The 63,091-nt window shown below is 42.7% G+C and overlaps 3 protein-coding genes and 1 long non-coding RNA gene across 11 annotated transcripts; all 4 read right to left on the minus strand.

Moving 5' to 3' along the window:
• Positions 1–4,324: 4,324 nt before the first annotated feature.
• On the minus strand, positions 4,325–6,457 carry LOC116487721. Its single transcript, XR_004253095.1, has 2 exons — positions 6,407–6,457; positions 4,325–4,902 (listed from the first exon to the last, which is right to left on the minus strand). It is a non-coding gene; the product is annotated as an uncharacterized LOC116487721 (long non-coding RNA).
• A 613-nt stretch (positions 6,458–7,070) lies between these two features.
• LOC116487914 (putative uncharacterized protein DDB_G0271974) lies at positions 7,071–9,138 on the minus strand. The gene is made up of 4 exons (XM_032185146.1): positions 9,052–9,138; positions 8,673–8,744; positions 8,302–8,439; positions 7,071–7,510 (listed from the first exon to the last, which is right to left on the minus strand). Exons 2-4 carry the CDS (start codon positions 8,740–8,742, stop codon positions 7,443–7,445), a joined length of 276 nt encoding a protein of 91 aa, XP_032041037.1. The 5' UTR covers positions 8,743–8,744; positions 9,052–9,138; the 3' UTR covers positions 7,071–7,442.
• Positions 9,139–9,452: 314 nt separating this feature from the next.
• TRAF5 (TNF receptor associated factor 5) lies at positions 9,453–32,330 on the minus strand. Of its 2 annotated transcripts, none has more exons than XM_032185583.1 (12): positions 32,275–32,330; positions 20,928–21,072; positions 20,188–20,407; positions 18,362–18,419; positions 16,952–17,053; positions 15,952–16,116; positions 15,559–15,636; positions 15,111–15,185; positions 14,735–14,827; positions 13,950–14,078; positions 13,259–13,427; positions 9,453–12,774 (listed from the first exon to the last, which is right to left on the minus strand). In XM_032185583.1, exons 3-12 carry the CDS (start codon positions 20,400–20,402, stop codon positions 12,197–12,199), a joined length of 1,662 nt encoding a protein of 553 aa, XP_032041474.1. In that variant the 5' UTR covers positions 20,403–20,407; positions 20,928–21,072; positions 32,275–32,330; the 3' UTR covers positions 9,453–12,196. The 2 variants fall into 2 exon arrangements, with proteins under 2 accessions (XP_032041474.1, XP_032041473.1); XM_032185582.1 differs by having other exon boundaries at positions 13,938–14,078.
• Positions 32,331–35,779: 3,449 nt separating this feature from the next.
• RCOR3 (REST corepressor 3) lies at positions 35,780–60,203 on the minus strand. 7 transcript variants are annotated; one of them, XM_032184087.1, is made up of 12 exons: positions 60,090–60,203; positions 59,716–59,772; positions 54,463–54,540; positions 52,937–52,989; positions 51,025–51,186; positions 50,540–50,664; positions 48,908–49,004; positions 46,093–46,311; positions 44,413–44,490; positions 43,583–43,640; positions 38,018–38,259; positions 35,780–37,587 (listed from the first exon to the last, which is right to left on the minus strand). In XM_032184087.1, the coding sequence occupies exons 2-12, from the start codon at positions 59,762–59,764 to the stop codon at positions 37,243–37,245; spliced, it is 1,506 nt and encodes a 501-aa protein (XP_032039978.1). In that variant the 5' UTR covers positions 59,765–59,772; positions 60,090–60,203; the 3' UTR covers positions 35,780–37,242. The 7 variants fall into 7 exon arrangements, with proteins under 7 accessions (XP_032039978.1, XP_032039979.1, XP_032039977.1 ...); XM_032184088.1 differs by lacking the exon at positions 60,090–60,203 and having other exon boundaries at positions 48,926–49,004; positions 59,716–59,843; XM_032184086.1 differs by lacking the exon at positions 60,090–60,203 and having other exon boundaries at positions 59,716–59,843.
• Between the last annotated feature and the right edge of the window lie 2,888 nt (positions 60,204–63,091).

Below are 63,091 nucleotides of genomic sequence, written 5' to 3' on the forward strand. Positions count from 1 at the left end.
CGCTGCGTGTGTACCAAAGCAGGGAGGCGGGCCTGGGAAGGGCACCAAACCTACACAAAACCCCATCCTCTCTCTACAAGGTACAGACGCAGCCACTTACTTTCTACTTTGCTGCCTCTACAAAGAGTGCCCAAGACTTGAGGTGATAAATTGCTAACACTAACCAACTGCAACGGCCTGAAGTTCTCTGATGCCACGTGGTTTGCAGATACAGCCTTGACTTGAAGCCTTCATCAGCGTGCTTCCAAGCACGTCCCACGTTAATTAGTATTTTCACAAAACGAGAAGATAAAAGCAACAAGAGGGATGTTTTGTCACCAGATCCCTCTGAGTCAAGTCACTCCTATCGGGCTTGTACCCCACCCCAGAGACCAACCCCGCAGCACCAGCAGGTGGCTCAGGGCTCCCCGCGCCGAGCACTGCACACGCACACAGCCGTGTGTTAGACGGGAGGAAGCATTTCCCCCACACAGTGGCTGGCCCTTGCTTTGGCCCCAAATCCCTCCAGACGCAGGGGGCTGCAGGGTCAGCACGTTTTTGTGACAGAGGAGGGGCTGCCAAGCCTCGCTCGGTCGCACCCACCCGTGCCAGGCAGAGCCACGAGGTGAGGGTGCCTGTCTCCCCCAGCCCTGCCCTCCGCGTGGCCGGCTCACAAGGGGCCTCTTGTTCCCGCTGCGCCCGCGCGAGCCGTGCCAGTGTCCGGCTGGCACCGTGCCGGCCCTGAGCCCACGTCTCCCAGCCACCTGCTGCTCTCTGCGCTCGCAGACAGGGACACCGGTCGCTGGATGAGACCCTAAGGAACAGGGCAGGAAGGCAAGGAGAAGAGCTGCTCCCCCAACCTTGCTCACAGCAGCACTGGGTTGCCCAAAGCAACAGATTGCACCCCATTTACTCTGAAATTATGTTAAATACCCAGCTGGGGCAGCAAACCATGGCAGTGCCATACTCCTCTTTCCGTTGTTTTTTTTATTCTGGCACTGAAGCCTGATGCTATTTCATGGAGAAGAGCAGAGTGCAAGTGCTGAAGAACTCGGCCCTCCCAGGGCCCTCCCGGCAGCTTGCTCCTGCTGCAGTCAGTACTCGGGAGCAGGACAGGCTGTGCTCTGTTCAAAGCACGGCAGAGAGGGGGAAATGTACAAAGACCGCACTAAATCCATCGGACAGCACTATAAACAACACATAATTAGCTCTTTGCAGGCCAATTAGAGGGTTTGAGAACACGAAAGTGCAAAGCCAGTGTCCAAAGGGGAAAACAGAGGCGGTTTGTGGCAGTCCGGCTGGGCGGCAATGCCACCTGCCGGCAGGCTCCGAGCAGAGCCTAACGGGGAAACGGGCAGCAGCTTCCCTGCGTGCCCCCGTTCCCGCAGAGCAGGGCACCCGACCGAAGGGCAGGGCAGAACAGAAGGCACGCAGAGTGCCCAAACGAGAGCCAAGCTCCCGGACTTACGAGCCGAGGAGGAATTTTGGAAGCCTGTTTCCAAATGAGCACAGCAAAGCCCGGGAGGCCCACGTCTGCCAGCTACGTGAGGCAGAGCTCCATCCGGCGGTCAGGGCCCTGCCTGCACCTCGCCAGCTTCAGCCAGCCTTCGGGGTGACCGCGGGACGAGTTACCTCAGCCTCTCTGACCCTTGGTTTTCTCCTGCACGTAAGGCTCACCCCGTTTTTCCCACTGCAGAGGGAGATGTTTCAGGATGACCGGGAAACTCGAACGTTCCTGCAGCAGGAATTTTTCATCCACGCACACGCCAACAGCGCAGCTTGCCCGAGTTGAACCATTCCCAGCACCAAAGAGGTGCAACTGCAGGCCCTACCCCGCGCTGCAGGATGCTGCACCCTGGCTCAACGGAGACAAGCACTTCCAAGACAAACTGGCATTTATCAGCATTGTGCCATTTTCACCTCTCAATGCATTTGCACAGGCAAAGGAGTCAAGGTGAGGCAAATCACAAAGTCAACACGAGTACCGAGGGACTGCACTGCCCATGAGAACCAGCCGAATCACTTAGTTACTTGCATCCAGCATCCTTTCATGTTTGGGTTTTTGCCTGTTTTCCCTAAGAAGAGAAAATGTATGAAACTGAGCTCTTCCCTCTCCTGATAGCTGTTGAGTCTAGTTCCAACTGAAAGCACCAAATCTCTTTAGGAATACCAGGGTCCTTTCCTGTTTCCTCCCCTTTGCTCACTACACCCAGGAGCTCCAAATGAGCCCCCCCCACGGGACAGACGAGAGCCACCGGGGCAGCACACCCCTGTGCCTGCAGCACACAACCAGGGGGCAGGACCAAAGGTTTAAAAGCAAGGGGCACAGGACCCAAGGCACCAAGTCTCATCAGTGGTGCTGCCTGTGTAAATGGGATAGAATACCTAAAAAGGACAGAGCCAAGGAGGAAGGGCACGGCAGCAGCACTTCAGAGAAGTGATCTCCCCCCACCCTGTCCCCAGCAGTGACTCAGTTTGTGGAATTTCTGGTAAAAATAAATAAATCAGTCAAGTTCTGCATGACTCCCAGAATGGAAAATGGTGCAGGGACACGGAGAGTGAGAAGACTGTCACGCACATGAAATGTAGGCTTCATATCTGAAAGACTCATATTATTTAAAATTTTAGCTATAATCTCACCTTGTCCAGCCCGGAAAGCCTCAGTATCCCCCTCCTTACCACCCTGCCTCCCCTCCATGACTTTTGACAGCCGCAGCCTCCCTCCAGCCCCATCTCATTCCTCTCCCACTGTTCCAGCCCTCTCTGTGACGAGCACTGCTCTGAGGCCTGCTGGCAGGGCTGTCTGCCTGCCATTTGCACATCAGGTCAGCATCCCACGGCGCTGCACGGCTCCCTCACGCAGATCTCTAGATCTGTACCTCACCAGATTCCTCCGCAGCTGTTTCCTTGCTGCCGTAACCTTCACAGCTGGCTCAGCTGCCACAGCGGGAATCTCAAGCACTACTAAGAAGTTACACGAAAAGCAGATTATTTCAAGTAAGTCCCAGGCCTCCAGTCAGTGCAGTTCTTTACCAAGTGAGATCTCAGCATTTCCTCTTTCTGACTATCTTCCAAATCTCTACATTCTTTTCTCCTAAATTCTCAGAAAACGGAACTGTCTTTACATATAATATAACGTATGGAATGACGAGCATATTAGAGTATTTTTTGGAATTAACCTCATTAGGAGAGGTCAGAAGATAAGAGCTGCTTATCTTGGTATGATGCTTTGGCATCCCTAGAAAATAGCAGAAGTAGCATGAATCAAAGCACAGTCCCCATGAAGCTAAGGTGGAGTTGGATTCTTTTGTTTTTCCCTACAGACATTTCCAAACATGGCTTCCAAAAATGCTTCCATCACTACGTTGAAAGTCAAGGAAACTCCAGTTCTTACCTATGCGTTTTCATGTTTTATTTTCAGAAGGATGAAAGGACTCACTCTGCTGAATCAGGGCTTTAGTCTCTACAGAGTTACTTCTCTGAAACAACTGCTAAATGTTCCACAACAAAAAAATTGATGGGAAGGACAAGATTCCAGCATCTCCAGAAGGTTTCACTACTCAAATTAAAAAGTTAAAACTTGAGCAACGGCACAAATCTTCAGATTTCCTCAGAACACCACGCTAGACACAGGCTCAGTGAGTTTTCTACTTGCTTCCTCTGTAACGAACTCCCCTCACTCTGCCCACCGCACGCCTGGTACTCGTGTCAACCCCCCCCTGCCCCGACTCCTTTTTCTAAGCACACCCAAACCGCAGCTCCTGAGGAGTGCGGGCTACACAGGCGATTCCCGTGGAGTTCCCACAGCCGGGTTACGTGCACAAGGCCTCCTGCCAGGGCTTGGGAGGGAAGAGAGCACTGAGACTATCGAGACTAACACAAAAGTGCACCCAAATTGTGGATTGTGCTCCTGCTGCACACCCAGACCTGGCTCACTCTCACCACGAGCAGCAGCACACCTGGACAGTCACCGTCACTGCCTGCCTCGGCACTGTTCCTGCAGCTCTTTCTCTGTCCCTTCAATAAAGGCACGTGGGGTGTGCCTGACAGCTCTTCACACAGAGGAAGATTTGATACCGGATCAGAAAGGCAGGCGAGATCTCCAGGCTGTTTAGCTCTAGGAACTGCAACTCCAGACATGGGAGTAAACTACCTACTGAGAGCTTGTGCTGCCTTTGAACAGCTGATCTGGATAAACAGAACCAAAAACCTTTCCTGCTTCGAATTTGGGGTAAAAATTATTCAGCTACCATTACTGCTCCAGAATATTTTACTGTTGACTCTTTCTAGTGACAAAGAGTAATAAAACTGTCCATATCTCACACTGAAAGAATATATTAATGAATGAACTGTCAAAAAATCATTTATGTAAAAGGATGTTCTATTTACAAAGATCAACCTGCTCTTCAGGACAAGTAAAACCACTACTGGAAAAAATATACATATAGAAATGTCTGATCTTTCAAATAGACATTTACAAATACTCTGCTTTGTTTAAGCGACTAGAAACATTAAGACATTTGAAATTAAAAGTGTGTTCTGCATGCAGTTATGATAGAAATTACATTATTGGACCTCAGCGTGCCACTTCTCATCATCGTCAGTGACACGCTCTTAGGCTCTTCTAAACCACCACAGCCTGGCTATTACCTTAGGATCTCAAAAGGAGGACACGGCTCTTCATTAAGAGGTTACCAGTCACTCTTCGTGTTGCTGTTAAAAGAGGACATCCTGATTGTCTGCACAGCAGGAGAGTCTGTCTGGTCTTGTCGAGCTCGGCGTCCTTTTCCCTGAGTTTCCCGCTAGTGTTTTGCTAGGCATGACGATCGCTGGCTTGGTGTATGTACAAGTCCTCGGGCCGCACTCTTCCCCTTACAAGGCAGAGTTCAGAAATTCAAGCAGCTCTGCGCGGTTCCGATCTCTCTGCAGGGCAGAAAAGCAGAGGCAGCAGATCAACAGCCCTGTACTCAGCAGGCCAAGGTTGCACAACCCTGTTTTCTGCAGGGCCTTCACACGCTGGCACCCTGCACAGCAAATGCTACCACATCCAAACACCAGGGTTTTACCATCTCCCAGATCGCTGTGAGTGCGTGGAGGAAGCGCAAGGCAATGGGTAACTCAGGAGAGAGACTTTAGGAGCCAAGCTGTCACCGCTGCTATCTCATGATGTATTTTCTAGAGTGGCTCCCTGTGGAGGCTCCACTGGGTTGCCATCACGTAGCTCACAGCCCACTCAGGAGGGAACTCGCAAGCAGAACAGATGCAATTTCTGCTGCCTGAAGCAACTTTCGCTGCACACGCAGCAAGCCTTGTGTTCTGGGAAGTATCGTTTTCTCTGTGCATAAGCAGCAGCTTGTAGCACAACAGAAAAGGAACCAGGAACTTCGGTTCTTGCTTTACGTGAGAGACAGCCTAAACTGAACACTTAGTTTCCAGTGTTTTTAAAATCACAGTTTATGAAACATTCATTGATTCTTAAAATATTGTGAGTAACGGGTATTGTTCAATTCTGCATGTTCATAACTAGGGCCACTAAACAAAAAAAGATCAGTGCCAAATATTTGACAGCAAACACCGAAGCAAGCAGGTTACTGGGAGAAGGCTAGTAAGCATTCAGCATAATTTAAGGTAAACCTTACTGCCACAAAAAGCAGATAATGTACTTTTGATCAAATCCACCTTGGAACGCTCAGGCCTGTTTTGGTAACTATAGAACAAACAGTTATGGCTAAGTCGGTACCCACCGAACGGGACACCTCAGCAAAGTATCACTTTTTTAGATTTTTAACTAAGTCAACATATTGACTCGTATAGAAGCCCTCTGCAGATCACTCTAAGGTATGGACATTGCTGCAAAGAGTGGCAATATTTAAATGCTGAGTTTAAACACCCATAGCAATAGCAGCAAATGCAAACAATTCCTGGTATCTAGTGCCTTGGCTATCTCAGCAGAAACACCTGACCGCTCTGAGAGAATGCACGAGCACTTGGTTCGGATACTACCATCTTTTTTTCTTCCTCTGTAGATAAGGGCTATTCTCACACTCATTAAAAAGAACAGAGTAAAGCAGGAATTGCCATGTTTGATCACAGGAGACTGGAAAAAGCAGAGTATGATCAAAAACAGCAGAAGCTAAATCAACAGGGAAAGGTGCAAGTAAGCTAAATCTTACGGACTAAAATTCTGAGAACCTGCGTGAGCATCCTTGGGTTTATCTACTCATGCCTGAGTAGTCCAAGACCACACATTTAACAAAACTTGCCAAAAGATGCATTTACCTTTCTCAGGTGGCATCACAGCCACATTAAATGCTATACCCAATTTATAACCTGTAAAACCTACTCCTCTACTAAAGAGTACTGTTAGAAAAATATGAAAAGAGATAATATTTTCCGTTAGGGATACGCAGACTGTTTTAAGTATTACCTCTTTATCCTTCTTAGTTTTCTTTATTTTCATCTTAATTTTCTTTCCAGTTATCATGCTGTAGTTTTCATTCTTCTTTTTGTTTTTGAAGAACTAAAATGAGATCACACACGAGGAAAAAAAGCTTTCTCTTGTCATGTTACAAATCTTAAAGAAAATTAGACAAAAATCTTTTATACTTCCTAAATGTCTAAAAAACAGGGATGCATTTCTATTTGTTTATGACAAAATCGGTGCTGTTAAAAACATTTTTCTGACATGACATTGTTTAAATGAGAGACACAATGGGAATTTTGACAAACAAGCATACCTTAGAAAGCTGGACAGGTCCTGTCTTCTCTCTCTTTTTCTTCTTTTCTTTCTTTTTTTTCATTTTATTCTCTTTTTTCCTTTTCTGTAAGTATAAGACACATACCATAGTGCTTACAGATTCGCTAGTGCAGAAAAAGGAAACCCACAGAGCCTTTTCATGCCCTGGATAGTCTAAACAGCCCCTACTGCTTACCCTCATCACTGCTGAATAGGTCCTATGTGAACGTAATGCAGAGAAGTTGGCAACCCTTTGAAACAGAAACAGTACGATCCCTGATTCTCTCTCTCTTTTTTTTTTTTTTTTTTTTTTTTTTTTTTAATATACACCATCCAATAAATAAAATCTCTGAGAAGGTCAGATAAAAATGAGAAAAATTACAACACCCAGAAACTGTTATTCTCTGATTATAAACAGTTTCTTCTGACAGGAATTCTATGAAGTTATCAAGATCCCCACTTCTACTCTTCAGAGACTACTCTAAATTCTAGGACCAGCAATGATTGTTAAAAGGCACCATAAATTATTTCTTCTTTGGTAAACTGTCAAGTGTACAGCAGCTTAATCAGTTCACCTCCTGTTAACACTAAAAGTTTGCTCGAGATTTACACAGACACAGACAAAACCAGTAAGCATTACACGATATTTAGAGTTACCAAAACACAAAGAACTAATTTCTATTTGTTACCTACTCATTACTACTTGTTTGTTAATTACTCCTTACTGTTAGCAAAACTTTACCTTTTTATTGTGCTTTTCTTTTTTCCTTTTCTTCGATTTAGACTTAGGAGAATCTGAAAAAAAAACTATCTAGGGTTAGTATTCCGTAAAAGGCATTTGGTTTTACAGATAAATGTAGATGTAGATACATAAAACATAAGAAGAAAATGCTTTAATTCAGCTGAATATATCAATACTGGTTGAAATTAATCCTGAGAAAAGCAACATATCAACTTACTGCCACTTACTGGTCTAACATGGAAACTGAAAATCACCTGAAAGCATTATCACAGTACAAGGTAAACGAAAAACTTTTCCTACTTGCTCAGCTCCTGTTTCAAGTGTTTCTGTAAAGCTGAAACTCACGCATACTATAAGCTGATCACAAATGCAAAGATTACACTACGACTGGGACGTAAGGAAGTTGATTTTGAGGCACCAGTTCTGACTATGGGACTGTAAACCTAGAAAGACAGTGAAACAACCCACTAGTCTTCCAACAAAACCTCACGTCCGTGCTCAGGAAGATCATGGAACAGATCCTCCAGGAGGTTATATGAAGGAAGGCATATGAAAAGTAAGTAATTTGAGACACCCAGCAGGACTTCTCCAGGGCCAAATCAGATTGGCCTGACCAAGCTGGTGGCCTTCAATGATGGAGCGACTGCAGCAGTGTATAAGGGATGCTGGCCTAATGTCATCTACCTGCTGAACATAGACCTAACCAATTTTATCACTTTACCCATATCTTTTCCAGCCTCGTTGTCACTTTGTGATGGTTTAGCCATATTTAAAATAAGCTTTAAATGTTTCCAGGGGTGCTGTCAAAACTGGTAAACATCAGGTGTACACAGTGGTAGCTTACCTCTGCTACTTGAAGAAGACGACCTTGATGATGAGCGTGATGAGGAGGAAGAAGAAGAGGATGCAGTACTAGAAGATGATGTGGATGAAACGGATGATGATCTGCTTCTACTACGTTTTCGCTTCCTTTTTTCTTTACCTTAGGAAGACAGGAGGCAACAGTGATGTGCCTGCTAGTAAGTATGGTCTACAAAGATGACTCTTACAGAAATCTAACACAGTAAACAGATATTTTGATGAGGTTTCCCCCACTTCCAGTGTGCCACAGGGTATTGACACTAGCTGGTGATTATGGTACGTTACAGCCAAACACAGTAGCAGACACAAAGGATAACACTTAACACAGACACCAGAGCTGGTAACAGCACCTACCTCGGCCTTTCAGCTCTTCCTGTGAGGTGGCACAGAGCGTCCTGCTTTTCTCATCCTTCTGGTTATCCATATCTAGCACGAGACAAAAGCACGTTCAGTAACATCACCTCCAAAAGCCTTTGCGGATAAAGGGCATGCCTCACCCCCCCCGTGAGGCAAAAATTAAGGCAAGCATCCTCCTACAGCAGGCACCGGCCGCCCGAGCCCTGCTTCGACCGACGTGAGGCGATTTTTAATCATTTTTTCACGCCAGGGCAGCCACCGCGAAGGCGGCCTGCGCCTGACGGGACCGCGGACGAGGCTGAGGCGCGCGGGCGCCGCCATTTCGTGGTGCCCGCCCGCCGCCGCCTCACGGAGCCCGCCCCGGCCCCGCACTTACCGGGGGCGGCCGCAGCGCTGCCCCGGGCCCCTCGGCACCTCGGCTGCCGACCCGGAAGGGTTACAGCGGCGACCCGGAGGCAGGAGGCGGTGGCTCCCGGCCCTGCCCGGCCCTCCCCGGCCCGGCACCGCCTCCCGGCCCGGCGCCGAGCCCCGCCATGCCCGGCCCGGCCCCGCCGCCGGGCTGCACGCGCCACACCCGGCTCGGAAAAGCCCTAGGGCGTACAAAAAGACACTCAAATAGTTACAAACGGTCAATAAATACATTAAAACATACCGTGTGCCCACGTAGAAATATCATACGCTCTTCTGTTACTCCGCACAATATTATTGAGAAGGTTTTTGTCTTTTTTTTTCCACACAACATCAAAAATTCTTCCCAAACACTCACACACCGTTGTTTCTTTTCTTTATTGGGAATGGGATGAAATTTAAAATCCAGTGTACAAGTAGTAAAAATCGCTGAAAATCTTAAAACGTACAACTCTCAACCACTGTAACAAAACAATCCGGTTTAAATAAGGTCGTCTTTAAAAAAATCGATTTTCTCAACTAATTCGTTATAAAACAGGCAGTATTTCAAAAGGGGTGTTTCCATCACCCAGGATGAATTGTTTGTGCTTCAAAATTTTAACAGGAATATTCATGACAAACAATAAAACCTACTGTAAGTAGAGAGATTGCAGTATGAACTTTCTACGACCAAACATGCTCTCAAACTGTGTCCAGCAACACACCAAACACGTATCCACATCACTACACCATCACCAATTCTAACAGCTAGGAATGGAGTTTTAATAATACTTAGCTCTTCTCATGCTCAAAATTCTTCACAAACATTTAAACGGTCCTAACACTGCTGCAAGTATTATTATCCCCATTTTACGCTCGGGGTGGTGGAGGCAGAGGGGACTGGTAATTTGCCCAGACACAGACCGCATCCCTTCCCTCTTGCTCCAGTTCTCCATGTTCTTTGTCATTTCTTTAATTTTACACTTCATGTACTGGAGAGTCCTAGGAAATGCAGCTGGCATGGTTCCATCTGTGGTTATTAGGCAAGCTGTGCCACTTTGGAAGTTACATGACAAATACGAAAGTAACAATCAATGTGAAGTCCACATCAGAGGCTCAGAATTGATGTCCTAGAATGCCACAACATCTTAAAAACAAGCTTACTCGTTCTGTAACAAAGTGTTAAGGACATAAGGACTAGTTCTCTCTGCTGTATGGACAAAAAGGACTGTAAAAGTCAGTCATGGTGGTAAAAAAAAAAATAAAATTTGGTCCTCATCATCTGTCTGGGAACACTGAAAACCCCAACAGTGGCCCAGCATGTACTGACATTGTACAACAGAAAGAGCATCTAAATGAAAACAAAGTTTCCAGATGCGCTATCTTACTAGGACATACAAATAACTAAGGTTTTTCCTCCCCTACCCCTCAAATTTGAAAATTCGTGAGTCTGAATTACGTCTTAGAAACTGTGTGGAAAAGTAAATGCCTAGCAATGAGCTTCCAGGTATAAAATATGGTATTTTGACTTCATCTTACTGACAATCCCCAATTGTATTATTTCAGTCGATATGAACATTCTGCACAGAAAAGGCATTTCTGATTTTGCCACATTTGCCCTCTTGAATTTTCTACCTTATACCTTGCAGTCTGTGCCCCATTTTGATTTTTATCCTGCCTAGTTTAGTCTTACTCTAAACACAGCGTGATTTCATATTATCCCTTTCAAAAGCTTCAGCTTTGCTCTGCCACTGGACTGCAGGAGCAATGGATAACATTTCAATGCTTTATTACCTGATCTGTAAGAGATGAGGGACACAAAATTCTGTCACTTCTAACAGCAAAATGACCGAGTGTGCAAAATGACATCCCTCTTACAAGCACCTAAAAGGCTACAAAAAGGCACATAAATACTTCATTATTTGTTGTTTCGTGCCTGATCTTGGCATTTTTAGTGTGTCTCCAATAAACGATATACAATGCACACGCTCCCTTGCAATATGGCAGGAACTTGGGATAAAAATGAAGATCTTCAGAAGTGCTTCACAGCTAGCAGTTATTGCTCAGCAGCTCTCTCTCCTTTCAACAAATGCTAGGGCTGCACTACCACCTGCGAGAACGGTGTTCCTACAGCAACCCCAATCCCAAGCCTCATTCCCTAATCCATTTCCCCCTTCATTCCCAAACATCTAAATTTCTAGCAGAGGGGAACAATGCATGTTATGTGGGCTTTTTCCCTAACAGATATCCAAAGCTATTCCTGCCTTCTGTAGAGCTGGTAGGCCAGAAACCATCTCTTTTGCACAGCTGAAGAAGCAAAAAAGAGAAATTTGTTCTCCCTTGGCAGTACAGCCAAAAGGTGGCAGGCTGGCCGAGTACCTCACTTATGGCCATGTCCTGAGAGGTGAGAAGCACATACGGCTTCTTTTGACTTCAGGTGGGGACTGTGGATGTTGATCACCAATGGAAATCAGTCCCAAGGCACTAGGCAGGAATGGAAAAGACATTAACAAAGCTGTTGTGACCTCCTATATAGCTGAAATATCAGGCTAGAAAAGTAAGAGGCATTGGAATCTTCCTTTGGGCTTCCTTGAAGGAAAATGGCAACAAAAAAGGAATGCAAGATCCCTGACAAATGTCTGGCTGAAGCCATTTCTCACTGCTTCAAAAATCCAGGAGATTAAGGGATCATGATACATTGATTCAAATGCGCTAATGTCAAAATGTTTCCATTTCAGACAAGTGCAATGCACTTGCACGTTGTGTGAGAGTGACAGGAGCCCACAGGCCTGCTTGGGCTCCGCAGAGTTTACAGGATGATTTTCGTCTCAGAACACCAGTTTTGTGATGTGAGCCAAGCATTCACACCTAGCCGGCACTAAGACAGGTCAAAGCACCGGACTGAATGCATGTTCACATCACACTGGACTTACAGCTGCCTTGAAACTGCAGCCCTGAAAAAAGGTTAAAAAAGGGAAGGCTGATGCTTTGGCAATTCATTGTCTGTTACATAGTCCAAAAGCCTCAAAACATATCAGTAGCTCGACTAGTGGCAATTCACTATTGCATGACTGGTAGTCACAAAGAAAGCATTTCTTAATAATTAAAGCAGTCATATTGATTGGGTGCTTTTTTCACAATTCCTCCAGATCAGTTAAATCCACAACTACTTTCAAGAACAGCGTGTCATCTCTAACATAGGTATTCTTTGTGTTCTCCAGAACCGTGTGCGGCACAAAGCGCGGGCATCCAGAGGCAATATTCATTTCTCCATCCGGCCTTTTGAAGCTGCTGCTGTTGGGGTCAGCTCTAAAGTTTTCCACAATGTGATTTTTTTTCCCACTTTGGTCCAACAGCATAAGCGTAACTTTTTGCTTGAAAGGCCAAGGCAACAGTGAGTCAAACTCGCCTCTCATGACTACAAAGTAAAGCGAGACGTGCGTTCCCTTGCCTGAGCCATCCCCATTCAGATATGCTCTCGCACATAACCTGTACCCACAGCGGCTGGTGTAAAAAGGCTGGCTGAATATAGAGAGCACACGGCCTTCCACTGCTTCTTTTTTCTTCATTTTATAGTCCGTGATTTTCCAAATTAATTTCCCACTGTAGCACGTGCCTTCCAAAAGCTTAAATCGTTCTTCATTTTTATTGAGCTGTGCTTTGTGAATATTGATTTGGAGATCATGTTTGCTGGACTGACCTTCCAAAACAACTGGAAAAAAAGAAATATTCAGTAAAATAAAATGGTCAGAACACTGGATACAAAGAGTGACCAGACTGGAGCTGACAATATGTAAGAACGATACTGAGCAGAGACTGTTAACTAATGCTAGCAGCACTGTGGCTGTTGACTTTTTAAAATTATTTTTATTATTGTAATTGCAGCAGGTAATTGAACAAGGTAAAACACGACTGCAAGCCAGATTTAATGTCTGACAACAGACACTACCACTGCTCACATCACAGTGCCTCAGGAATTCAGGAGCTGGGCCCTGTGGTGACACCGTGGAGTAGGGGAAGGTGGGAGGATGGAGCACACACTACCATGGGTTGGTCTTAGAAAGCAAGAATAAGCAAGTTATTTCTGGCTAAGAGCCACAGCTGACTGTCTGCAGTACCAGAGCCTCTACTTAGCCACCACAACATCAGCAAAAATCCCAAACCCACGCAGAAAAGAGACAGAAGTCCCAACATACCTAAGCGCTGATCGTACGACTCCATAAGGGCAATCTTCTGTTTTACATTTTCAATTGTGTCAAACAGGGGTCGCAAGTCTAATTTACTTTGCTGCTGGTTTGCCATCTGTATTAGCTGTTTCACCTGCGATTCCAGACGTGCAGATTTATCCAGGTGACTGGCAAGAGCCTTCCCAGTTAATGTCATTGGAAGAGGGTGGGAAGTAGAGACAAGAGACGTGCATAAAATCAGCCATTCCATTTGAAATAGAGAAATCTTTAACATGTCAGCAATACCAGCTACAATGTGCAATCAATAGTCTGCTGCCTTAGGAACGTATCCAAATGTTCCCTCTCTCGGCGTTTGCTGACTGAGAAACCATCTCTCATTCAGATCCATTCTCACTGCAGTACTTCATTCAACTACTTATTCAAATTTACACCTTCCTATTTCCTATGATCTAGCCATGGGGATTTATTCAGTGTTTTTGCCGAGATCAGATATCCAGACTTCTTTATTGGTTAAAAGAAGAAGACAATACTGTACTGTAAAAAACAACAGCAACGGCAACAAACCAAGAAGGGCTTGTGAAATGTCTGGGAAGCAGTATTTGTTATCGTCTTGCTATTAATGACAACTGGATACACATATTTCAGGATGCAAAAAAGCAATCGGCCAAAAAGGTAAAATCAGTCTCACCTGCGTGCTTACCATCAAGTTGCTATTTTTACCAAACAGTTGTGTAAACTGTTTGAATTCTTTCTCACACTTTTTAACAGCCTCTGCAAGCTGCTGGATTTTAATCTCTTTAGATTCCAGGCTCTTGTACAGGTCAGATATCTACAAACAGAAAAATACAGAGTAAAAACTCCAGGCACAACAAAATACCCTAGGATTGCATTAAAACACATGTGATAGTACAGAAAAAAAAAGAAGAAAGGTTTATAATGCAAGGTCTCCAGCTTAGCTAGATAATTCAAACTTTGTGGATGAGCTCTGGCAAGTACGGAACATCCCTGCATCTTAAACCTGCCCAGCTGCTGCCCAGCTTACAAAGCAAGATTTTTAAGCCACTGTGTTAATGTGGATTGAGGCAGGAGGCTCTGCACTGCTCTGTACTTCCTCTACAGAAGGGACAACTTGAGCGTCTAAGGGCTCCTGTTCAAAGCAATCTGACTGGCCTCTGAAACCTTAAAATGCTCTATCTGCAAACCTTGAGGCAACTGTAAGAAGAGGCTGAAAGCAAATGAGGTGAGCAATGGCAATGAGCCTCCCATTGTGCCTGCCAGAGAATATACGTGCCTGAGCACAAAGAGGTTTCCATCTAATTGCCTGACTTCACTAGAAGAGCTTATTCTGACTTCTGAGGTGTGCAAAGACAATAAAAACAGTCTTTTAAAGTATACTTGAACTAAAACAGGCAACAAATGCAAAATCTCGTATCGTCCTCCAAGCAGCCAAGGACTGTTGAAGAATGCTCATTAAATAAGAGTTACCTGTTCTTCCAATCTAGAGTTCTTGTCCAAAATCTGCAGCATGTGTTCCCTCAGGGCACCATTTTCATGTTCAGCAAGTTTCCCTCTTTTAACCTTAGTGAGGCAGAGGAAGAAGTGAAAGAATAAAATAATCAGATGAACAGATTTGTGAAGCTGGTGGGTAAAAAATGTATTGATGCAAGCATTTAAAACATCCCCTTTGTGACTTTGGAAGTCAGGGAATGGCAGTACTGGTTCTATGTGGTAGCATCTTAGGTGGTAGCAGTACTAGAAACGGTTGTGAAAGAACAAAAAGTGGTTATTTTGATTAATTATTCTGATTGGTTTGGGAGACAAACTCCAGCCCCAAAACAAGCAAAGATTTACAGAACAGTACCTTTATAAGACAGCCATACTGCTTATACGGGCAGTCTACTTCAGTCTCGGGACACACAGTGTGATGCTTTTCAATCTGCATATAATAACAAAAAGACTCTTAATAAAATAAATATTAAATTACTTATTGCACTGATAAAATCTGAATACTTGCATAAAGGGTGAGTAAAGGCCAATATCATGACTGATCACGTAAAGAGGAAAATGAATATTCAGACAATAAGTGAGCTTGGTACTCTCCCATACTGCTAAATACCAGAGCTTTGCCATGACCAAATTCCTCATTTGTCAGGTGGGCCACATATCAGTTACAGGACCAAACAAAGAAAATACTTGGAGTGATGAAGATTTATTGGTGCAAGCCAATGCTTGCGTCTCTGATGCAAGTTTCAGTTTTCATAGTAGTGTGCAATTTGCTGAATCACAGTATGTGGAAGAACTACCAGTACCTCCTTTTTCAGAATGATTTGTGAGCAGTTTTGGACACAAGGCACGGGATAATCAGGACAGTCATCTTTCTCGTGATTCTGGGGAAAAAGAAAAACAACACAACAGTTTGCATTTTTGTAAAGTAGTATACATAAAGGAAGCTATTAATTTGGCATGCAAAAAATAATCATAAACATGCATGTACAAGCCCCATATCACACTGCTGTTCCTAAGAAAGCAACAATAATTGGTATCATTTAAAGCAGATTTATTATGCTTTCTCCTTCAGCTACTCAGCCAAATTTTGATTCACGAGTTATAAAACCCCACTGCAGTGCTAGAAACTTTTTACTCAGAACTATTAGGAAGTAAAACATTTGCTATGGAGTCCAGGGAATGTTTTATAACCTTACCTTTATGTTAATTAACATCACATATTTATTACAGTACTGACACATTTCTTCTCGAAATTTACAGTGCTGACTCAAGTGATCTTTCAGATCTTTCCGAAGGATTTGATCACAACACCCATCGTTAGTGCACTGCAGGCTTTCAAACAAACACTGCTGAAGATGCTCCTACAACACATAACAAGTTAAAGCCCAATGTGTTTCACTGTATCTCCAGTTGTCCAACAGACACACAGAAATATTTGGCAGTCTGGTAACAAACAAAAGTCCATGCACTCCTTCCTAGTGTGAACTTAAAACTAAAGCAAAATTTAGTCCTGTATTTGATTTCTATTTTTCATTCAAAAAGATCAAAGTGGCCAGTACATCTTGGCAAGTTTTTCTGAATCAACTATCACACTGTGCCTAAGTGCGCAGAAATTATGTACAGACACTGTGGATATACTAAAGCTATCTCAGAGCTCACTCCTCAGATAGCTGGAGCTGCGAGGCTTACTGTCATGGCTCTGGGATTGCCCTGGCCTCAGGCCCTGCTTAGCAGCATGGCAGAGGGGGTACGCTGAGCAACAATCTGCTAATCTCTTTTGTGTCACTCTTCCTGATTCTGCATCACACTGCACAGACATTCTGATGTGAGTTATCCTTGCTATTTTTATCATATTTAAATTCCCACATTATTAGTTTCTCACTATTGCATAGAAAACCCTCAGAATTTGACTCACGGTGATCCTCCTGAACTTGCAAAATGATAGATGCATTCACAGCAACATAAAGCAAACGGTTCTTATTAAACCAAGCAGGCAAAACTGGAATAAGCTTACACCCATAACATTTTAAGCATAGCTATACACTGTGAGTAACAAATATCAAGTGATAGTCTATGCACTTAAACCACATTTCTATAAAAACTCTGAAATCTGAAGACAATCACTGAAATTTATCTTATAATACACAAAATTTGCATGAAAACCGAAGGCTTCAAAATTTGATGGAGCAAACTCACCTGATATCGCCCCAGAATTATTTTTGAATTGCAGTCAGGAAAGTTTTTGCAGAACACATGCAAGTTCAGAACTTCTCTTTTACAACAGTTGTCTCTGAATACCTGTAAAGGAGTTAAACCAGTCTTCATATATAGTTATATGGGATGTTATAAAAATATAAAAAGCAAATCTTGGTAACAGATAAAAGTCCATGTCAAAAAAAAACCTGTAACAAAGCTTTTAAGTGCTCAAGTGTAGACTCCATAATTGTGAGTATGGATCTTGACAATTCTTATTAAAAATGCTATAAAAACACAAACTAAAACTTATACTGTGAATTTTCTAGCAGACATAGCATTTTTCCCCATGCATTTATTCCACAGGTGCTAATCTACTTCTCAGCCTGCAGCATTAGTAGCTCAGGAGCTACAAAACCAGTGCCTGAATGCAGAAGAAAGTGGGCAGAGCTACATGCCCCGAAGACCAAGTCAGCTGTGTGTACTGCTCCAGCAGTGCAGAGCACCTTTGGGATAGCAATGATGTTCAGACACCCCATGTATAGGCTCTGAGAAACAGCACTGTTCCCAGTTGTGTAAGCAGAAGCAAAGTAAGCTCCCAAAGCAAACTTTCAGTCTTGTTTAGAGATAAATCTACCTATACGGAGCATTATACTGCTGCTCTGACTTCTGCTAATGTCATTAAGATTTCCACAGGGTAGAAGATAGCGAGTGAAAAGCAACTATCATATGGACAGTCACAATTTCGTCTGAGGAGTAAGAGAGAGAGAGGGGAAGGAAACATTTGATTTCACTGGGAAATTCATTTTGTCAGGATCAAGTATGTAGCATACTTTCAAGCTTTGGCATATAAATAAGAACAAATGCATCCACTACAAATATTCAGTTGGTTGCAAAATAAGAAATATGAACTTGTCTTTTCTTCCAAGAAGTTATCAAAATGCAAATTAAGTCTGTTGGGTTAATTAGATATTACAGAAATAATCAAGGCAGCAAATTACAACCAAGTCAAAAATCAAAGGCAATTAAATAAAAGATTCCCAAGCAAGTTTGGGGATAAAAAAAGTAAGTCAATAAACTCTCACTATAAAATATAAAACTCCACTATAAAAAACATCCAAAGACTAGAGAAGATTTAAACACTGTGAACCTATTTGACAGTTTACTGGAATACAGAGGACAGAAGCGAAATAAGTTCAGAACACAAGGTGTAAAACGAAGCTTTAGCTGTACATCCTGATTTCCTTTCTGAGAGAACATCAGTGAACATACAATTGCACTCAGCACTGTTTCATATGACAAAAAATACTCTTCCCCTGAGGACTAAAAGACTCAGATCCATCTTGTTCTCGTCTGTCTTGCTTTTCCATGCAGATGGTCACTGCTGAAGCAACTGCAACTACAGCCACTTACCTCGTGCATTTTTATTGTTTCTTTGTCGACAGGACAGGTGGGTACTGCATTCAATTCTCTAGATTACAAGAAAAGTTACATTAAACCACAGAAAATTTCATTTATTTTACAAAATGAGGCTATACCACAATCTGCCTGGCAGAAGTCAGTACTAGATATGTAAGTGGCAAGGCACAATATTCACATAATGTGAATGGCTGAATTTTGATACGGCAAAGGGTGAAAGGGAGGATTTCCCTCAATTTTTATGAAGCCTTTTAAATGGTCAGCCATACCTTGAAGTCTGAATTTAAGTATCTCTTATTGCAAGATTTCATTCTGTCTGTTGACACATTTCTTACAAAGCATCACAAAAGATGCTTTATACCAAAGCAATGCTTAGTTTGTGAAATCACTAATGTTCTAGTTTGTTAAACTATCCAAAAAATACACAGCCAGTCCTGTTAATTTACTAGCTGCAGAGCAGAATGCTAAACCAGGCATACCTTCAATGTTCAAAAAAGCATTTGGGCTTTTGCACAAGTGCCAGGTAGTACAGAATACAAGAGAAAACAGTCTTGCAACATGGACTGGTACTAGAAGCAGGTGGCCACCTAACAAGTGAGGATGATGAAAAGGCAGAAGTGTTTAATGTCTTTTTTGCCTCATTATATAACAGCAATGAGCGATCTTGGGCAGCTTGGACTTTAGAGTTGGAGGATCATGACTGGGGGAGCAGTGACTTTCCATCTGTGGTCACAAAATTATAAGGCTAGAGCTGTATCAGCTTGGCATTCATAAGTCCCTGGAGCCTGACAGGATTTGCTTCAGAGAGCTGTGGGAGTTAGTGGACGCTACAGCTGGAGCCCCCTCAACAATTTACCAAAGGTGGGGGCAGCCTGGGGAGGTCCCTGCTGACTGGCAGCCAGCACTACACCCGTCTGCAAACTGCGCATGAGAGAAGGCCCAGGAAACCACAGAGCTGCCAGTGCAGGCCACGGGCTGTCAGGTCTGGGGAAGAGGAGGCTGAGGGGCGGCCTCACTGCTCTCTGCAGTTTCCCGAGGTGGGGACGCACAGAGGGAGGTGTTGGGCTCTGCTCCTGGGAATCGATGGCAGGATGCACGGGAGTGGCATGGAGCTGGGCCAAGGCAGGCCAGACGGGGCATGAGGAAACATTTATTTACCCTCAGGGAAAGTCAGACACTGGGACAAGCTTCCTAGAGAGGTGGTTGATGCCCCACGCCTGTCAGTGCTCAAGAGACAGCGAGGCAATGCCCTCAGTAACATGCTTTAATTTTTGGGCAGCCCAGAGGTGGCCAGGCACTTGGACTTGATGGTCTTTGAAGGTCCCTTCCAACTGAACTATTTTACTCTATTCTAAAAATCAATGCAAGAAATACAAAATCCAGTCTAGCTCGCCCCAGTCCTCTTTAAAGAAGTGATATGGAAGCAAATGAAAGCAATATTAATCTAACCACCAGTACCAACCAATAATGTGCAATAATGCAAAAAAAAATTCACCTGAATAGTACAATAATAGAAAGGCAGACCTAGACGGTGTCTCTCTCAATAATGTTTAAGTTTACATCAAAAGTTTCCATATGCTGACTTTCACGTAGTTACCAAAGCAATCCTATATTCCTTACCAGCACCATGTAAGGTCATTAGAGATACCTTTAAAAAGCTGAGTGTGCAGTCATTAAATTCAGCAGTTTCCACTGACTCCTACATATTATCAGATGATTACTATTATTATGGCTTTTACTGTTGATTTATGAAAGGTGCTGACTTCTGTTCAGAACAGGAGGACAGGGAGCATGTAGATACAGAAGGAGTCTGTACTAACCGCAGAGTAAGAATGCACTGCTGGCAAAATCGGTGACCACATCCTGTCTGGTGGGGATTGTGAAGGACTAGGTGGCAGTAGGCACACTTGTACCGGTCCTCTAAGGTTTCCACAAACTTGTAGTCAGCATCAGGTTCGAAGTCCAGAGAAACAGCACTGGCAGAGTTCTGGCGTGTGAAGATGCCTGAGAGACCAGCGAATTCGTCACAGGCCATGGAAGCTGCACAGAAAAACCACACACAGGAAGAATCCCGTCAAATGCTCACAGTCAGTCACATCACCTCAGCTACAGCTTACAGTGGACTGCAACCTGTCTGCAGGTTTCCATTTGCAGAAAGGTCCAACAGATTTCAGAGGGGAATGGGGCATCGACTACAGAAGAACAGCAGAAGGCTCAGAGGACCACAAGATAACATTTACATGACAAGCACTAAAACACACTTTATAAGAAGCTTCACAATCTGAAAACTATTCCCCAGAACAAAGTAAAAATAATCCTTAATTCCTTAATCTTTTTGCAGCAGCTGATAGTCTCAAAAAATTAAACAGTCAGAGCTGTAGTCGGGGAAAGCAGAGGCCAAGTCATGACCTTAAGGTTTGCCAGGAAAGTCTACACTTAATGTAAAGCCCTCCCACATGGTATTCTGAATTCACTGCAGTGGTGCAAGCAGAAGACAGCTTTGTGATTCATGGCAAGGAACATACAAAAAAAAAAAAAAAAAGGAGCAAGGAGATTTTACCTTCAGTTTAAGTGTTACAGCAGTCAAAGCCTCTTAACTTGACATCTTTCTTTTTCCAGTTGATCACTCATAGCAGTAGACTATACTCCTATTTTTTCAAAAATTTACTTAATTATGTGCAAGTTCTTGGCTATATTAATCCTGCCTGCAAGATGTGATGGAAAAAAAAAAGTAAGATTTCAATCAGAAACGTGACATAAGTTTTTCACTCAATTTATAAAAGCTCACAGCAGATGAATGCTATGTTAGTTTTCTAAAGGAAAAACCAGCAACATTTGTTTCCAGTCCTAATAGTCACAAACCTTAATGTTTGCCCTAGTCCTTCAATCTCACAGTACTTTTTTGCAAGCAGCCCAAGACCTAAAGCTGCTCAGGTTTTCCTTTCTTGCAGCTCTGCATTCAGAAGACATTTATACTCACAGGATGTGTACAAACACGCAGTGCCTGCCACAACCACCTCCTCTTAAATAAAAAACGTAACTCAAGAGTTTGCTCTTCGGCTCATGTTTCTGCACCTCATTCCTGACAGCATAAAACTCACTCTGAACAGGCGTTACGATGAGGCAATTAAAACACATACGCTCCATCTAAAGCACTGCCTGTAGGGTTATAGCAATGCAGAAGCTTTTTATTTGTGTGAACTCTGAGGCACCCTGCAACAGAGCTTTGGCTCTCAGGATGCTTCATGGGGAGGTGCTCGATTTTGTGGCCGCACTTCAGCAGACTGCTTCCCTGCGGGCACATCACCCTCCCTGTCAGTCACTCGAGTCACTTTTACTGGCAGCAGCACCTCCCCGAGAGGTCTGACTCAGCTCCCGCAAGGTCACAGAGGGTGCATGCTGCTTTAACGGGGAAGCAGGGCTGGCACATCACTATCAGCAACCCCACAGCTGGCATGAGGCAGCACACCAAGCGCTGACACACTGGCACGCCGCGTTCGGCTGTGGGCTGTTGGCCTTAGAAAGCAGCGATGAGTGCAGTGCAGCATGGAGCTCAAACATCTCCTGGGGCTCAGAAAGCAATGTGCATTTTCTTTGCTGCTTCGAAATCCCACTCTTCGAAGGAGATCCTTAAGGTAGAGAGCCGCGACTCCCTGTAGGCCTGTGGGGCGCCCACCCACCAGCCTGCAGGACAGGAGGTCAGGGTTGTCAGTCAGCACTGATCATGTCGTCTGACCCTTCCTCCTCTTAAAAACAGGGTTTCCATTCCTCTGGTGCTTACTAAGGAGCGATTTGATTTTCCTCATGCCCAGCAGGGACCTGAAGGAGCAGCCTAAAGGGCTTACCAGCCTCACGCCTCAGCCCAGCGGCGGGGGCCTCCATGGAAGGTGAGCGATGGCCACAGTGACCAGTGCAGCATGAGCCATCTGCAGGCAAATCTGCTATGAACCCACTGCTCAGCGGGAACCCCAAAACACATTTCCCTCCTCTTGGTTACAAATGTCCCTTCCTGTTTAAGTAACACCCAATTTCTCCAGTCCTATCACACTCCAGGACTTGCATTATCCAGCGTTATGGACTTAGCAAGTTGATGCTGCACTGTGTAAAAAGCATACCAAAAAAACCCACCCCACAATTATCAACTTTTGCCTTTAAGGGTCTGCCCCAAGACCCATCCACACCCTGACAACTCAGGACATTTACCATTGCTGCCAGCTGTTTTATGACTGGGTTGGTGGCCATTTTTGTGAGGAAAGAGGCCACAGGAGGTGTTTCTGTGAGGGAACAGGCCACATGGGACATTTTTGTGAGGAAACAGGCCATGCAGGGCACTTTTGTGTGAAAATGGGCCATACGACATGCCTTGGCTCCACTAAGGACTCCAGTGCGGCCTCAGCCCCTTGATGGCCCAGTGCCTTCCTGCCATTACCTAGCACAATCCTTCAGCCCTGGGTCGGCTCTTCCACAGGGCTGGGACTGAGCAATGTTGGGCATACCTCAGAAAAGGGGCACCTTTTGCCACATGCCAAAGCCAAGTGCACTGGACTAGGTGAGCCCTGAGGAAGGCTGAGGTGACGCCTGGGTGACAGACCCGCCGCCAGCCAACACTCAGTGTGATGCATCCCCACCACCACCACAGCAGCTCCGGGCTGTCTGTAGAAGCCCTTCTTCCCCTCCCAGCCTGCGCCTGTTCTCTTTGAGCTGAAACCAGTGGGAAACCATCGGGGAAAAAAGCACATTTTGCGCGTGTGTGCCCGCCGCTGGTTGACTGAATCAGCTTCCTGCTTACGCCACTGCCCGGCCCACGCTGGAGCTGAGGTGTGCTTTCACTTCTGCCTGCTCACGGCCACGAACAAAGCAAAAGCATCCTCTCTTTGCATATGTGGCGAGTTTTTCTAGTGTGTGTGTGAAGTGCAGTATCGTTTGAAAATACGCGGCACTGGCAGGCCCGTGCTGCATGGCGATGCTCTTGCAGCAGCCACGCACCACAAAGCTGCAGAGAGATTTTCATTGCGACCCCAGTGCAAAAGCACCCCCAAAAATGAAACAATCTATAGGCACTGAAAACCTACATGTCAAAATTGGATCTCTATATGACAAAATGATCAGAATTAGCTTTGACCCCATGTTAGAGAAGTGGTTTGAATCACTTAGGCCCAAGTCCTGCGAAGATGTACCAAAGGGTGGGAGCTGAATGGCAGCACAGCACAAAGCTGATGAACAATTCACAAATAGATCAATTCACAAATGCCCCCATGTCATTTCAGCATCCCAGCCCTACCTACACCAACAGCACAATACGTAAAATGCTTCTGGAACAACTTTTATGTGTAACTGTGTTGCACACGGATGCTTTAATCTCACTGGAAATAATCCAAGATGGAGAAATTTCATAACACAAATGCAAGTTCTTAATTGGGGGCTATCCAGTTTTAACTACCACCACACCAGGTGAAGGCCAAACGTTTCTGGAAAAATGGTCCACACTTGGCATATCTTGCTGTTCAGAAATGGAGTAAGACACACAGAACAAAGGAAGAAAAATCAACATGGGCATGACTTCCTATCATATGGCCATTATATTAACATTTCTAAACCCACATTAAAGCAGTTCCCCCCAGCAGTGATGTTGCCTATCCACGTCACCAGCAGTCAGAAAGGAGAAGACACAGTGTGCAGCACTGATATTGAACTGTCACTGAGAGATTAACATTTTTTTAGCCATGTACCTACTGCACACAGAGAAAAACACCCCTATAATGCGGTAGTTCTTTTTTAAGAAAGTATGTTTTTCCTGTTTTCTCTCACGTGAGAGTAAGTTCCCAAGAGAGGTTATCGCATTGCCACTTGAGCTACGAGCACATCAGCCACTGCAGCTGGCTGTTGTACTGAAACATCCAGACTTGTAGACCCAAGGCACAGGCACCAAGTGCTACCAGGCCTTGTAGACAGAGAAGGGCAAGTATGTGAATTGTTATCACAGATTTGGTCATCAAGCTTGGACAAGAAAACTGGATGCTTGGTCCTGCTGCCTAGCAAGTAAGAGGTGCTACCAGCTGAGAGCACAGTCTCAGCTGGGTTCAGTGTTTGAGGGAGGATAATGCTCAGCTCTGCTCCAGGGTTGGGGCATTGCTCAGTAAAAAACACCGCGATCGCTTCCTTACGTAACATGCTTCCATGAAATACATGTAATAGGGCATGAAAAAATGTTATACACCTGTATTCCTACACTCCAGCTCTGGTTCAGCTCTATTCCTTTGCCCCAAGATGCTTGCTAGGGACAGGTCTTAGAGGATGCCCTGTCCCTCCCTCTGAACATTATCCACCTTATACGGCCTACCAGAACTGGAAGCCTGCCTTGGTCATGACAGGGAAAGTTTTGTAAAAATCAATTCACTTTAGAGTTCATCAGTTCACTCAGATGAACAATTCAAAAATAGATCAATTCACTTCATTGGGAGCTGACAAAGAAACGATAGAGGGGAACATACCTTACCTTAACATGACCCTCTCCAAGCTGCCTTATAAACTAGGTAGATTAGCTGCCTCCTGAACTTTTGAATTAAAATAAACCAATTTATATAATTTACTAGTAATAGAAGGCTTCTCCACAAAAAACAATCCATTTTGGGGACAACAAAGATATGCCCTAACTCTTAACATACACATCTGAACAGGTCTGCTAAAGGACTACCATTAATGTCCACTCACATTTAGAATACTTACTGATTGAAGGCACAGCAGATTATATTGAACCACAGAAAGAAAAGCAGATGATGCCGCCTGACATCACTGCTGGATCATCCTTGTCCCTCCTAGCCCAGGAAGAGTTACAGTGTCTTGACTGCTGACAACAAAACCCGCTCGCAGAGTCCCTGTATGGAGAAGGAGCCTGGCTGCACCACTTGTGGCCTCAGCCCCGAGGTCACGGAGGAAAAGGATCCAGCACAGACTCACCACCGATACACAGGGCTCACTCCTTCTTCACCTGGCAGCAAATCAACCCCAAAAGCTATCCTGCTATTGTCCTAATTGCTTAAAAATCACAGTGCAGTGACCAACTGGTATCCACAAAAGAGTACTTCCAACAGCAATCATTTCCTATCGGATACGTGCCTGTGGCCCCACAGAGCACGTTGCTGCAGAGGGCAGCAGAATCAAATTTGATTTCATTTGTATATAGGCAATATTATCCCATTCAAATTCCAGTATTACCTTATTCTAAAAGTACAATAAAAGTTTACTAAGCAAGCATCAATTTGCTAATCTCCAAAGGCACATTTTCACCAAGTGGAGTAAGGCAGTACAGTTTCCTTAAGCATTACAGTAAATCCCAAAGCATTACAAAAAAAAAAAAAAAAAAAAAAAAAAAAAAAAGAGAGAAATGTGACTTCATTATTTTTAAGCCATAGATTACAACAGAGATAACACTTTAAAAATTAAAAATACACCCATACAACTAACGAATCGTATCGGGTGCTGAGGTAGCTTTCATTTTACAGCCAGCTTGCTTATTTGCTACATCTGCTATTTTCCCTGGACTTCCTAATCACTCATTAATTTTATATCACCAATAAATCTCTCTACATCTAACCAGCACAGTATTATGTTACAGTAATATGGACTTTTGTCTTAAAATAATCGCATTCACAGCTGGAAATTCATTTTCTTCCTAACACTGCTGGAGGTCGCATTCAAGAGTCATTAAAAAGAAGAAGAAATCAATGAAACTACCCTATAACCTAGATATTAAAGCTAAAGTGAACACAACACACTTTTTTTTCCCCCCAGTGGCTGCATTTCAAGCCAGTAAACCCTGATGGTCCTCAAGAAAATACTGTACAGGTTGTTCTCCATCAGACCACTGTGCCCCAGAACCGAGCAATTCCTTCATTCGACACTCACTTCTGCATCAACACATGGATGTTTTACTGTCCTCCCGAGCACCAGCAGAAATTCATGCAGGAAGGCATGCAGTGAGCCTCACCGCTCTTACAGCCCAGCACTCGGCGCGGCAGTGCTGGTGTGGCGCCGTTCCTGAGATCTTTCAGACTCTGAAGCCTTCTCCTAAGGCAGCCACGCAGCACCCACACATCCCTCTGCAATAGCTAGTACCTGAAGAGCCACTTAAGGATGACAAAAGGTTATAACTGTATTAAATTCCTGCCCTCATTAACAAGACACGTTTTGGTAGGACTGTACCTGGAAACTGTAGCTGATCCTCAATGGGGAGAAAATGAGAGAGAGAGACAGAGAGAGAGTGCGCACGAGTCTGAGCTTTGTGGTTAGAATAACAGTACGAGCATTTAAAACAGCAAGGGAGTGGAAATCCCCTGGTGTAGCTTTGAAAAGATCACGGCTAAAACTGTTTCAGAGGAGCTAGGACAGAAGCAAGCCATTGAAAAGTATTTTCCCTTGCAGCATCGATGTAGCGGCTGCAGAATTCACTATCTGGAGAAGCATAAGGTTACTAAGAACCTTTCTCACAGTTTTTGTCCAAGATACAGAGGAGTCTTCACATTGATAGCATCACTTTCACAAAAGCAGTGAGTGATGTGACAAAAGGAAAAACAAATAGTCAGCAGGAAGCACTTCAGGATGCAAGGACCAGCCCTGCAAATCCCTACACAGGCAGCCCTTGTGGGCACAGGTGGATCCGCTCGCTGCAGGAAGCCGAGGAAACTGCACCGCCTCGAACACGGAGCTATTCACAGGAACTTACGCTCAAGGCTGCATGGACATTTTACACTTAAACTCAATTTTCCAACTGAGATAAAACCTATTTTATGAAAATAAATGTTTATATTTGGATTTGCAATAACTGAAGCAGCCATGCATCCTAATTATTTCATAGCCTGAAGTACCTCCACAGACTGTGTACGTCACCCTCCTTTCCCCCGACCAAGCCACACTTCCCTTCCCGTAGGTTCCATCTCTAGCCCCTCCGCTGGCTTTCTGGTCTCTTCTTTTAATTTATTTGGTATGTTAACAAAGAAAGCCATCAGCTTGAGTACTGGGCCTTGGCTTGGTCAGTTAGATAAGCCCCTAACTAAGCAAAGTAATAACAGTTACTTGCCCCGCGAAGTACCTTATTTTCCCTAAAAGCAAAACATTTGAGCACTCCTGTTGTTTAAAATATGGGTATTCCAAAGAAAGCTTTCTTTCTGTCTCATAGCAAATGCCACACATACTCTCTTTACCCTTTTCCCTTTAGTTAAGCTTGCTCCCAGAGCGTTTCTAACCTGGTTCAATCACTATCTCCCCTCCCAGGCAGCATTTCAGCTTACCACATTTTCCTGAACCTTCCCTGAAGCCCTGGAACAGCTGCGTCATCGCTGAGGTCAATACAACGCTGGCAAAGTGAAAGGCATCTACTTGAAGGCATGCTGCTTCTTCATGTGATCGATTAAACTGCTCCAAGACGCATTTCGAGGCATAGCCTGAGCCCACTTCTGTGTTTAAGCTCTATAAAGCAGAAGGTATCATTTCGTCCTCTCAATGTCCTTAGGATGCGCCTTGGTCAAGCTGCCGGCCAGGCACAGCCTCTGCAGGCTGACACCAGGAGAGGGAAATGGCTCTCACGGGGATTGTCCTTGAAGCAGGCGGCTCTGGAGGAAGCACCTGTCCCGCCGGGGCCGTCGGGAGGCAGCGCTGCAGGGAGCCTAACGCAGTGAGCGCAGCTCCAGGAAGCGCCATCTGCTTCTGGGAAGCTTTGGGGAAAGCCCCAAATGGAGAAGTTGAGTAGGAGCAGGATCTTCATTTTAAACAACCTCACTCTGCAGATGAGTAGCAGGCGATGGGCCAGTCTTGTTCATGGGCAGCCCTCGATTTCCTGCAGCTAAGTGCAGTGCTGAGGACTGACCAAAGCAGGGGAAAACAGCAAGGACCATCAGCAAGCACAGAGCACGCATGACAGGATGACAGTAGGTGAAAAGACAGAAGGGAAGAGCACTTAGGAATGAGGGGAAAGAAACAAAGATGTGGGAACAACATAAACAAGCAAAAAGTACTGAAATGAGGTAACATTTAAGGGATGGAGAGCAAGAAAATGAACTTTTTTTTTTTTTTTTTTTTTTCTTGAAGTGTATCAAAACCAAAGCTAAGTCCTCATTTTTCCTAACAAATAATAGGCCGCCACACGTTTTGCATGACTAGGCCCAAGAAGCTTTTAACGTTAGCTCTCCTTCCCTGCCACCAGGCACATACCGCTCAGCCACGGCAGCCATCAGTGCCTATTCAAGGCACAGGAGGCTTGTTTTAATTCTCCGAGCACACAAGCATCTGACTTGGTCTTAACGAGTGACTTAATCAGCACGTACACAGAAATCTGAATAAACTCATGTGGTGGTTTAGCTACCCGAATTACTAGCACAAAATCAAATTCTGCTCAGATCTCCAGGACACAGGAGATTTTGGCAGGCCACCCGCTTCTCAAATGCTCACTAGTTCTAGGGGTTAAAGACTTCTTTCACCCCAGCTGCAGGAGTTCACGAACCCAGTGGATTTTGCTCAAATACATGCATGCATCTGATGGCATACAGATATACATTTCTTAGCCACAGTCCTCACTGATAGGGAAATCGCGAACGTCAGACACCGAATGGCAGCAGTGACCCCGTGAACTTGCTCTCGGGGAAGTGATGACAGTGGAGATTGTCACTGTTGTCTTTTCTTAAAAACAAAAAAGGGGAAAGGACACGTTCTTAAGAAGTCCTGATGAGACCAAACATGACACGCCAGAGGTTTGCACAGGTAGAGATGGGGAGGTGCTCTCGCACAGCCCGTTATCAGGTGAGCTGCCATGTAAGGATGATAACATGCTCAGGGTGGCACCCAGCCCTGTTCTTGCTGTTGGCACCACTTTTAGCTTTATTATATGCATCATATAATTATTATATATATATATAAGTTTTAGCTTTATTATATATATTATATATTTAGCTTTATTTTACTGAACAGTATCGCTGTGTTTTTACTGACCTTAAGGCGTGCCTCATGCATCACCAAGGTCAACGTTGGTAATTCCTCAGAGAACAACTGCCCTGACATGAGGTTTAACGTCAATGACAAAGAAACAGACAAGTTTTCTTCACAGATAGTGCCCAGTAGCCTTGCATAATGTTTGCCATTGAATATGCGATCCGGTGACCACTGATACCTGCTGCCCCTAGGACAACGTTAAGAAATGAAACCTGTGATTTTGCTTTCACATTTAGTAAGGACCACGTTCCAGTTTCAAGTGCATGGATTCACTGTTGGCTTAGGGCAGAAACTCTGTGTCAGAAACTGATAACACAGCCTCTGAGCAGATGAGGCTGAAAACTGTATGGGCTCACCGACGATAAGACCTCACAGCAACTATTTTGGGCAAAACTACTTTGCAGATTGCTCCTCTCCTTGAGGCTTGTTTCGTCACTAGGTGGCTTTGCGTAGTAACAATAAATAGCTTTTGCATTTCAGTATTACCTTCCTCAAAATACAGACACAGCAGCATAGAGAACATGGTATGCAGATGTCAATACACTACAAACACAAACTTGCTTTAAGAGTCCCCCACACAAAGACAAATATGCTTATCTATAAAGCGCTCTGGGCAGTCCCATATCAAAACCACTGTGGTTTAGGGTGCAGACAGTTTCTCGCACACTTATTTATTTGTCGCAAGACTGAGCTGTGGAGACTATGGAAATTTTTGCTAAGTTTTTATTAACAATATGCATGACTCAAGTTTCCTTACCCTCCCAAGCAGTGCGGCGCACCAGGGTAAAGAGGTTAGCCTCTTTCCTGGGCTGAGGGAAGAAGGTGGAACAACTGCATGTACAACCCAAACCAATGCAGATAAGAGTGGGATGACTAACAGTGTGAACATTAACTCTTCATGGTCACGAGCCAAGAAACTTGGGAAGAAAAAGGCCAGAAAGCAAAGCGAGGTTCTGACACCGTCACTGCAGATCAGGGCACAGACCCCAGGGGGCATGGGGTGTGTTGGTGTGCTGCTCCTGGCAGGCCACTCAGCACTGCAGAGAATGGGATGCCTACAAGGTGAAAGGAAATACCTCTATCACTGCACGTATCATGAAGATTAAGAGCCCAACAAATTCATACAGACTCCCTGGAGTGCCAGAGAGAGAAATGCTCTCTCCATAGCCAACCATTTATTGAAGATAAATCACCTCTATCTCTTCATAATCAAAGGCTCTGAAAAAAAGAACTGACAAAGATAAAGGCCTGGGGTTAGCTTAAAGAAAGGACACAAATAAAGCCAGGGAGATCGAGCACCCAACACGTCTGTAGCTGCAGACTGAAGCAGACTGAAGTTATCCAAACAATATTGAGCACAAAATGAACAGTTCCTGCCCTGTCTGGAGCTGTGGATATCTGGAGGTGCTGGCTGGATGGATGGGTGGCCAGGCTGGATGGGGCTTTGGGCAGACTGTCCTGGTGGGAGGTGTCCCTGCACATGGCAGGGGGTTGGAGCTGGGTGGGCTTTAAGGTCCCTTCCAACCAAACCACTCTGTGATTCTGTGACATGACCCGGAGCTCCCGACCTGGACTGCAGCTCTCTGCTTTTGATGGCTATGCAAAAATTATGCTCCTGTCTTCAGGAGACTGTTTAGCAAGCACGTGGGTGAAATAATGAGCTGTCTGGCTTCTGTTCTTTGAACTCATTTGAAATTCCTTTTTTCAGTGTCTCCAACAACAGCTTCTTAGCCTTAAAATCCTGTTCTCTCCTGGATGTCATTTCTCATGCTCTCTAAACTCCGTAATTACTACTTTGGTGTATCTTCCCATGACCTATGCGGCGTCAGCGAGTGCCACAAGCTCTGCTTTCTTCCTTCCTGACTTGCCTTCTCTCCAGGCAGTTAACACCTCTTTAGCCAAAGCTTCCTGACAGCTGCTCGCAGGCTCACTATGCTGCTGCAGACCGTCTTCCTGCAGAAGCTCAACTCCGGGCCTCTCCTCCGGCATCTGTGCTGGGGACGATGGCCAGCTCGGACACAACCCACTGCCTTCCCCATGGGCCCCCTGCTGCCCAGTCCCTCGGTACCTGCGTTTGGCACAACCAGCCAGGATTGCTCGTGGGTTCATAACCTTCATCTGTCTACTTACACACATAAAAGCCTTGTCCATGCTCTCGTCCTCCTCCTGCTTTCCAAATACCTGGTTCTCCTGTAGCGTGGTCTCTATGTATTATTTATCCGTCCTGCATGACTCAGGGATCATTCTTCTAAGCCACAGCTACAACCACATCACCTCTCACTTCTCCAGTGCACCAAAACCCCAGCTTTCAAAGCCTGTTCTCCTCTCCAGGCTCTCAAAGCCCAGTCTCCCTCCGCTTGCTCCATCACCACCTCTGTCTGGATGCTGCTTACTGTCGTATACCTGAGCCAGCGCGTAGTGGCAGGGGGTATGTTTCGGAGGGATGCCAGCCATCTGCTCTCCCTCACATCTCCACCAAGCAGCCGCACACAGCAGCCTTCTGCTGAGCTGTGCAGAGCTGGAGGGCCCCGATGCGAGCTGCAGGCCCCCTGTGCTCACACACCGTGCTCCTGGCCCCGATGAGCGCTTCTCCCCGTGACAGCAGCGCACGAGACGATAAAGCTGGCAGCGAAGGCAGCTCCTCCAGCAGCATCAGGCGCTGCGACTCGGGCAAGGGTAAAAGGCACCCACCAAGGCAGCGCAGCCGGCGGGGCTGACGCGAGGCGTGATGCGGGGCCAGGTGAGCACCAGGGCTCCGTGCTCAGCGTGGGAGCTGTGCCATCTCGGCTCGGGCTGCCCTAAAACACCCGCTGCCAGCCCCCAGCAGGCCTGACCCCACACACCCCGCAATTCCCAGACACCCGCTACGAGGACACCTGCCCCCAAATCCCCCCAAATCGCCCCCAAACCTCCCGGCCCCGCCGCACCTGCCCCGGAACTCGCTGCCCGCCGACCTCTCCCGTGGCTGCCGGTGCCGGTGCCGCCTCCGGGAGCCGCTTTCGCTTTCGGGGCGGCCGCGGGGCGCGGGGAGCCCGGCGGCGGCGGGCCGGGAAGGGCGCAGCCGCGCCCCCAGCGCCCGATGGTGGGGAGGGGGCTGCCAGGGCCTGAGCCCGGCCTGAGGCTGCTGCTGCTCGCCCGCCTCGCCGCCGAGACCCCCCCCCCAACGCCTCAGCCCGCACCGGGCTCCCCCGGCAGGCTGGATGCTGGCAAAATACCATCCCAGCACGGGAACAAAAAAGCATAATAGATGGGAACCAATCAGGCTCCGTTGTCTCAAGTGTCTGAAGAGCATGCTCTAAATAGTGGTAATAAAACATAGCTGCAGAAGGGTTCTTCTAATGCTGTGAATGAAAGGGCTGGGGCTCACCTCTCGCATATGTCTGCCCATTGCTTTTATTTCCCGACTTCTGCAAAGGTGTGGAAACCGGCACTGCAACCGAAAACTTACCAAGAACTCCGCCTTGCAAAATTGAGGATTTTTTCTTTTATGAATATCCTGATGAGTCTGGGCTCTTCCTCCCTGGGAAGTTCACTGAGACATCAGTCAGAACAACAGGCATTATATTTCTGCCATATATAAATAGATATATTTATAAATATAATTAAAGTAGCTTCTTTGGAGGTGGGATCTTGTTCCCAAGACGGGCATTTTCTGTGCTCACAATCCTCAGCCTACTGCAAAATGTTTCAACTCCCCCAGAATTACATTCATGGTGACAGAGGGTCTGTGAAAAGGACCATCAGGTATCAGGGTGCAGGCCTTACTTCTGATTTACAGCTCTTGATACACAGTGAGCACAACACAGGACTTCTTTTCTATTAGGACACAGTCACATTCCTGGAGCAGATTGTGATCCCTGAATCTCTGAGGCTACTTTTGTGATAGTCCTAAGGGAACCTCCCATGTCAGTAACATCAATGAGGATTTATTTTGCTGCTATGATTATTTTCATGTGCAAAACTACACAAATAGATTTATTGTAAAGTTCTACTTCACTATCACTTTTAGGATATCCATTATATAAGCAGGCCAGTTGCTTATCAAATAGTCCAGATACTGTTGTTTGTATACTTTGTCTCCTCCCTACTCGAGTAGAGCTTTTTTCATCCTTAATTCACCAGTAACAGGCTACAAATGGTATTAAAGAATTTAATTTTTCTTCTGTATTTCACATTCAGCTTCCTATGATCTTAGAGCAGATCTCTTATCATGCCGGTGCCTGCTTTTAACTCACTCCGAGAAAGGTAAACTCTGAGGTTTAGCTATTTCAACCTCAGGAAGAGCTGGAGGTTCACCACATTTATTAAAACTACTGAGTTGTATTCAGCACATTTTACAGCTACACTGCAAAATGGTGCACCCTAACAGCTGATAACTTCTCTATGGTTTCCTTTCCATTTTGAAATGCAAATTGACACAAACACTTTCAAGAAGTTTCTCTTTGCCCTGGCTTTGCTTTCATCTCGACTACCACATTTCTGCCTAGCGCCAGTTCTCACTTCAGCCTATTCTCTTCCTTTGCTGGCAAGAGGCTCAACACTGGCCGCCTAGTAACCTTCATCCTAAACTCTAACTTCGTAATTCTTGTCAATTCATACTGAACTTTGTGGTTTCCAGAGTAAGAGGTGTATGACTTAAGTAAAAACAACAGAGATGAAAACCAAAACCTAATGACACAGGTCATCATAATTCCTTGTGCTCGTGATCGGCTGTAAAACAAATTAAACTGCTTTACTATGATGTGCAATGTTTAGTGATTGTTTTTATTAATGCAGAAATACCTGCTTAACTTCATACCCATTCTGATTTAAAGTGCAACAATTAAATCTGATATTTTTGTACATCCATATTTTGCAAGTGTTGTTTCTAAGAAGACATGTAGTTCAAATTATGCCTCGCATTTGTAAAACCTATCATTTTTAGTACCGTTTTGCTTTATTAACTAAAATAAACTGTACAAAAAGCTGTAGAGTTACATTAGCATTGAACAATGTAGGATACACGTTCTCTGCCAAACTTTAGTGTGCAAACATTTTACATTTTTTAAAGTGACAAAATTAAGCCAACCTTGAAGTCAGAGTTCATTACTACATTACAAAAACAGGAGACCAGATATGGCAAAAGAAATTCCCCACTGAAATCAACACCATTGTATAATTTTATTTCTAATTCTTAAAAAAATATAAATGAATTTAGAAGAGAATCACAGTATAAGGGCCCTAACATATTAGACCATTACAAGGTACATAAAAATAGAAGACACAGATTTCTTTGAAACTTTAATCCTTTGATTAAGCAGCAAGCATATCACTCTCCAGGCAAACACTGCTTAAAACAAACCCTACCCCCAAAAACAGGACGTGCAAACTGTATGCACATACTCTGCAAAGCACACAATAAAGACATTTTGCTATGTACATACTTATTTAGTACTACAAATGCTAGGAGATCCCTACTGTGTGCTACAGTGTTTGTAAATTAAAAAATACTACCTATCTCTGACCCTCCCTCCCCCCTTCAAATACAGCACCTTCGCCCAGTTATAGAATATTTAAACAAGATTAAACTGAATTACAATGTACTGAACAGTTTTATAGCAGTTGGCAGTGGCCAACTCTACTGCAACACCCAACATTCTGCATACTGAAGTCTATCGACAAGAGACAAGACAAAAATTAGCAAAGGTACAATACGCACACCTGGGAGACTCAATGCTAAAAGAAAAAAAAATAAGAAAAAAAAAAAAAAAGAAGAAGAAGAAAAGAAAATAAAAGAAAAGAGAGCAAGAAATACTGATGATTTATCCTATCACTATTAACAACTAAACTGAGATACTCAGGCTGTCGAGAAGGTTTTCGTATCAGTTTGGAATTCTGGACAGCAGCCATATCAGACCTGTGTGTAGCTGTTGAGGGGACACTCAGGACTTCCAGAACAAAAGTTTAAGTGATCACAAATTCCTTGGTGCTTGTTCTATGATGCTGCTTCTCTTAGAAGAGAGGTCAACTGATGCTCACATAGTGGCTAAGAACCTACTCTGATGCAGAAGAATATTCCTAAGAAGGACCCTTTTTTGTATGAGACCTCAGCACACTAGTGATAGCTGTTCAGAAAGAAAAATCAAGTTTGATCTGGAAATATATTTGAGCGAAGAACTAAACTATGAAGGTCAGCACCTTAATTTCAATTCAGGTCACAAATATCAAACTCTAATACAAGATTTAAAAAGGAAACACGATCTGATGCTGTAAGAACTTCCCTTTGCAGAAATGAAAAACCTTAGCCAACTGCTGAACTGAACGTTAGACGATTCAATTTATCTGTGAAAAAGCCTAGGGAGAGCACATTCCATTTTCTAATATAGTCTCATCTTAGTCAAGGGCAAATCTAGTTAATAACAAAATGGATTTAAAAGGACTTGCAAACACCACTTCAGTTATAAACAAAAATAATTTTATAGAATAGTATGGCAGTCAACACAAATGTTTCTACACAGTCAAGAATGCAACGTTTTTCAATAGCTTGATTCAGATCACAGTTTCAAACACTGCTACTCAAATTGAAGCCTGATTTCCTTGGAAGGTAGAAGCATCTAGTAAAAAAAAATACAAAAAAAAAAAAAATCACTGCTGGGTATGAATCAAGGTTTTAAGACAATAAGAAAAAATTAACAAACACATAGGAAAATAATAACCTTATAATCTCCTAAAATTTGGGAGCTGTAATTAATATCCAAATGCAGGTTTTAGGTAGTGAACAAAACAAAAGAAAAAAGCCACAATAGCCTCAACCCAGCTAGTCAACTCTGCCAGCAACAGCAGATATCAGAAATACTCCTTTACCACTCAGACTGGACTGGCAGCAGACAGCCCTATTGCCTACAGTATGCTACCACCACCAGCCTCTGTGCTTTCACAATGAATTTTTAGATGAGATCAATGAGCTAATGCATATGAACTGCTAACAGACATTCTCAGAGGAATGAAATTCTACTGTACGTAAGTTAGAAGAATCCGTGGAATAACATTAAATGAATAGCTCTTGCTAAACAGTTCCTCTCCTGTAATCCCCCTGGGTGTTGAAAGTTGCTGCCTTTCTCTCCACCCCAGCCTAGAGTGATATTGCAGTAGGACACCTGTTTTCAGATAACTTCTATTAGAACACATGTGAGATTTATTATGTTTGGTACAATAGCTCATTGAGTTTTTAGAACACTCTTTTAGAGGACTATTTCATAAGACCGTACCTTTTCTTTCTTTTTTTTTTTTTTTTTTTTTTTTTTAAACAAGAAAAAATGTTCTGGGAAAAACATGGAGAAGAAACACCCACATTTTACAATTGCTTGAAATGCTACTACCGTTACCTAAACAGGGCCAAAAATTCTGAACCTAAGGCCATTAGTTTTTTTTTTCATCCACTAAAAAGTACAAAAAATAAAAAACAAAAATCACACACACAAAAATAACGCTACATTTAAGTCTCCTACAATATTACTTATTCCTAGATTTGCCAGACTACTTTTCTGTAATTAGATGTTTGACTACAAAGAACTGTAATAAAATAAATAGAGTAAAAATCAGTTAAACCAAATCTTGGTGTGTTGAACATTTATTCATGTAAGAAGTTAGCTTCCTTCAACAGTTATTCACGTAGAGGAGGGCTGTATTGTAGGCATTATTCTGCTGTACAAGTCTTCTACAAAAAATATTTTTATACAGGTGGTCGTTCACGTGGTTCCATTTCTGGTTATTATCTCGCTCCTCTGTAAAACTGGTCTGATACCTGTGAAGGCTTGCTGTTTTCTCCCCTTCATTATTTGGAAAAAAAAAAAAAAAAAAAGTACATTGATACTGTTTTTCAGCTGTAGGAGTTAGCATAATTCTGCTTTATTTCTTCAGTGCAGGGTGGACTGAGATTCTGTCTGAATTCCAATAAGCGAGGGTGGTTGCTGGCCGCTAACTGTGGTTAACACCGGCCTTGGGTTTAGACGAGGAGGCATGGAATTAGCTGGGCGGATGAGCGGCGGGGGAGGCTGATTTAGAGTTGGCCTTGGCTGAATAAATCGCGCCTGTTGTTGAAGTGGCGGAGGCTGGCGATGGAGCGCAGGAGCAGCAGGAAGCGCTGGTCGAAGTAACGGGGGTGGCTGATTTAAAGTTGCCATGGGAGCGGTAGGTGCTGGAGCAGATGCCTGTGCTGGAGGTGAAGGGCCTAAACACTGAGTGGTCGGAGTGCTTTGTGCCTGCACAAAGGACAAAGACAAGATTGCATGAACAGCCGTCCCAGCCGGAATGCCGTGCCGTTGGGTTGCCACTGTCCACTATACAGGAAACAGCATTTATCAAACAAAACCGAAAAACTGAGAAGTTACTGAAAAGAAATCGCCAACCAAAATATTATAGACAGCAGAACTAAAAATATTTATGAAGCAAGAGTCTTCTTTCTAGAACAAGATCTGCATTTTAACAATAAAACAGTAACGTGATCGTCACTATGCAAGGTGCCGTCCTGTTCCCAGCGGGTTAACGACATTGGCTGAAGTTCTATGCAAGCTTATCATCATTCTTTAGAATGTGGTTTGCCACTCCACACCAGTTAACCTTACATTACATCACTAAATAAAATGCTGTTCCTCAACCCATGCTTACTTATATCTGGTACACAAAACACACCTCATCTTCTTCATCAGTGCTCTTTCCTGATGGCACATTAGAAGTATTTTTTGTGTCCTCCCCTAAAGCAGAAGCATCACCATTAGAAGCCAGGGTTCCTTGTTCCGCTTCCCATTCCTGCAATACCTCCTCTAAGTTAAACCGACGCCTGTAGTTTACAAAGAAGTTCTTCACTTGGCCAACAGTCTTGTTGCCAATTACATCTGCAATAGCTTGAAAATCTTTACCATATTTGCGGACACCTGGAAGGCAAAGTAAATAACATAGCTGTGAAGGATCAGTCAGACACAGCTACGTGTGATGTATTTATAGAGAGAACCTACGGGACCTGCAAACCAACGACTCACTAATTAGGCGGACTTCTCAATTAGGAGAAGGCCTCAATTTCTATTAAAACAAAAAAAAATATTAATTGCATAGCTATAAACACATAAATGAAGAACTTTATTAAAAGGTCATTACCCACTCTTCTTAAAGATCCTGGCTTACTCACCAAACCAAGCCTCCCAACCTAAAACCACAGAGATCTGGCCTCTGACAAATGCAGTAAATCTTTCAGTGTGCTTGGACTGAATGCAGAAGCCCAAGCTAAGTTCAAGGTGGGAGAGGGAGGATGACTGAACAAGTGTTTACAGTTCTAACAAGACATGCCAAGGAACAAACATTGACAGCTTCGATAGGTTCCCTCCATGCCAGCCGCCCACCACCTGTGCGAGAGCTGGCCAGCAGCAGCACTGAGGGCAGCAGGCACGGGACCACGCACAGGGGCAGAGTTCTGGGAGTCACAACACACGGCTCATCCCTCCATATGCAGAACGCTCTACTGAGGCTACCGAGTGTAACCAGCCAGCATTCGCTGGACAAAGTCTTTTTAAAGCTTTCATTCACCATTCAAGCTGGGTAAACAACTCTGGAGTTTTGGGACAACCACCTAGGGGAAAGTAAATAAATATAAGCTATTGGGGTCTGTTTCTAAGAAAGCCCAGCGCAAGCCTCCAGGATCAAATTCTCCGGCAAAAAGCAGCATGACAGAAGATCTTTGCATTGTTCATTTCACTCATTTTCACATCAATATCAGTAGGTTACAAGTACTCCAAAAGAAAACACTGTTGAACCTTTCCAAAAATACCAACACAGGCTTTTTAAAGTTCTAAAATGGCATTTGCATATAACAGCAACTACAGGTCTACAGACTTTTGTAATTTTAAACCTAAAATTGGAATTATAATCTGAACTTTATTGGTTCTCTTTTTTAATTAGGGTACATGTCTAGTTACTCCTCTCTCTTGCTTAAGAAGAAAATCCTGAAGCTCTCCAGCATCCTTGAACACAGCTGTACAATCTATTTTTAATCATAGAGTGGCCAGAGGTCTAGAGCCTAGAGAAATTAAACATTACATGGTTGTACTCTGTGGTACTGTAAGGCACACTCCAGGCTCAATAAACAGAAGCCTCTTTTTTGCTCCCAGCTATGCATGAGTGAATTACAATTTGACTCCTGATGTGAAGCTCCTGATCGCTGAACTCATTCAGAATATATTACAGTGTTTAGAGGACAGGCATCCCGTCTCATGCCTCATTTCATGTCTTGCTTCAGAAAGTGAAACGGAAGATTCTGAAGGTGAGAGTTGTTTCCAATCCGAAAGCTATGCTTCTTTTCATCTTAACTGTTAACAGTATGATCTTCATCTTGTTCTGCTATTTTCTACTCGCTTCATTAATAGGCCTTTCTGACGTGGCACGTACACTCTCTAACATTTAAGAGAAAATTTCAGCTCTAGGAGGGTAACAATTACTGTAGCTGAAGCTGATGCTACAACTGTCAAGCGCCTGGCTACATTATTTAAGATCTTTTCTTGGGCATACAAAAGAATCCAACCTCTCTGACTGCCAGAACCTTGGAAAGAAAACAAAAGGACCTAGCAGAGCCTTGTGGGAGAGAGCATATCTAGGCAAGGCAAATACAGGGATTTGGCTTTTCATTCTCAGGTGTTCAAGGTACTAGCTAAAGGGGTACTAACCCCTTAACAGCTGCACATGCCCACAGAGCAATCCCACCGGTGTTTTAATATTGATTGCCCTGTCATTATGACCCTTGCTAATTTATGATGGCCGTTAAATGTCTACAGCAACGTATCTAACATCCTGTAGAAAGTGTCCAGCAGAACAAAGCACATTTTTGCTTGAAAACTATTTCAGACCTTTAGTGATTTCTGGATTTTCTGTTATTATGCTCTCCATATTTCTTCCTTCCCCTTAACCTGCAAAACAGCTGAACCTGTTAGCTAACTTGAAGCTGGTAGATGCAAGGTCTTAAAGCCTATTTCCAAGCAGACAGTTGGAAAACTGCACCGCGCCTTCCCTGAGAGCCCAACGATGAGAAACATCTAAAGAAAAACAAGCTTAATCAGTTTATCTGCACACAGCACTTATCATTTTGGACTCTTTTCAGTGTTATTTTGTACTGCTATAGCATCACCACAATGGCTTATACACAATGCCGTAGTAAAGCATTTTTAAGCTGCATCAGAAACAGAGGGAGTTCAATCCTTGTTTATGAGAGTTTTACATGTGTTGGCACATCTGTAAGAGCTGATGCCAACTCATCATCCCTTTCAAATTGGCGGGCTTTACATACACGTCCTTATAAACATCACCCAAGCTATTTCTCAAGTGTTTAATATGTTATTAATTAATTTTTTTAGGCTGCTGCCAGTGCAATTCAAAATACAGCTGCACAGCCTCACTTCACAGGCACCCTTTCCCTGGCTCAGATGGAACTAGTCCTGTTGATGGGAACCCTTCAAGATCCTCAAAACTTTACCCAGGTAAGAGCTGCACTTAACCTTGCTCAATACTACTGTGTTTCATTTTAGATGTGCAACTCTGGGAAACTCCTAAGCCTGAGTTTTACACTTCCTATTGCTGTGTGATGCCGTGCAGCACAGCACACACTGTCAGGCGCACAAAAACATCAGCCTGAGCCCAAAGCAATATAATACAGCACCACAACGAGGCAGAAACAGTTAACCACAACCTCCAGGTTATGACAGCTGCAGTTCCACTGGGGTGTGATTATAGCGCTCCTGGCAACTAGCTTATGTAGAGTTGTTTTTTTTCCAACTGTTTTCCACTGCAATGCTATGAAAATCATGCCTGCTTTTTGATTCAAATTGTGTTGTTTAGAACATGCCTTAAAACATTTTTGCAAATACAATTTTCAAATGGCTGAAATCTTAGTTTGAAAAGATGGCTGTGCTCACAGGTTCCTATACACAAATAAACTTTGCGAGTTAAGAACACCTCATATGATGAACTGACAAAGTTGAACAGTAACCTGATTAACTATACTGCAAAAGATTGGCTCAGAGATCATAAGCCTGAGTTCACAACCCCACTGCAGGCAGCCACGCTACTTTTAAGATTACACACTCAGCAATACCTTAAGGTCTTTTTTTCAATACCTCTCTTTAGTTACTGCCAATCTCTCTAGACTAGCCCACAGACTACAAGAGTTATGTCATGTTTAGAAAAAACAGTACCAAAACTGTTACTGCAGGTGATTTTTCTGATTCTGTAGTAGGATTTAACATCTGAATTACAGTGAAAAAATTCCAGAAACGCCACCTACCTGAATAATGCTTATGATTTCTGTAAAATTATTAAAATCACATGCCAAAATAAATCAGCATTTGATGAACTAAATCTTTTTTAAGCATACAAACTAAATGTCCCCATGCTCCAGTCAACTGGCAAGTTCAAGCCTAACACACACTACTGTGGCTTTCAGTACAGCAACCATGGCTGCTTCTTTTAAAAGCAGAGTCAGAGCTAAAGATAGCATGGCCCTTTCATATATTAGGCTACTAATTCAAATAATTATTTTGAAGCAAAGGATGGGACTTTAATACCTACAACACTCACGCCAGGAGGGAGAATTTACCACCAGACAAAAGGTAAGGGTGGGATAAGAATATTTTGTCCCTCATGCTAAGGTGTTCTTCCATCCCCATTTTATACAGTGGCCGAGGAAGGGGACTAAAATGGAAACAATATATATGAGAAGCTCATGGAAGTTCAGTGAAAACAGCTTTCTTCCAGCAGGCATGCTTTCTCTTCCCACCCATAAGTATTGAGGCTGACTACCTTTATAAAACATGAAACGTTCCTTCAGGCAGAGGCCAGAAGACTAGAACTCCTCTCCAGGCAACTGCCAATCCTCTTTCTCTTTTCTCCATGCTCCAGTTTTCTCTTTTCTGTTGTTGATTACACAGTGCCATAGCTTAACAAAAGCTCAGCGCATTCTTATCACTTCCCAAACTGTTCCTTGGTTAGAGCTCTGATAATTAAACTCTGAAAATGCAAGATGATTTGAGTTCTTTCATCCTAAGGCGGGCACAATGAACCTGGATTATCCCCAATTCTGCAGCAAGCATGCTACCTACCAGACAATCAAAGATAGGCACCTCCTTCTGTTGCATTCAGAAAATTAAGAAGTGAGCTAGTTACTAATACCGAGAAAAAGAACTTGGGACAGAAAACAGTTTGGAGATGCAAATCCCAGTTTCAGAGGCATGTAAATTGAAAGGCATGACTTCAGAAACACTATTCTCTTCAGTATTTCTATTCACGTTTCAAAATAAGCCTAACTTCAGGATCTGTCTTCTGGTAAATGACTACCAGGTATGGCATGCCTGACAACTTTAAACTCCTATCCTGATCCAACTGAAGGTTTGGTACTAAAATTTAGTCTTTCATTTAAAAGCGTGTGAAGAATACAGGGATATACTGTAGATATGTTTAACTAAGCTAATGTATATTATCTTAGAAAAGACGATCCACAGAAGTCAGTCAACATATGATGACTTCTAAACAGTAACAGGCTCTCCAGAAATTTCCTTTGCATGTTCTTTGATTAGACAGTGCACATAGAAGCAGGACAAGAGTCCATTTTCTTTCATATAAACAAAATAACAGCAAATTAGCCATATTAGTAGCCTGCTAGAAAATCATTTTTTTTTTTTTTTTTTTTTTCTCCAATAAGACAGTTAGTTCAGTATCCATTCAGACTCTTAAAGGCTGGCTAGATATCTGCTCTTTTATTCCCTCTTGAACAGAAAAAGGAAAAAAAAAAAAACACTTATTTCCCGTAAAGCAATCTTATTTCTGCCTTTTTGCTACTTTAAGGATATGGAAAGATGTCTTAACAATTTTTGCTTCAAATTTTATTACTTCAACCACTACCTCAGTCTTCCATTTCGGAGAAATTCATGTAAGGTTATTTAAAAAACTATTGGAGGGACTTTTCAGTACTAATACAGCTGTTAAACCCATCTTAGCTTTTCTATTTGAGATTTAATATAGGTAACCAAAAGACCAGTGTCATGTTGCTTGAATAAATATGCTAAGTATTCTCACTAGTTTTGTTGTTTTCTCAATGACTTCCTTATAAGACCAGATAAAAGTTCATCTTTCATTAGAATGAAACATAAGCATATGCCTGAACACCTCTTAAAATCCTTCGCATCAGATTGTTACTTCAAGTTGCTACTACTATGAACATACCTTGTACTGCAAGAAGCTGCTCTTCTGTGGTCCAACGGGCATTGATTTTCTGATTAGACTATTAAAATTAGAAAAATGGCACAAAGATCATTAAAATGTTTCAACAGCTGTAAAATATCTGAGCATTAGAATGTGTTTTAGTCACATGACAGACTGTATTACATAAGTAAAAATCTCTTGATTGTAAGCCATAAAGTTTTGCTTTCATGAACAGGACATAGCATTTAAGGATTTGAGCTTAGATCTACAGCAACAGTTTTTCCTCTGCTTTATTACAGTTCTTCACCTACAACATAACTAAAGCACAAGCTAACGATCTTTATGCGGGCAGAATTTGAATTTAACTGTAAAATTTATCTAAACAATTAGAACTTGCTGTTGAGAGTGTTTCGCATTCGTGTTACATTTCATTTGCAAGCCCTTAAAACAAGCAAGAAGAGAACCTCTGTAGTAACATCACACACTTCAAATGCCCAAATCTATATATACTGATGTTTTCACAAAGAACATAGAATTTACTGCTAGCAATCCAAATAAACTACTTTTAACCAGAAAAACAATATATCAGGACTCAATTTCAGCTCCGTATTGTCATGAACGGATACAACATTTCAGTTTCTTCTGCTTCTTTATTCAGCCAGTTGCCATAAAAAAGCCTACTACTAATTTCTTGTAAAAAGACCAGACGGACTCACCAAAGCATGTTATTCAATGGATCCTGTTTAAGCTGCTGCTGAAATGCAAACATTATGCTGCAGCAAATCATATTTCTGTAGCTTCCCACTAATGTAAGTGCAAGGCCACAAGTTCTGATATTTATTCTGATTTACCTCAGGAGGTTTGAATTCTTCAATCCCGCCTTCCATTTTCTGTTTAAGTGCACTGTTTACTTGCTTAGCATTTTGAACCTTGGTCAAAAACAACAAAGTTAATCAGCTCCACAAAGAAAGTTGGTCACTTTACACATATATCTTCACTAGGATTGCCACAAGTGTACCTCCTAAGTTAGAAAGAGAAATATTATGGTTTAAGGCTTCACTACTTTTAACCATTAAAGAAAAAAATAATAAAAGATGCAGCACAGTTCCCTATGGAGAGAAAAATATTTAAGCCAGTCTTTCAAAAGAACAGTCCGAAGAAATATTAAAAGAAGGACATTAAATGCAAGTTTTGATAATGATACATATGTTCTTGAAGAAGAATGCAGAATATATGGTTCTTAGGTTGCTAAGTGAAATGTACTGTGTACGTAAATTTCTTCCTTCTCCAAAAAGCACTTTGAAAAAAAAATGGAAAAGTATGAGGTGTTTCCAGTTAGTTGCTTCTGACAGACTGCTTTTTATTGATCTAAGACCATCATAATGAGGAAATTACTTAAAATATGTAAATAAAATACCTTAGTCTACAAAGAGAACTTCTAAACTGTACATATACATATCTGTTAACCATTCAAACCTGACAGTGATGCACATAAGGTAACACATTGAGAACATAGTTTTGCAAACTACGGTGCAAAGCTATTACAAGAGTTCTTTAACTATGGACACAAAAGCAGACAACGCAGTGGAGGATTCTAAAGGCTGCGTCCATGAGATCACTGCAAGAAAAGAAGAGAAAGACAACCTCAAGGATGTAACTCACCTACACTCAGGCTAAACAGTGAAACCCACCTATGCTATTTAGTCCCAAAGTCCTGTTGTGATAGAAAGAAGCATATTTCTCCTGCAAAAGAATACAAGGGAGCAAGAAGCCCACAAAACCCTTTGTTCACTCCATGACTTTGCAACATGTCAGCTCTTAGCAGTCTATAAGGAGGCAGAAATTCCAGGAGATAAGCCTTCAATTTGTAGCCACATCCCTCCTAGAAAGCAAGCATGCACATACTGCTGTACCCTTAAAAGCTTGAATAGATTCTGTGTTTCCACTTTACGTGCCACAAGTTAACTTCTTCATGCAAAGGCAGGCAAGCAATAGTCCTCTTAAAAGTGAAGATTATAAAGCAGTTGTTTTAAATTTAACAAGAAGTAGAAAGCTCACCAATTCAAACAGAGAAATAACAAGGCCCATGATTTTTCCCCCTTATACTATCATGTGATGTGGGGTAAGACATCCAAGAAAACAGCTACAATTTTAAGCATAACAAATATAACTTCCACTGCTTCATTGGTCTTATTCTCACTTGTCACATAAATGCTTTTTAACAAGGTTAAGACAAAAATGTGACTTTGTTTTTCTCCTGTTCCCAAATCAATAACACTGTTTTCGTGCCATACTTCCCTGCTCCCCTTTTTAAGGGGTCATCTTGTTTCATGTTCTCCACAAAACACGTGAACAAAAAATAAAACTGAAGAACAGCTAGTGTCCAGCTTTTCTGGTGATAACTGTGGAACAAATTTGGAAGGCTTGCATTAAAGAAGGTTCACAATCTTCACAAATAATCTTATAATCTATAAAATCATTACAAGAACAATTTGAGATGAAAACAAAACAAGACCAATAACCCATGGTACCTGTCGCTTTAATGAGATTAGTTCCATATCCAGCTGTCTAAGAATTGTGTTGGCTGCATTGGGACTACAGGAAACAGCTATCACATCTTCCTGGGTCAGGTACATGCCTTTTGGTGGACGGCATTTGGAACGCTGAGAATGGTGGCGATGCTGCAAGCTCTGATACTCTCTTCTACCCAGCCCTATTTTGCTGGTCTGAACAGGCTGCTCATTATTGCCCTTTAATTTACAAGAAATAAATCATTAAAGAATAACAGTAACTTACATTCAATTTCTCGAAAGAATAACGTATTGCATAGCATTGTAATGTCATGTTTATGACCCAGAAAACCTAACCTAACATCCTTCTCTGCATGCAGTATCCAAACTAAGCCTCACAGATGCAGCAATATAGCATACTAGCCATTTGCTGGATAAGCCTGCATTAGTCAGGCTTAGAAAGGTCAAATTTACAATCTTTTCTTCTTTTTTCCCCTCTTGAACAGAGATGAAAATACAGTAAACTGTAAAGAATCACAGTATCAATACTGTAAAAGAGGACTGGAATCACAAACCTCTTAGGTAAGCAGAAAATAAAGAATATATACACTGTATCTTTAAACCAAGTAATGAGGGGATTTATATACATTTCATTCTGGTTAGCTACAGAGATATCAGGTGAAAGCTGAAAGGTGAAGAATCAGAGAAAGTCAACCAGGACTGGCAAGAATGCATGATGGCACTTTTTCCTGCTGCAAGTACTCCAACTTGGAAAGCAATAGTACTGTTTGTTTTGAGAGGGGATTTGAGATTTGGAAGAGAAAATTAATTTACCTTTGCAGTCTTTATAAAAATCCAAGCAATTTAGCAAAGTTAAGCCTTTATTTTTCACTTTTTTTTAAGTGGAAAGGGACGGCAAAGTGGAGATAAAGTCATTATAACTGCTCTTTTGATATGTTTGGACGCCTTGGAGACCTTTGCTAAAAGTTTCAACTTTGTCTTCAATAGGCGTTGTTGCACAACAAGCTAGTCTGCACCTGTGTGACTCTTGTAGAGCAACTGGGTAGATTACCTACAGACCAGGAACGGAAAAGCAAAACTGACTGTCCCTATAAGGATTTTTCAGTTCAGAGCAACACTGACTACCAAAACAAAGATGCGATTCTGGCTTTTTTTGCTACCTCAAACAGCTGCTCACTGCTCCTTCCTGCTGACATCCATGCAGGACTTACAGAGGCTAACTTAAAAGCACTTAGGATATTCGTTCTACCTTCAAAGTTGATATAAAACCTTACACCTTAGACATCTACAAATTTCAAGGTTAAGCATACTTCTGGCCCATTTATACCATTTGTCTTCTGGTTCAACATTGCTCTTTCAGTGTGAAATTGCAGTTCTTAGCTGTTTAATCTAGATTTAAAGAGAAAACATTCCTTCAAGTTTCTGTCCTGCCAGGCTAGAGGGTTTGGCTTGTTTTAGCTTTCTCTGGTAAGAGAAATTAAAATTGCCCTGTGCATTTAAGTAGCCCATTCACTTTATGTTTTACATAGGAAGTGAAAGTATGCAAATCTCACTAGAAATATTAGTTCACATAATTATCTATTGCGGATGAAATAGCTGTTCAGAAACTGCAAAACTCATTGTCCTGTTCCTAGAAGTCTATGAACATGCTACTTTCATGCTGGAACATGTGTCGTGATTCTAACAATAACTAAGTAAATTGAACAAAATAGCCATTATTGACAAGTGGCTTAGGTGGCAACTCAAACCAACAGATGGTAAGAACATTGTTATAATGGCAGAATAAAAAGTAAAAATGTTCGTTATCAGAGCTTGTGCCATTTCAAGTTCTAAACAACATACACAAGCATGTAAAAAAAAAAAAAATCAAACTCTTACACAGAAAGGTGTCTTTGTAATTGTCCTTTTTTCCTACCTAAGGTAGTTACAGAGAAAAAGTGGTACACTGAAGGTCATGGAAAACAGAACGGAATCTAATACCGCCAGTCTCTTACTCAGCATCATTTTTGATAGAACCACAATGTTTTATTACTAATCCTAGACGCTACTTTATGAAGATACTATTTCAAGATGGGATATTGAAATTCTGCACTGTCCTTTCCTCTCATTCTCAAGGAGCACAAACACTCAAATTTTAGGAAAATCACAAATACATAGAAGTTGATCAAGAAAACAAATGTTTACATGTGTAACTGAGCTCTTCTAGTCTTGCTCATAAATAACATTTATGAAAATAAAAATAATAACCTGAACATACCCCATACACAGCACTTATTCGTAAAACTAGGAGCAAGTGCTCATTTAATGAGACAAAAATATTTTTCTGTACATCTACTTGTAGGAAGCATCTCAATAAAGCCACAGATCAGTTGAAATGCATAACCTCACTGTGGCTTTGAAAGAACAACAAAAAAAGTTATTCTTAGAAAAAATGTCATTTACTTTTACAATAAAAACGTTTAGTTTCCGATAATTCACAACCAATAAAACTGTAAACACACGGTAACAAGACAGAAGTAGGGGGCATGTTGTTTTGCCAGGTAGTGATAGCACATCTCTTGTAAAACTAAGATCATTCAGGAGATAGCAAAGGTTTGAGACATACATTAAGCCCCAGAATAGAAAAAAAAGTATAAAGTTTAGTTTCGTTGGAAAGTAAATAGTAAAGTTTAGTTGGAAGCCATAAAGATCTCAATAAACTAAAGACCCCATGATTTCATCAGGCTGCAAACAGGTAGATGTTAAATTGTTACACGTCTCTACTGCAAATTATGCTGTTCACAGTAACACAGAAAACAAACAAACGGACATTCACCATTAAGTTATCTGTTACCTCCTTTTTGGCTTCTTTTTTGGGGTCATAATCGCTATCATTTCCATCCATTGGATGAGCTTCTTCTACATCATCATCACTGTGGACAGATAAGAAGCTAGTCACGTTATCAAATTTTTAATCCCAAACGGTATGACAGAATTATCTACTCTAAAATATCTATTCTAAGTAGTCAAGCTTTATACATTATATGACATCTCAAAGGTATTTGTAGTTTTCAAAACAGAGCTTCTGCAAGCATGTTTCTTTTACTAAATTCTGATAATTTCTACGATAAACAAGCAACCCTGAACTGTAGTTTCAAAACCACTTGTAAGACAGTTTAACTGGCACCACTGCCAAGAAATTTGATGTCACCTTTCTTCAGTTCAACCACTTATGCCAGCGTGAACACTTAGATGGTCAGCTATATCAAGGCTAGAAATAACCTTTCATTTGTCATGTTAGTTTTAACAGAGCAGTTTTCCAGTCACTGCACCAGACGTACGAATAAACCCTTGTTTAGGTCTGTGGGGAGCAGAAGAGGACAATATAAGATGGGAAAATACAGGACTATTTTTTGACCAGTTAAAAGTGCTCAAGAGCTAAAAGCTTAGGAGGGGAAGGAGAAATGTGCAATCTGCTGTATTTATTCAAAGACAAAAGATTGAAAAGAGAATGGATTTTCCTAGTCCAATCCAGCCATTTACATAATACCATGTCTGACTAAGCTGAATGTAAAAAACAAACAAACAACATTCTATTTACCACAAAACCCCAAAATGCTGTATTAGAAGCAAACTGATTGTCTTCCGTGAATTTTCAGCTATCCGGCCATAAAGTAAGCATATGAATTTTTAAATTTCAGGAGGTTTTTCTTTTCATGAGTATAATTAATTACACTCTTTTACTCTGGTTTGTCAGTGTTTCATACATGAAAAGTCATGCCTTCTGATAAACATGATTATGGTACTCACACAATGAAATTATTAAACCACTTTAAAAAAGGTGAAGGATAATACGAAAGTATACTTAGCGCAATGTAATTTTAATTTCATAATAACTAGGTAAAATGTCATTCCCCTTTAACCAAGACAATTTAATGCTGTTTTGAGCTTTGATTCTCTTTGACTCATAATAGTTTTATGAAAATAAGATTTATACAAAAATGTTTTAAAGTTTTGCTATAAAATAGTACTTAGGCATTCTAACTGCTACAGACCTTTACAGCAGTTGAGCTTTTAGTTATAGTTCCATCCTAGTTTAAAAAACAAAACCAACCACACAAAAAAAGCCTTGCACCCACACACTCTCCTCCCAATAAAATAAAAGATAGGGCTACATTTCCCAAATGAAGTGGTATTTCTAAACCGCATTCCCAAACTTTGTGTTCTTTAAACCCATTTTTACAGTTATCAATTAAGTATTCAGGTGTGTTATAACAACTGATATTGACCGGAGTAATATAGTTCTTAAAGCACAGGTATCAAACCCCTTGCTAAAAGCAGAGATACCACAGATGCTCAAACCTAAAAGTACAGTTCATGCTTAAGCACAGTGTCTGGAAATTACTAAAAAATCTTTACCAGAAAGACTTCAAGTCTCTAGTCAGCTACTTAAGAGTACAAAACTTACCTGTCACCTTGATTATTTCTATTAGCTAGCTTTCGAGCCTGACGATCCATCAAACTTGTCCTAGAGCGAGTTTTTTTCCAAGAATAGTAGTATTTTACAAGGCTCGCAATAGTCTTGTCTGGAAGCTAGAAGAATTTGTTAACATATTAATATAATTTTTCATTAACATTCCACCGAAGTTTATAATTCTGTTCTGTTTACAACCACCTTTACCCAAATACCTTAAACACATGGATGAGATTGAAACAAGGGATATATTTTGTGTGCATTTTTAAAAAGCTGGGGGGGGAGACAAGGAGGAACTTTTTTATTAGAGAGGAAAAGCTATAGCTTCAGGAGACACGAAGGAATGAACTTAAATCTTACATTCTAAGTTGTGCCTGAAGCTTCTGTGCAGAAATCAAGATGAAATTTTAGCCCAACGGGAGCCCTTGTTCCAAATGCATCTGAACTGTTTAATGCTACTGATCAAAATTTTACTTTACCATTTGCTGGATCCTGTGAAAGCTCTTTCCATGGAAGCTAAATGCTTGTTCAAATAAGACTTTATCTTCAACTGTCCATTCATCAGGGAAAGGAGTGAAGTTAGGGAGATCCGCAAGGGACTTCTCAATATTGTGTTTATGCCAGAACAACATGCCGAGAGCCTTTGAAGAGAAATAGTCCCTTTTTGGATTTAGTCAATTTTCTAAAATGCCAAGACAAGTTACATTAAAGAGGCAAGCATTTATTTTACATAAAAATCACTATCAGAACCCATTCTCAAAATGTATTTACAATTTATTGGCTATGTACTTATAGGTTACAAAAATTCTCTTTGGAGATGGTGTGAAGAGTGGGCACATCTGTACTTTATTAAAGCTATGACAGCTAGATAATTTAAGGTCGGCATGGCAGCAGTACTTCTCAAATAGTATAAACAAGGTTGACAGGCTCAAATCTGACCTGCTTTCTTCCTTCACAAGTATGTGTCACCTACATAGTTCCGTATAGGCATTCAGGCCTTTATTACCAGCCTACTCAAAAAAAAAAAGAAAATAAAAATACTTTTCATCAGCCAGAGGATCATCCAAAATGCAAGTCTGACAGTTCAAAGTGAGAGTGGTCTTTCTACAACTCTCCAATCCACACATAACAGCACGACCGCTCCCATGTCACACGCACCTAATAAGGAATGGAAATTTAAATGTATTTTTTTTTACATGGCTCATTTCTTCGTATTCTTAAAGAATTTTAGACTAATTAGACTTACTGCCAGAGAATCAATGACAGACTTGGCATCAAGTCTGGCAAGGGAATTGGGAAACGCAATCCACTCAGTTTCAACCATACAGTGCAGACATGATCGCCAGTTGCTCATCAGCTCTCCAGACCCCCTGACAACACACCTTCTAATAACCTGGACATAACAAACCTCTTCTCATGTTAAAATGGCAACCAGCAAGCATCTCTTGCAAAGAGAATTTCTATTCCACTGTGAACAACCTACAAAATACTTTGTACTATATGTTGGTTTGAAAACTAGTCCTTTTGTAGACTTATTCTGAGATCCCTCCATTCCCTCTCCCCTAACAGAAGCCAAACCATAAATAAACATTGCCAAACTGCAGTGCTTTCAGCACCATAACAGTGGCAGCATCTTCTTCGGCTAACAATTGACGGACAACTAGTAAGTCTTTGCTACCATGAGGTTTCATCCTCCAAAAGTTGATCATACACCATGTTCCTATTTGTATATCAATTTTATATATATATATATATATATATATATATATATGTAGTCTCAGTTTTACATAAATTAGTTAATGTACAACAGAACTATGTGCAGACCAGCAAAGTTTTAACCTGTATTTTTTATGGGACGGTGACTAAAAGTTACTAAAAAATATTAAAATGATCTTATTTGTTACTCTCAAACACAGAATTTGATTCTGTTTTCCTGCATCTAGGAGAAAAAAAAACTCTTAGAGGTGTTTTGCTTTTTTAAAAATATGCACGAGACCTTACCACTTCCGTCCCTATCCCAATGAATGGCTTAAAATTGTACCATATTTGCATTTTAGTATTAAACACTGATTTTGTTAGCTACTTCCCTAAGAAACTCTTTAGCTAAATATACACACACAATTGCATGACATGCCCAGTGTATCAAGAAACATACCAAACCTTTCAAAAGTGCACATTACAAGCTGAGCATGTCATGAAAACAAAGAGCTCAATCTTTTGCAGAGAATCCAGAGCACAACTGTATGCAGATCCATTTAACTGCAGTGTTTGCTGCCGTGCCTGAAGAAAAACAGCGTTAATTAATGGTAACCAAGGGGAAAAAAAAGAGTCGTGTTATACATTTATATTAACAAATCCTTTAAATTAGCACTCTCATTTCATGGCACTTACCTGTTCCACATTGTATCCATGTTTTTCCTTTGCTATTGCTATATATTCATCCACTGTAACAAAGCAATGTCAAAGTTATTCTTCAGTACTTAGAGTTCTGCTATAAGGTCACACAGCATTAGCCATCTAGAAAGGGAAGACAGGCTTCCCATGCCTTAATACACTACATAGGCCCTGGACTCCCTAAACAATAAATGTACTTGTAGCTTTATTCAAAGTAAAGAAGCTCGCTGTCTTTAATACATTTAATTTTGTATTGAAGTTTATACACTAATCAGAGACTAGCTGTTTAGAGACAGGCTGTCTTCTTGGAATCCACTCCTCTCCTAAGAGCACAGACACAATGGGGGTACCCAGACAAATGTTAAAAAAATAATGTAAATAGATTCTAGATCAATAACTATGCACATCCTTGATGCTAACATAATTTTCACTGACCAACATCAATTTTAACCGCCACATGAAGTCAGCTTTCAATAGAGAACACAAACATTCAATGAAGTCACTAACTTCACCAATATTTTTTTTAAATCATATTTTTGTATATTAGACCCAGCTTTGAGTTGAACATTTTCCACTATTGGGCAATTAAGTCTGATGGAAGTCCTGCTAGTTTTGATCTTCAACAGGTACTCTATTTCTGAAGAAACGAACTCATCCCATTCACCCATTGCAGTTCACAATTAAGTGACAACTAAACTAAGTTAAAAGGGAGCATAATTGAGAAAAGGAAATAATTATATCTTCATTACTCAAACGAAACAGAGATGTCCTTGCTATGAACTGCTGCAGCAAAGAGTTAATCGCACTTTAAATGAATGAAGAAAATGTTCAGTAATCAGACCTGTATTTTATTTCTAACTGTTCTTCAGTAGAATAAGGTACACTCCCTCAAAGGCGAAGAGGGGCACAAACCTCTAATTACTGGTAATAGTAGAAACTGTCTTGAGGACCAGATTCTCATGACTGCATCCTCAAAGTTTATTACCCTATACTACATATGGGGAATCCTATCATAGGAGGCAGTTTGAAACTGAATTAAGCAGATAAAATCATGTTTAGTCAGATGATTCTACTCTGATGATTCTACTATTTCACGTCACTTTTGCAGAGAGAAAATGCTCAGTTTTTCCTGATGAGAAAGAAAAAATAATATTCCCTTGAACAGGGCCTTAACACGTCTTTCCTGAACATATCCACTGCAATTACTTCTCTAAGAAATTTAGAGTGACAAGTGCCTCATGTTTAGGTGTTTTATTTCTTTATTAATAATCAAAAGGTTTCAGACATTGGTCTGAAACATGTAACACAGGCACCGTGATTTGAAACAAAGACTTGACTACAAAGTAAGAGAAGGGGATCTTTCTTTTCCCTGTGGTTCTCTAAATAAAAACAACGTTTCTCTTTTATTTTAATTTACTAATTTGGAATTTCACTATGTATAAAGCAAAGAGCAAACAAGCATACCAGAAACAATTACATAGTTTAATTTCAACATTCAAATTCCTAAGCAGGGCAGGACTTACACTTGGCATCCGGAATACTATGATATGGAGACCATACGAGCATCCCTCCATTATCTTTATCAGTATATTTTGTGGCACCTGTAAGAAAACAAGCAAGTCTTAGTATTTATAAATACGATCTTCGGAGCAACTATTCATGGGACATGAAGTAAAAGTCAACCATATTAAGAAGTCCGGCCCAACTAAAGTGAGGGGGAAAAAAACATTAATTCCACATTAATTCTTTAAGACATTGAATAGCTGACTTTCAGCACTGCTCTAAGAAGGTTCATTCATGACTGCTAGATAAGATCCTACGTACCACAATTTGAGCATTAAAGCCCGTTACTAAAGTTGACATAGATGCCAAGTTTAAAGGTGCTTGTTTTGGAACAGTTCTTAGGGATTCTGATTGTCTACCAGCACTACAGACAGTTCTGATTTCTGTAGCCATGCAATTTTGATATTCACAGCCAACCAAATTGCTGTAGAAAGTATTTAGATTGAAGAGCCTTTGTTTGTTTCTGCTTCTCCTCCACCTGAATGCAGCAAGGGAAGCAGCCTAAGCCACCTATCAGGAGGCCAAAGCACGTTTTGCAATACCAATGCAACTTTGTAAAAAGCACTAAATCACAGTCTCTGATTTTAAGAACAGATTTTAAAATAAATTACCCAATATTGGAAAAGCATCAACTAATAGTTATCTTCCATGAGTATTCTACAACTGTGTGGTAGTACAGAAAAGCTCTTATGGTCTGTTTGTTTACAACAGCTTCTCTTGCTAAGACATTGCTCAACAACTGGAGCATTTACACTAGTGTCAGTATAAACTCCTCGAGGAAGCACCCCAGAAGAACCTAGCTTGCATCTTTCCTGGAGACAGACAGATTTATTTCCCCAGTGAAATAATTACTTTTTCACTCTATTTTAAGCTTTCACCCTTTATATTTAGGTCCTACATCTTGTTGAGGGAAATAAAAGAACAACAATAAAACCAACAGTGCTTTGGAAAAGATAACTACTTAGTGCTTTCTAATCTTGTACTGTGCTTTGTTGTTCTTCCCTCTTTAGCTTGGCAGCATTTTGTAGTTGCTATCATCTTTGCAGTCTTTAGATCCATTATGATTGTGAACTTGAGAACGAGTTAATGAGAAATGCTAAAAGAACTTGTGTGTTGCCTAAAATCTGTATGACAAGTAACTGCAACAAGTTTAAGAATATGCAGAGAAGCCATAAAGCAACACTTTCAAAGCATAAGCTACACACCACAAACAAACAAGCAAGGAGCAACCTTTCCAAGTTTAGTAGAAGAAGAGATTCCTTAATATAACATTCTACTTCAGATAAGGAAAGTAAGCAACTGTTAATCATTAGGAAAGCAGTATTTTTGTGGAGAGTGATGCAAACCTGTTCCAGTCACATCATTTCTCTCATCCAGTCAGTTTTTATCAGAAGGAAATGACAGTTACTATGTACCCCACTCTTTCAGTAAGAGATGAGTAGAGAATAGGATGACCACAAGAGAAAACACGAATTTACCAGTTTCCATTTGTGCACATAAAATGACTAATGGAAGCATACCCTCAGTTTTTCCTTGGAAAAAAAAAATCCAGACAGACACCTGCAGACTCGTTTACATCATGGACATTACCAGCTCTCAGGTATTCAAGTCCTGAGGTAAAAAACTTAATTTGTCATCTCCTTGGCACCCGCGGGACACCACGCATGCAGTGCCATGCTCAGGGTGCCAGCTGCCAGCAGCACGCCCTTGGGAAGCAGCGCTGTGCTCCGGCAGCAGTCAGACAGCTGCACCTTTCAGGTGCCACCTCCATGTTGCTGAAAGGAAAGCAAGGTGACAGGCAGCTTGGCATGCACACAGGGAGGTTGGTACTCGTAGGAAGGCATCCTGACCTCAACCCAGGGTATCTATGGCTGCGGCACAGGTCACCCCGTGCCACAAGCATGCCCAGGTTCTGCCTCATGTGAAGAATTTTGTCCTTTGTGCCCTGCATATGCAAGCGAGCAGCACCCTCCCACCCCTAAGAAGGCTGCGTTGCTTCCCAAAGGTGACATGCTCCTTCTCTGCAAGACTTACTGGGGACAGAGGTTGGAAACACCGGGCAACACAGGAACCCACACCGGTTAGAGGAGCAGAGCTGCATGCCGGTAAGGAAGGTAAGAGCCCACGAGCTACACCTCTGACACAGCCTTCCCTTCCCACCCACATCCAAATCACTTCAGAAAAGGTTTCTGCATGCGGTTGCTGTGCCCCTGCCCTCACCCCGTGGGGAACGGGGCTGGCTGGAGGTGACTCATGGGCACTCCAGCTGCTTCCATCACTGCAGCAACACCTTGGCACATGCTCGATCTCAGTTTAGCATTAGTAGAAGTTAGGTATGCCTGGAAAATGCTGTTCTGTATGCGATTACAAGTACTGAGAATAAAGTAAGTACCTAGAAGCACATACTACTTAACAAGGGCATTGGGGGGGCTTGGAAAATTCAAAAGATGCTGTTTTCCAGCATAGAAAGTCCCATCTTCTTCTTAAGAAAGCTTTTGAGGCTTTTTGAGGAATAAAACCACAGAAACTAGCAGGAGAAAGAACTAAGCTTTGAAAATAAAGGATTGGACATCTTAAAAAAAGAAATCAGGGACAGATGGCAGGGAACAAACAGAAAATTGTATATTCTTCACCACGCCATTTAATAATTTAAATTTAACAGTCTGTTTTCATATAGAGGTTAGGAGAAAATTTGTAAGAGTGTACAAAGACATGGATTCCTTAAATGACCTTAAATGCCGCCAACGCACTCCTCTTAATACCCTCCCTCTCCACAAGAGCAGGAAAGACGTATTTCTGCATCAAGCGAGCAGAACTCATCCTAAAGCCTTTGGGAGCTCATGACCTGGCAGAGTTAGGACTGCAGCCATGCTTTATTCGGAGTAAAACAAAACTTCCCTAGCAGCATCTCATGAGGATCGCACAAAGCATGGTGCATCCCCAGTGGTGGCCCGCAGTACAAGGACACCAGCTCCCTAACAGCCTGCTACAGCAGGAGGTGGGGCAGAAAGCAGAGGCAGAAATAATTTCACCTCAAGAATATAAGAATATATATAATATAGCAGGAGGAGACAAAACCTGGAGTGCAGGAGATGGTTTATTAACTCAGTAAATTAGGTATGGAGATCTAGGGGGTTTATTTTATTAAAACCATTTTTCACAGCAAGCAAATTTATCTCGGTGTTTTTAATTGTCATTACATCTAATAGCAATTTGTTACAGCTCTGTCTGAAGGCTTGCCTGTAAAATGGGGGTGCTGTGTAGAAAGTGGAAAGAGTGAGCATGTTTCAGCTAACTTCTCCTAGTTGCTGCTTTCAATCACTTGTCCTCCCCAAGAGGCTGACAAAGAGTTGATTACCTTTTTCTTAAACCATTTCTTATTTTATACACGAACTCAGGTTAAAACAAACTTACTGTTGTCACAACCTTAATCATGAATGTCTTGTTCCTCAACATATTGTTGCAAAGCATTGCTCACAAATACTGATAAATGCTGGGTAAGCAAGGCCAAAGACTTGTTATTTGTTCTACTCAGTATTCTGTACGTGTACCAGGAGCAGGCTTTGTACCTTAGACTATCTAGTTTCACCTGACGTTGACTCTTGCCTTCCACCTATTTGATTTAAGGGGGCTAAGAAGCATTCAAAATACTGTAAATAAATACATACTCTAACATACCTGGTAAACAGTCAGAAAAAAGGGCCTTAAAACAATCCCAAGAAGAAAAAACATTAAAATTAGTAAATTAGAGATAGTGCCTGCATCCATACATGCAAACCTGGACGCCTGATGGAATGCCCATGCCATCATTTGTGCCATGAAAAAATAATCATCTATGTGCCTACTTGAGAAGACAACAAGAGCGCAGCTTTTTGCCCAGTATCTCTCACAGATGCTGCCTCGAGAGTCATCAGAAAGAAAATATGAAAGCATGAGATCTTGCTGAGATCTCCTCAGATAGCTAATCTTATAATGTGGTATGCATTGTATTTTTATACTTTCTGAAGTTTTTTAGTTTGTTATTTTTCATATAAAAGATTTAGCTGTTCCAAGAAAGTTAGTCTTGTCACCCCAATCATCAAAATTTGTGCATGAGGAACAATATTATACATCTTCTACAAGACTTAAAGAAAAGTTTCCATCATTAAGGAGCTGCTCTGATAAACTAAAGAGTATGCATTAATCCCAGTTGCTGGGGGAGGGAGCATCAATTGAATGCTAGCGCCCCAAACAACATGTTCAAGCTCCAAGATGCCTGGTTATAAGAGAGGATAAAATTAGTCCTGTAGTAACCAGTGCAATGATCCTGACGCATATGTAGTTTACAAAATTGAAACTACAGAATCCCAGTCATCCTACACGGGGTGAAAAGCCCTTTTAATCAGAGGGAAAACAAACGCTCTGCATTTTTCTAAGTGGCCTGTAGGAAAAACAAGCCCAGGCTGCACATTAGAAACGATCATTTTTATTTATTTTTATGAAAAGAGAAGGTGTAAGCGGTTAGTCTCATCAACAAAGAGACCTGGGCTACGCTCCCCTTTCCGGGGGAAAGGCATTCCCTTCTGCCAAGAACCCGCATCCATTTAATCCCACCCTCTCCCCTTTCTTTTCCCCTTGGCCTTTCTTCGGCCTGTGGGGACTCGTGCCCATCAACAGGGGCTCCGGCTTTAGGAGGCACCGTGCGAGCAGCTCCGGCCCAATCCTCTTCCGGTGGGAAATCATCTGACACCAATGGAGCCTGCCTGGAGAACAGCAAAGTAGACGGGCTTCAGCAACCACAACCGAGGAGCCCTCCTCCAAACCTCGCCGCCCGCTGCACCACGAACCGGGCACCGGGCGGGGCGGGAGGGCCCCGTACCCCCGGGGGCAGGGGCCGGGGGGGGTGAGGAGGGTGAGGAGGGCGAGGAAGGCGGCTGGGGCTGCAGCAGAGGTGCCGGCCAGGCGCATCCTCGCTCTGGGGATCGCCACCTCCTCGCTCTGGGGGAATAATAGCGGGTGGCGAAGGGCGAGCGCCTCAGGGAGAGCGCCCAACCTTGCGCTGCCTCAGCTGCTAATTAAGTGTGTGCCCCCCCCACACACACATCCCCCCCACAACCAGCACAAAGCCTCAGGACACCCCCCCCCCCCAACACACACACACACACACACACCGCACTCTGGTGAAATAAAAATAATAACGAGGTAAGAATTAAGGATAAAAGCAGCCGTTTTACCGGGCTCGAAGTCGGGGATGCGCGCCTGGTATTCCGCTCCGACCCTCATGCCTACATCTGCAACACAGGAGGGGGGGGGGGGGGGGGGCGGCGGTTAACGGCCGCGCCGTCCCAGCCCAGCGCCGTGTGGCGGCTGGGGGGGGGGGGGGGGGAGCCGCCCGGGAGCCCCCCCGCCGCCGCTCAGCGCCGAGCCCCCGCCCCCGGCCCCCCCCTAAAGCCCCCCCCGAAGCCCCGGCGACCGCCGGGGAAAGGGGCGGGGGTCGGGGGAGGCGGCTCGGCAGAACAATGGGGCCGGCGGCGGGCGGACGCGGTGCCCCCCCCCGTACACACACACACACACACGCACACACACACGCACACACACACACGCACACCTCAGGCGCCGCACGGGGGCGGTGAAGGGGAGCTGGGGGGGGACGGGGAGCGGCACAGGGAAGCCCCGGGGCGCCCGGGTCTTGCCCCACGGGGGCTCCGAGCCCTTCTCCATCGCGACACGGGCCGGGGGGGGGATGTGTGTGGAGAAAAAGCGGCCGCAGCACTGCCCCCCCCCCCCCCCGGTGTTAACACAGAGCCGCCATGTTGCCCCCTTCTTCCCCCCCTCACGCCCCCTTTCCCTCCCTCATCCCCCCCCGGAATCCCTCCGCGCCGGCCCGGCCGGATCTAGGCGGGAGGGCGGGGCTGCCGGCGGAGCCCCCAGCGGCGGAAGGATTTGATCGCAGCACAGCATCTGAGGGGCTCCCCCGTAGGGAGGGGGGGAGGGGGGGCGGGGACTACTTTTTGTCGCCCACGCGGGAAGTGGGGGGGGTGGCCGCGGGTGGGGGGGGGGGCGGTTCGTATCGGGACGGGTCGGGGTGAGGCGAAATGAGGGCACGGGGCGGCTGGATGCAGAAATGGCAGCTCGGCAGGTAGTTCTCGGTGGCGTGATTCGCTTGTGTGTGGTGCTTTTTTTTTTTGTTGTTAAAAAAATTGCTTATTTAACATTTTTATTTTTTATCTTCCTGCAGCTCGAGTGTGCTCCCAAACGTCAGCGTCCACGTCATGTCAAAATAACCGTTTTTTTAAGAAAAACGGCTGAGACCAGCTCCAGAGAGAGGCTGAGCTGGAGATGTGGTAGCAGTCAGGGCAGTGAACCCAGGGATGTGTCTGTCACGTTTTCTCTCTACACGTACACATTTAATATCACTGTGGCCATATTTTCAATATACGATAAATAAAATTTTAATGCTTTAGTTATAATTTGTCAGTCTGATTTCCTCAGTTAAAAAAGCGTAAGCTGAGCAGCCGAAGTTGCCCCTGCTCTGCATTGCAGTCACGTCTCGCGTTCTGCCTGGGACTGTCTGGCACAGTCGCTGTTACACTTTGTCACGTTTTAGCCATTCTTATCAAACTTCATCCTGCCGGCTGCCTGCCCAAAGTTTATTATTATCATTAAAGAGTGCTAGCGAGAACGGTGCAGCTGCTATCTTTCAGTGAGGTTAAGGAAAGATGACTAGGTAAGTGTTGGTAGTGCGTGACAGGATCGCAACGGGATGCATTTTGCCATGTTTGCAGGGAGCTGTCTTTTGATGCTGGTCTTGAAATCAGCCCACTATGGTCAAATTAGAAACCTTTAAAAAATCTCTGATTTACTTGTGCTTGCTGAAATATGACAGAAAAATACCGTCAAGATTTTTCCAATTTGGGGAATATCGTGGTCTTAGAAGAACTGTTTTTGCCACAACTTTTGGAAGTTGAGCGTCAAACATGAGAGAGAAAAACACCTCTGATTCCTGTATGCCTACTGTTCACCCTCTCCAAGAGTGAATAAGGAAGACTATAGGAGAAGTAAGGAAGTAGGAAGCCCCTGCAGAATCGTGGATCAGGAGAACGTGGAGAAGAGGCTACAGAAACCCAAAGATGAGAAAAAGCCGTGTTCCTTATCAGTCTAGGTTTTCTTGGAAGAACCATGGTGAACATTGAAGAACTAAGTATTACTGAGGAAAAAGTAATTGAAGAAAAATCTGATGTGGATGAAAGGATTGAATTTTGCTGATGATTCAAGATATCATCTTTTTTCCTTGAGGACTAGTTCCCTGTGAAAGGTTTGTGAGCTCACTCTGTGTGTTCAATTGCCCTTCATAGCCCAGAAATTTTGGAATTGTTTGCATCTTCCACCCCAAATTAACAGAGGTCTCAAAGATAACTAAGCTCCCACCAGCTTTGTGAAGGTAGTTGGGTACCTGCAAGTACCTCAACAACCAAGGAAAAAGCTGTCATGTCATCTCATATTTTAGTATACACAAAAGAATTCACAGTAGAGAAAGCACTCACAAATACCAGAACTACAGGAAAATCTTCAGCCAGGGTTTGCATTTTAAATGCAAAATCAATAAAGAAACTTGCAGGAAGTTGGGCTGCTTTAATTTTAGTTCTTCCAGAACTCTTTGAGGCGTTTTAGCTTTACTTTGATAGGATGTGAGGTTTAGGCATATGCGTGGAGTTATAACGGTGTATGTCTGCCAGTTCTCTTAACTGATAAAGCCACAGAAAATTGTAAGTTAACACAGCTTTCAAGGTTAGTAAATTGTTAATAAAAGTTGTGAGGGGAACCTGAAAAGAAGAAAGACTCCTTGTCGCTAGGGTTGGGAGGAGGATAGTCTAGAGTTTACTCCAAAGGACTGGTGTTAAAACTACATTTCAAAACTGACATGAAAAAAAAAACACAACATAGATTCACAAAGTCCATAGATTCACTAAAGAGTTAGCAAATACCTGTAGTGAGCTTTTTTTTCCCCAAGCAATCTTAAAGTTGCCTTCCCTCCTAAAATACTTTCATTTGTACGGAAGCCTTCCAATGTTTTTTCCATAGTTCCTCTGTCACATTCAGTAATCCTGGGTTAGATGTTGTTTGCTAACCCAGACTTGCTTGTGAGGTTAATCCTTCCTTTATTTTAGAAAGTCTGCATAAGAAATTGGTTAGGACTATTTATCATGTGTTTCCTTATTCTTAATTTTTCTTTCCACACATAAGCTACAGAGGACAGCATGGTGATCAAGCCAAAGCACTCAGAAAAGATGGCTTAGGCCTCCTTTTGTCCTCTCCCAAAGCAGAAAAATTAAAAGTTTAAAATACCGATATTTATGCAGTCGAAGGATTCTTTGTATGAGCCTGCCAGTTTTTGAATCTTGAAGATTTAAGTGTTTCTTCTTACATCCCCAAGTTAGAGTTTGGAGGGGAAAGGTTGTGTTTGGGCAGGAGGGGAGGGACTGCTGGAGTACAAAGTGGATTGCAACAGGGAGGAAGGGAATTGAGGAATGAAGAAACGTTGCAAATGAAGAAGGTGAAGTAGTTGCTTCCGCCTTTCAGCAGAGTTACTAAAAGGCATTAGCAGAAACA

This window comes from Aythya fuligula, chromosome 3 (genome assembly GCF_009819795.1).
Source record: "Aythya fuligula isolate bAytFul2 chromosome 3, bAytFul2.pri, whole genome shotgun sequence".
NCBI lineage: Eukaryota > Metazoa > Chordata > Aves > Anseriformes > Anatidae > Aythya > Aythya fuligula.

Bases quoted from the DNA above. Each gene is read 5' to 3' on its own strand.
- LOC116487914 (XM_032185146.1), bottom strand. From the start codon at position 8,742: ATGGATAACCAGAAGGATGAGAAAAGCAGGACGCTCTGTGCCACCTCA. The intron at 8,440-8,672 runs GTAGGTGCTGTT...TGTCTTCCTAAG, and splicing joins GGAAGAGCTGAAAGGCCGAG to GTAAAGAAAAAAGGAAGCGA. The intron at 7,511-8,301 runs GTAAGCTACCAC...TTTTTTTTTCAG, and splicing joins GTCTTCTTCAAGTAGCAGAG to ATTCTCCTAAGTCTAAATCG.
- TRAF5 (XM_032185582.1), bottom strand. From the start codon at position 20,402: ATGGCCTGTGACGAATTCGCTGGTCTCTCAGGCATCTTCACACGCCAG. The intron at 13,428-13,937 runs GTGAGACTGATT...TTAACTGGGAAG, and splicing joins ACTTGATGGTAAGCACGCAG to GCTCTTGCCAGTCACCTGGA. The intron at 12,775-13,258 runs GTATGTTGGGAC...CTTTTTTTCCAG, and splicing joins GTCGTACGATCAGCGCTTAG to TTGTTTTGGAAGGTCAGTCC.
- RCOR3 (XM_032184087.1), bottom strand. From the start codon at position 59,764: ATGAGGGTCGGAGCGGAATACCAGGCGCGCATCCCCGACTTCGAGCCC. The intron at 46,312-48,907 runs GTGAATGTCCGT...TGTAAATTAAAG, and splicing joins AGGTAACAGATAACTTAATG to GGCAATAATGAGCAGCCTGT. The intron at 43,641-44,412 runs GTAAATCAGAAT...TAATTTTAATAG, and splicing joins AAGAATTCAAACCTCCTGAG to TCTAATCAGAAAATCAATGC.